This window comes from Pavona decussata, unplaced genomic scaffold (genome assembly GCF_977016875.1).
Source record: "Pavona decussata unplaced genomic scaffold, jaPavDecu1.1 SCAFFOLD_207, whole genome shotgun sequence".
In the NCBI taxonomy this organism is placed as follows: domain Eukaryota; kingdom Metazoa; phylum Cnidaria; class Anthozoa; order Scleractinia; family Agariciidae; genus Pavona; species Pavona decussata.
In genome coordinates, this window is record NW_028145612.1 from 2,059,757 (window position 1) to 2,131,845 (window position 72,089).

The 72,089-nt window shown below is 39.4% G+C and overlaps 3 protein-coding genes and 1 pseudogene across 3 annotated transcripts; 1 reads left to right on the plus strand and 3 right to left on the minus strand.

The window, feature by feature from the left end:
• The first annotated feature begins 2,457 nt into the window (after positions 1–2,457).
• LOC146460862 (uncharacterized) lies at positions 2,458–7,491 on the plus strand. Its single transcript, XM_085087650.1, has 3 exons — positions 2,458–2,583; positions 3,601–3,692; positions 5,796–7,491. Exons 1-3 carry the CDS (start codon positions 2,526–2,528, stop codon positions 5,898–5,900), a joined length of 255 nt encoding a protein of 84 aa, XP_084943776.1. The 5' UTR covers positions 2,458–2,525; the 3' UTR covers positions 5,901–7,491.
• A 2,214-nt stretch (positions 7,492–9,705) lies between these two features.
• Positions 9,706–11,803, minus strand: LOC146460863 (uncharacterized). Its single transcript, XM_085087604.1, has 2 exons — positions 11,170–11,803; positions 9,706–10,697 (listed from the first exon to the last, which is right to left on the minus strand). The coding sequence occupies exons 1-2, from the start codon at positions 11,261–11,263 to the stop codon at positions 10,258–10,260; spliced, it is 534 nt and encodes a 177-aa protein (XP_084943730.1). The 5' UTR covers positions 11,264–11,803; the 3' UTR covers positions 9,706–10,257.
• Positions 11,804–22,538: 10,735 nt separating this feature from the next.
• Positions 22,539–24,567, minus strand: LOC146460864 (uncharacterized). Its single transcript, XM_085087605.1, has 2 exons — positions 24,364–24,567; positions 22,539–23,572 (listed from the first exon to the last, which is right to left on the minus strand). The coding sequence occupies exons 1-2, from the start codon at positions 24,404–24,406 to the stop codon at positions 23,115–23,117; spliced, it is 501 nt and encodes a 166-aa protein (XP_084943731.1). The 5' UTR covers positions 24,407–24,567; the 3' UTR covers positions 22,539–23,114.
• A 29,701-nt stretch (positions 24,568–54,268) lies between these two features.
• Positions 54,269–55,999, minus strand: LOC146460865 (uncharacterized; annotated as a pseudogene).
• Between the last annotated feature and the right edge of the window lie 16,090 nt (positions 56,000–72,089).

Below are 72,089 nucleotides of genomic sequence, written 5' to 3' on the forward strand. Positions count from 1 at the left end.
CTAAGGTTGGCATTAAAGAATAGCCTCTTTTGTGTTCATCACATCTCAATTTACATCGATCGTTTATTCTTTTCTCTAATTTGCCAGTGTTTCCGTCAATAAAAACCTAAAATATGGAATTCGGAATCCGGAATCCGGTATCAGGAATGCGCAATCATGCACCAGTTCAACAATAAAAGTAAAAAGTAGATGCTTGGTAGAAAATTTCGACGAAGGTTAAAGTCACTTGAGAAACAATAAACTCAACAAATTGCATTGTTTTTGTAGCCTTTGAGAAATTGTGTAGTCAGTGAAATTTTCAAAAGTTTACCTAAGATTTGCTGAATGTTTCTAAGGCAGTATTTTAGGAACTTGGTTCAATTTGCTCTAGATTAAAGCTTAGAGCTTTAAAACACAGCAGAACGATATTTATATATGTATTGTGGTTTTGCTAGGGTATGCATTTCGCCATAACCTATAGACAAGTGAGTTTCATTTTCTAGACGTGGAACTGGAACAATCGCTTTAATAATAATAATAATAATAATAGTAATAATAATAATAATAATAATAATAATAATAAATAAATAAATAATAATAGTAAATAAATAAATAAATAATAAATTTAAACTTATACCGCGCAGTTTCTATAAAAAATATTCAACTGCGCCTTACAATAAATATTAAATTAAAAATAAAATAGAAGTTTAAAATAACAATTCTAAAATTCCATAAATAAAAAAAAAATTCATCAATAATGCAAATTAATTATAATAACTATAGTAACTAATTGAATGCCCTATTAAATAAAAAAGTTTTAAGTCTAATTTTAAAAATATCCAAGTAAACTGGAAATAGATCTTATTGTGGTAGGAAGCAGATTCTAAAGTCTTGGGGCAGCACAACTAAACGATCTATCCGCCAGGGTCTTCTTGGTTCTTATTGTCGGGAAAGCTAATAAAGTTGCAGAGTCGTCTTTGCGCCTTACAGGTGTGATATTCAATATTACCTTCCAAATTACCCTTTGAGTCGGTTTCCTCAACGAAATATCACATGCCGCACAATTTGCTTGAGTCTCTCTCTCATTTAACCCTGGTAACAAGGGTCGTCTTTCGAATTGACTACTGTGAAGAAAAAGTTGAAATTACGTGACGCTTGATGATCATGTATGAACTGATACTAGGATGGAAAAGTTAAAGGTCAAAGATTAAGTATATTTTTAGGAAATAATTAGTTTGATATAAATTGATTATGGCATTAAAATTGTTCAAGAAATTTCGGACTTTTGACCACAGACTTTTGGCTTAAAATGTTTTGCTCTATTATTTACAAAGCATGATCCCTGAAGCAACATGATCTCCGATGCAGAAGAAAACGATTTTCCACTTTCGTGTGATGAAATGGCCATGTGCACTGCACATAAAATGTTTTCAGTTAAAAATGTTTCAGTTGAGGTTGAGATACCTAGCGCTTGTGAAAGTGCAGGAATTCCTACTCACAAGCCGATCAGACATTGCTGAAGCCATAGCCAAACAACTTCCCCAGTAACCGAGTTAAGTGTACGTTTCATACAAGGTCGTGCTAATCGCAACGAAACGCAACTATGCAAAGTAAGAACAGTCTAACCCCAAATTTTTCATACCATTTTAAAACGGATTTGTTTAGGGATATTGGCGACACACACTGACTGGGCGCCGGTAAAGAGCTCAATCATTTGCAGAAACGGTCGGTTTATAATTATGTTCTCTATCTGAGCAAGAATGAAAAGAAAACGAAAAACTGATGTGAACTGAGATAAGAAGGCCTTTGTATTCCGGATTCCAGATTCCGGACTCCATTCCATAGTTCCACATTCCCGGCCGGGTTCCTAGTTTTAGGCAATCTTGTCGAGGATTCATCGTAAAAATCAAAATACACTGATAGTAGAACCATTTACTCAGTAAATCATTCTTGTCATGAATATAATGGTAGTCAATGGCGTGTTGATCTAGCTGTTCACTTGATTTGCACTTGGTTAAACTGATAAATATCAACGCAAAACTCATCGTTTAAATTGAGTTTAGACCGAAATTTGACCGAACGTCAAAAAGCCGATGGATTCATTATATCAGACTGAAATACATGAACTGTCAATGAAACATTTTTTTCGGGTTCTAATCAGTAATACTGTTAAAGACCGTTAAAGCCTGATATATTTTGTTTTCAGCCTCACTCGGCGAGCCCGCGGTGTAGGGCGAACTCGCGAGGTGCGAAGCCTTAATCGTAGATTCTTCCCAATCTCTCTTTCCATTTTTGTGCTCGTTTATTCGAAGACCATACATATTCTTTGTGACGGACCAAACGCAAAAAATACGAACTGCTTTGTGGGACGTTTTTGCGGTACACGAGGCTCTTTCATTCACGAGTTGCCACCCGCCTCCTCTTGTCAAAGACGAGAGTGGTCTGGGATATAGCTGACACGTCATGCAACATAAATAAAGGTAAAATATCCCTACGGCAGCCATGTTTTGGAGCTGATCGGTCAGACATCACTGAAATTTTGCCGAATGGGGCGTCGGGATGCTGAAGGAAGGTCAGATTTGGAAAAATTTAGGAAGAACATAGGTGGGTGTCATCCATTTTTACTGCTCTTACTTATGCTTTGTCGTCGTAAATTACCTCTCATACGTGTAACTTAAAACGTGGGCCTCTGGCGGAGCTTGGCTGAGATCTGTTTTAATTTGATAAACTTAAGCTCACGGTTATTAAATTTAAGCTTAAAGTTTGCGAATAGAACAATATTACAACTTTGAGATTTTCCTTTTTCAACCCATTCCGTATGGGACATTCCATTTTTTATCCGCACCATTCCCCTTCCTGCTTCAAAATATTGTTGGCACCCTTTGAAGAAAAAAAAACTGAGGGGTTGTTTTTTTTTGTGGTGCCTCGGCTTGAAAAATTAATTTGAAGGGTCCAAATTTTGGCATCCGTTTTGAACAAAAAATCCTATACCCCATGGAAAAAACTTGTCATCCTTAGGAGGATGCCTTAGGAGAAGGAGGAGGAGGAGGTGGGGGGGAAGGTGTGCAGCTAAAAAATGCAATGTCCCTGCTTATAATTGCAGATTTAAAATTTTGATGTAATATGACCATGTTTACATTTTAAGCAATTTAAATGTCCACCCCCTTTATAACACAAACATAATAGGTTCCTTGGTGGAACAGGTTTGATATGCCTGTACAAATTTTCTGCGCCAATATATTGTTATTGTTGTTATATTTCAATGCTGCACTCTAGGACACTGTAAGAATAAATCCAGACTCTTGAACAGTTCCAGCTGAGGATCATAAAGGATCTTTGCCTGATCCTGTTATGAAGGTCTTATTTCACAAACTGTTACGAACCTACAGGATCATATAGATTTACTGGGGGATCATAACTAGAATCTGAAAAAGAAACCTAGAGGATCCTAAAAAGAATTTCATAGCCACGATTCTAGTTAAGGATACAATGTTATAACAAATAACTTATTAGGAATCAGTGTGTGTGCAGGCCTTATATATTCTGCCAGAGTTTGTTCATTCATTGATTTCAGAAAGTTGTGAGAAGACCTAACTATGCCTAATCTGTTGTACATATTAGGAAAACAAGAATTCAAAGGTCGAAGTAAGAAGAAAACATTGTCAATTCGTGACAAAGCTCAGTCCAAGAAATCAACTGGAACTACTATTAAGGTAAAAATTGTATTCCTTAATTTAATCATCATACCCTGGCCTCCCCTCCCATTGAAAGTATTAGTTTAGATACTCACCCCTCTGAAAATTCCAATTTAGCTTAATACTCTTCTTTGGAATAAATTTCCAACGACTTCACTCAGGCAGGGGGCCGGGGGTATGAATATTTTCTGGAACTCCGCATATTTTTATTGTTAGATGATGTTTGACTGAAAATTGGCCAACTCTTTGAACCCAGTGGGGATACATGAACAGTAGTTTTAAATGGGGCATCAAGAAGCATGTTCATCACACAATGCTTTTAAGGTGGCCGAATACAGTTTTTTAGTGTACAGACGTTAGAAGACGTTATTTGGAAACTATGTATTTCTGGACGCCCAAAATTGGTATGGTGTAAGACCAACTAAGAAAGAATGTATTTTTGTACGTCTTATTGAGCTAAGTACCGTTTCCATGGCAATGCAGCCAACTATTAAACGTCCATAAATAGTAGGTTTCCTTTATTTTTAGAAAATGTACCCATTAGATTTTTTCCATTTTGTGTATCCAGAACAACTTACAAAACACTGACACAGTTGCACTATTTTCATGTAATTTTGACAGAGAGATCTCCTGCAAATATTGATTTTGTATTTTAATGTTTTGTGAAGATACCCTCTGTTAGATTTAGGTTTCTCTTTGTAGGCGAGTTACGCCTTTAGGGAACTATTTTCATGCCAAATTTCAGGGAATTCAAATGAGCGGTTCCTTAGAAAACAGTTCATTTCCACGAAAACAACCAGTCGCAATTTTTTGGTCAAATGCGCATGCATGGTTTAATTTGGGTTTCATGGCAAAGATGAAAAGCATGTGAAAGGTCTCGGTGAATGTTTTTTTTGCTCGGAAAGAAAAGAAAAAGAGTCCAGAAACAAGAAACTTAGTTATTTAGGATCAAAAATTAACTTTATTATCCATTTCATGTGTAATTGAGGGATCACTTTATCGACCGCCGTATTTGCGTACCACAACCCTAGCGCGCACTTAATAGCATCACTTGCAGAATCTGTAAAGCGCGCGCAAACTGTGTTCAGCCACCTTAAAGGATTATGTGAATTTTGAATGTCATTTCAAGAGTATTTCCAAGAAGTGGGTGTCCTGTGGATACCTGGACACCCTTTGGTCTGAAATATCAGACTTTTAATTTTCGTGGAAATTAATCCTCAATGCTCACAAGTACATGTACATTGCTTAGAAAAAACCACACCATTACCATAGGCCAATAAGTTTTTGTTAAATACGGAGCCTGAAATCAGGCAAAAAATTGGTTTAATCTTTTCCTACTGGATTATAAAGGCTCTATTAGCCCCTGGAGGGCTTCTTGAAACTTTTGGGTTGTACTGCTAATTGAGGTATTGAATTAGATTTTTTGTGTGAGTGATTCTTGGTTAATTACAATGTTATGTTATTCGGTGGTAGAAGTTTTCCTTGGACAAAGATATCACTGTATCAAAGTGTGAAAATTAGTGACATGGAGTTTTTTTCAAAATTGTAGTTCACCTCAAAATTCCTTAAAGTCAGTTAATATGGCTTTTTTTCCATGCATCCCTGAATAGAGGATTATTACATGACGGCATAGAGATTTCTCTTCTCGTGTTGATATTTTCAACGCGAGAAGAGAAATTTTCTATCTCCAAGCAGCCTTGTAATATTCTGTTTATTTTATAAACACCAGTGAAATACCAAATCATTGCAAAAGGTGCAATTTATTATGTAACCATAGCAACGACAATCTTTACATGTGCGAAGATAACATTTTATTTTCACTTGTGTAGAGACGTTTTTGCAAAAAAGCTCACCTGGTATTTCATTGGTGTTTATGTAATAAATTGATTCTTTTCATGTGACCTCCACTGAAATGAAAAGCTTAATGCTTTTCAGTTGCAAATGATATCAATTCTGTGAAAGTTTTAACTTTACAAGTTGAGCACCTCCCTATTACTCGCAGCATGGCTAGTCTATCCAATCGTAAATTTTAGCATTCATTATAGGATGCTAGTACTGAGATTTATAGCAAACAGACTGAGTGCAATAGAGTTAACTGAATTCTCTATCATTTTTTTCTAGATTGTTGTGTTGTATTTGCTCGCCATACTTGCTCTCCTTGTGTCACTGTACTTTATGTTTTACACCGTGTATGAAAGCAACAAAAAGGAACGGCACACAAGCTGACATGCAACATACAAACAAACAACCAAAGCAGGAGGGAAATTGGTTTCAAGAAATAACTTTGACTCTGGAATTTTATATGACAAGGTACATTTTTGTACAATGGTCTGTATGTGTAATCCAATGTTAGTGGCTTTCACACAATTCTTAGTAAGCAGCTCCTCGCTGATCAATTCATACTGACAACAGGGAGCTTAGCACATGAATGTAAGAAAGCCACTTAAGTTACACTAATTTGTAACTCCGGTTGTTTTGTGGTAGTCGGTTGATTGGTGGTACTCAGTTTTTTACCCTAAATACCATATAGTAATATAAAGTCAGTTGATTGGTGGTAGTCAGTTGACTTGAATGCAGTGTAATAAAGTTATCTTGTCTTACTGTATCGTAAATAAGTAACAGTTCCAGAGCTTATTGCAAGAGTCACTGCAACGTTACAGCCAAGTCAGCAATTACAGCTGTAATATTGTTCAGAACTCAACCTCCACATGAAAGGAGCAACCTCTTGAAAAGCCAGTCATACATGATACCAATTTTATATTTCTTCAGCTACTGATAGCACAATAGTGCTACTGACATCATTTTGAGACTTCTTTTAAGTTACCATCTCTCACATGATGCCCATTTTTGGCATTTTGTGCATTTGCATGCTTCTGTATTGAGAGATTGTCTGTTTTGTGTTCTTGGCCAGGACACTCCAGTTGGGTCATAAATGGGTACTTCGGCTAATTAATACTGGAGAGATCTGGCATGGTGCATTATAGTGTTGGTGGTTCACCTGCTACTGATTTGCGGCTATATTGTTTATTTCAAATAAAGACAGGCTGAGTACATGTATGACATGTGAGGCTCAAGATAGGCTTAATCTTCTGCTGTCACATAATCTTCTGTGCTCAGGTGCAACTGACCAATGAAATGAGCAGAATAACTTATTACCTTTAAGAATTACATGTACACTGTATATCAGTTAATGTTGGCCCATATCAGTTACAGTGGAACCTCTCCTTACGGACACCTCTTTAACACGGAAACCTTTTTATTACGGTCAATTCACTTGGTCCCTGGGAGACCGAAATCGATTTAAAGCCTACCTCTCTAAAACGGACACCTCTATAATGCGGACACTTATCCCTGTCCCCTTGGTGTCCGTAATAAAGAGGTTCGACTGTATGCTTAAAGTCATATAGCCAACAGGGCAAAGGGGGCAATTGCCTCAGTTAGAACTTAGGAACCTCCTCCTGTATTCATTTGATAGCTTGTTTTGAAATTTTGCACACATGGCATTATTGAACTTCAACTTGCAAGATTCTTCAATTATCCATCAATGGATATTAAGCCAAATTTACGTGATGTTAATTCCACCAAAACAGTGCTTGCAGCCTGTTTACACTGAAATGTGACTGCAGTTGAAATTCAGTAGCCCCAAGTAGGATCGCAAATTATGAAACATGCAATCTAAATGAAAGAAGATACTGACACAATTTCTGAGCTTCAAGTTCTAAAATTTATTTTTGCTGTAAGTACATGTAGCAGTTGTCATTCATCTTGCATTGCAGTTAGTGATAAGTGTCAATATCATGTCTTAAGTTTGGTAAAATCATTATCTTCCTAACTAATACCTTTTTTATAATTTGTCCTACTGAAATCCCGTGAATGCCCTGTTAAGCCCACGGTGTGCTTAATTGCGTTCGACAAAGAACGCATTCCTAATCCAGGCGAAATCGAGATTTTTCGACTGCGTATTCATCGACACCAGTTTGGCCCCCCCGAAGGATATTATGCAGGGGCGAATGACGTCATTTCCATCAACCATGTGCTTTGTTTTTAGCGGGAGTCCTCGCGGGAGTCGAGTTTCACGTGTTGCCTCGCGTGTTGGTGTGCTTCCTTCTTGAGTTCGATCTTCTGCTTGCTTTTCAAATTCTGGACTGTGCTTCCTTGCTGTGTGGACCGTTATCAGATAAGTTGCGTTGTTTACGTTTGAAGTTAGAGTTACTGGCATTTGGAATCTTGCGAAAGTATTGCGAAAGCTTATCGATGTTCAGTTCCTTCATTTCAGCGGAAGTCGAGTTTCACGTTCTTGCATCACATTTGGTGTGCTTCCTTAGGATGGTTTCGCAGTTTAAGTTTGAAAGAAGACTTGCGGATTAGATTTAGATTTATCAACGCCTTCACGAAATGTGTACGACTGCGAAGACACAGGAATAAGTTCGGCATAGTGTTGTTTACCCGTTTCACTACAAGAAACCAACGCTGCCCGGCTGACGCTGACTAAATCAAGAGACAAGTTGCGTAGTTTCAGTTTCGGAGATGTGTAGCTCGGCAAATAATTTACCTACCAAGTTTTGTAAATCGGCAAATGGCCATAATTTGTGATCACCAAAGCAAAAAGTTGCCGAGTTGTGTAGCTCGGTAAATGGCCATGATTTATTTCGAGAAAAGCAACATTCCTAATGCGAGTGAAACGAACAGGTGCAGTTGCAATGGCAGACACTTTATCGAGTCATTTGATTATAAGTACCCAGTTTTGTCAGCGTTGGTTTCTTGTAGTGAAACGGCCACAGTTTGATTCCGTTTTACGGGGAGCAACTCTACGAGACAGCCAACTTTGTTTTGCGTTTTTAATATTGTTGGAGCGATGTGCGGACGTGTACGCTCGAGCTGGAAAGTGTTCGCTCTTGAAGCGTTTTCTCGGTTCCTTGCCGATTGCAACCGAAAATATTGTGCGTTTTTAATCAAGGAAATGCTCTTTTCGAAGATTTGATTCAAAAGATTAAAGCATAATTATGTGCGGCGTACTGGTTTAGCGAGGTAAATTCGATGGCGCGTGTTTCCATTCTCAGCTTGTGAAACAGCGGCCGAAAAGTCGCAATATTTTAGTTTCGCTTCCTTCACTGTTAAAACTGGGTTTAGTGAACAAGTTATCCACCTGAGTTATCCTGTCATTTGTCAGTAGAAGACACGGTTACAATCCTAATCAGTTGATAGAAAATGAAGAAAACGGGAAATTGCCTTTTGAGATGACCTCAATAATATTTATGCAAATTTGTAACGCAACGCCGAAGATGTCTCGCGGAGGCTTTCAATGTCTCCTCAAAGGCAATGGCAATTTAACGGGCACGTTGATGTTTTCCCGGTTCCTTGCCGAATTCGACCGTAAATGTTGTGCGTTTTTAAAAAAGAAAATGCTTTTTTCGAAGTTTTCATTCAAAAGATTCAAGAACAATCAAATAATTATAATCTCGCGTAGCGTACTGCTTGCGTAGCAAATATATTTTTATATTTTATTCTTTCATTTAGTATATTTAGCTATTTATTTAGTGATTTATTTTTTATTTCTTATATAATTATCTATCTTTTGGCTCCTTTTCCTCTATTAACGCAGATTAACGTGTAGCTCAACTTCCGCTAGAAACGAAGGAAATGAACATATCGATATGCTTTCGCAAGATTCCAAATGCCTGTAACTCTAACTTCAAACGTAAACAACGCATCTTACCTGATAACAGTCCACACAGCAAGGATGCACAGTCCAGAATTCGACAAGCAAGCACACCAAACGCGAAGAGAAGGTCAAACTCGACAAGCAAGCCACCAAATATATACTATATTATAAACACTGGGTTATAGATTGATAACATTTTTTGCGATTTTATTAAACATGTGAAAAATATCTGGCACTTAATGTAATTTTCTTTTCCCAAATGATCGAACGCATCTCTCTAATCTCTGATTATTACTAGTTTAGTCAGTTTTACTTCAGGCCTCAATACGAATGAAGGCGGCAGCGGCGGGGGGCGGGGGGGGGGGGGGGTGGGATTTACTTTTATTAATTCCTGAAATATAAGATGCGATGGAGTGTGTATCTATATGATGTCACTTCTGCCCTAACTAAAAATACTTCTGGCTATTTAACAACCAACAACCACCGAATTACAGAAGACTTTTCAAAAGACATCTAGTTTGGTAAAAAAATAAAATAAAACAAAGGAGACAAACAAACAAAAACCGCAGAATAGCGGGCACTAATCGTGGCGGAGTAATAATTGTTCATGATAATAAAATTAATAAACCAATTTTTTGCTAAACACTGACCTTGATTTACGTAGATTAGAATTATTATACGTGACGATTTCACCATACCGCCGTCTTAGTTTCAAAGTATTTCTTTTCTGTTTTACTATTTTAACAACCATCGCAATTGTTACCACGTTGTGGAGGGAAGAAGTGAGACACAGTGATAAGTCGGCTTCCAAAGATGTTGGGGTGGACTTAACAGAGAGCTAAATAGAGGTGGTAGGTGGATTGTGGGCGGAGAGGGAGGGGGCTTAACAGGGCTATACGGTACAGTTGAATCTAGTAAAACTCATAATGCCATGACGGTGCCGTGAAAGCAAAGCATACACCAGCTTTCGCAAACATTTCTTTTAGCGTTTCTTCCAATGCATCCTCCGTGTGGTGGCAGATGAATTTCAATGCCTGCTGTGCACACTTTCCCGCCATTGATTAGCGCGTGCGAAACAGTGGAAACGACACGTTTAGAAACCTCCTCGCCCCAGACCTCTGGGAGCAGACTTTGTATTTCTTGTTCTACAAACATCAGCTGATCACATGGAACTGTTTTGTCGAAGTGAAGTATCGTGGAGTAAACAGGGTTTTCGCTTCCTATTGTGATAGATTTTTTAATGACAGATTTGATGAAGCCTCTGAGTTCCAGATTTGCTCTGTGCAGTGCTTGAAGAACCTCGTTAATCGTCGCTCTGTAGTCGTGATTGAACACTCGGATTTCGATATTTTCACCCGCTGCTGTGCGTGAACGAAATTTAAGAAAATAAATAATATTATTATTAGTTTTAGTAGGCTGGACACCGTGTAATTTAGAACCATTACTGTATGAAGGAATTTTCAAGGGCAGCTTCAAATGGATCTTATTCACAAGAAGCTTCAAGTTTGTATAGGCTCATGAGTGACAGGGAAAAAAAAGAAACAAGTTTGAAAAAATGACCGGGGTAATATCTTGTAAAGATCTTGATGTAAAATGACCGTAAGCGGATAAAACAGCACGGAGTAAAATAAGATTTGACGAAGAAACCAACCGAACTAGTCCGAAATAAATTTGCCAAGACCCTGAGAATTAATATAAAAGCTTCAACCTATCTTACTGAATGCTGTAACCACTGATTTTATATATTTACAATAAGGAAACTCAAAACTAACCAAGGACGTGCAGCCTCTTCGGCCGTCTATTGCATATTTTAAACTTACAACGGAAACTTACCATGCCGATTCCGAAATGAACCTGATGCGAACGCAAAATGGCAAGTAACCAGAACGGTTAAGAACCATGTAATATTCCTCATGATATCAACCATATATCCTGCGAGGAAGAAAGAAAATAAAATAGGCGGTGAAACAGGTGTTTAAAGGCGACGTTTTCCTTGTTAGTCAAGCTGTTAGGTGCTGGTATGAAAGGTAACAAGCTTAGCGGGCCTGAAAGTGCTCCAAGATACTTCGAATTTCAGATGCTTGTCAAGTATCCAAAAACCAATAAAAATCGCAGAAAACTAGCCCAGCAGCCACATCAATGACAAGCGATACACTTTTTCGGCTTTGACAGATGAATGGCAAAAGTAGAACACAAAACAGACTCCATGCACTGATAGCAGGAACTGTTTGCGCTTTGACTGCCGGAACTGTCGATGCGAAGCTACAATCAGGTCTGACTTTGAATGTTTATATATCGTTTCCCGTGTTTTATTTCCTGACCGTGCCTCCTTTTGATACTGAGCATTTGCCATGCGCATCTCGGGATTGTTCATACACTATGATTTCTTAAGGATGGTGCCTACTAATTCAAAGGTTCTTTTGCTCCGTTTATGACTACGCGAAAAAAAAGGAGAACGTTAATTTTCAAGGGCATATTGACAAAAAACATAATAATTCGGGGTAACTATGCATTTTTCAGAGATAATTAGGCTTCAATTTGAAACAACAACATCAAAAAAGCCAGACATTGTTATGTATTTTAAAGTTTTTTCGAATTATTGTCACGTACATATCGAAGTTATTCCCAATTTTCTTTTTGGATTCCAGTAGCTCTTGCTAAGATCTGCTTTTCCCTGCATAGTCATAAACAATGCAAAAATACTTCTGTATAAAGAGGCACCGTCCTTATTAAATAATATTTCTAAACTGACCTTGGACCATAGGGCGACAACAAGACGATAAATATATCTATTTTTCAATCTATATAGCGCAAAACACATTTTCGGATCGGTATTGAATCAATTGGATCAGTTCCGGTAATACCGTATTAACAAGGTCGACGTATTAAAGTTACTGTATTATTCCTTTTAGATTGACGATGGACTCACCAGTGAGTTTTGGAAATCACGTGTTTGATTTTTCAGTCCTTCAGCGACATACATAATCGAATCGCAGAAACATTAGGTAAAAATGTAGTTTGGTGGTGTTTAATATTCCTATTGAAGCTATCATTTTTTGAGAAAATTGTCCAAGTATTTGTCTTAACCGACAATTAGTGACGTCCATTCATGGAACGGGGTATTTCTAATTTGTACGATCTGGTTGGATTTTTGACTTCTTTACGTTTAATTGTCGGTTTTCTAAACATCGAATACTTGTTTTCATCGCTATAACTGCTATATCTACATAAGATACATACGAAAATGGCATCTTGAAACAATATTTTAAGGTCCATGATCAACCAGCTGCAACAGTACCATAACTATCTGCAATACTTTATTTGTGAGGAATTTTCTGGCCTTTTTGGTTCAGTTGGGACTGTTATCTTATTGAATATTTAGGAACAAAGCCTAGCAGTGTTTGATACATGTAATCATTTTTTCGGTCTTACCTGTTCAGTTTTCAACGTCAGGTCGAAATCCTTAAGCGTTTCTGTAGACTCCCAGGAAATGTTATTCTCCTAGTCTTACTGAATGCAACAGTAAACTCTCGGAGTTCGATAATTGGGTTTCATTTATAATAAAGCCTGCTAGCTTTGTTATCATTCTTTTATCAACTTCGCAGCCACAATAAGTAATCTCCAATTGTTGTGTGCATTTAATAAGGCCAATTTAGGTAAGAGGTGCTAAGCAATTACCACCCTTTCATACATAATGGAATTGAAAAAGCTCTCACTGACAGACTCTTTTCGAAACTTTCGTTAAATGGTAATTGGTATAGCTGTTTTCAAGGCATTTACTTAAGACAACTGTTTTCTTTTTCTTCCTTTTTTCCATCCAATCATAGAAGTCAGTTTCATATTGTAACGTGTTTAACCGACGTAGCAGTGCTTTTGCTTTCTCCTCTCCAGCTGAATATTTTTGTGTGCTCTTTCTCGGTATAATACTTCAGTGTTCGTAATTATAACCTGCGTCATTCCTTTACTTCTATTGTTTCTATTGTCGGAAAGATTAATGGCCTGTGTACCACGCACCCCGCTTATTTAGTCGAACAATTCGGAGATGATATTCTTGGCCCTTTGTTTAGTTAGCAAACCTTCCAATCAAAATCTGTTTATGGAGGTATTAACGTTAAAAAAATAGTCCCGATTTTAACTTACTTCAAATGAATCAGTACTGTGGGAGGATGCTCGTTTTGTAATTACGGTGATAATCTTCTCGATGAAGCGCCCACCTTCAGTCACCTATTTATGTCATGACGTTTGCATGAAATATCTACCAACACCTCGCCAATGAGAAGAACTTGAACGTGGTGCATGAGTTGAGTAGCCAGCCTGGTTGAATTATTTTTGTATGAAATAGGATTCAAGAAAGATGTGATTTTGGAACGAAACAAGAGAGGGCTAAAAATTTAAAAATTAATCACCTCCAAATCTACATTTTTTCAATTTCCCCACAACTCATTCTTTCCCAAACGCCCTCTTTTCCAAACGCCCTCAAACATGAAAAGTAGCCCCGTATTATCACCCTATGGAGGCATTTTTGGATTGTTTGAAACCTCGGAGAGATATGTGAACGATAAAATGCTGAAAACATTGAAAATCATAGCGTTATTTTGAACAGACTGCCTTTTAAGTAAGAGAAGGTTGAATACACCCGGCATTTGCTGCCATAAAATGTTGGTGCGTAAAACTAAAAGATACGGAATCTGATTGTTCGAGGAAATACGGTATACCCCAAGATCCATTCATTCATTTATTCAGTCAAGGCTGTCCCATACAATCTCGACTCCAATATGTATTAGGAGTGCGTTCTTTCTACGTCGAATGCAATAATATCATCCATGGACACATTCGCCAATATTGGCTTATAAAATTATTAACGAACCAATCAGGGCACACGCTTAGTTGTATGCCGAGTCCATGACGTTTAAACCAGATTCCTGTTCAACATGGCGATTGCCTGATTATAGGTGATTTAATTGCCAGAGAGAGTGTGATAACTGTGGTTTCCGTGCATGTAGGGGTTGAACACGAACCTTTCTTTTTAAAGATTAACACATGACGGCTGGTGGTGCGCGAGTTACGTCACAAAAAACTAAATAAATCGGCAACAACGTAACACAGTGGACTTGGCAGCAAAAGGATAGAATAGGGCCCGACCAATGAGATCCAACGTTGGTGGACGCTGTCTAAGTGGGTAGCCTACCGTATTCAACATTGCTCAGTATCATCCGAAGTTGTTAGATACATATATCTTAAAGATTTACTGTTTAGTGTGGAGGGATATTTTTACGAGTCATTCTGTATTTTGTTGATTACACGGAGCAAAGTCAAAGTACAAGAGATAAGAATGACTTAATTCGGACGTGACTGGCTATATGTGATGAGCGATCACGTGGAAACTGGGTTTGGCTGCCGTGGCCTCCACACTTAAGGCCTGGTTCACACTGCGAGATAAGCACAAACATAAGAAAATTTGTGTGTGAACCAGCGTGAGACGCGGAGTGCTTTTGATTTTCTTGTTCGTGTCTCACATCAGTTCATCACAAGAGCCTCTGAAGTAAGCGTAAGAAAAGAATATAGCTTCCTTTCTCAGTTGCGCTTTCACTTATGCTTATGCTCATCGCATCAGTGAGAACCAAGCTTAGCGGTCATGGTATATCAGCCATTATTAAAAACTGAATCATTGTATAATGCAATTTGAGGGATTTGATTGGCTTATCGGCCATGGTATATGAGCCATTATACCATGGCCAAGAAATGGCGACCATCTAATTGCCTTCTGGTTGTTCTTGCACAGCGAAACCAGTAAGATCTAGCAATATTTCTTGATCGTTTTTAATAAAACAATTATTCCACTTGCGCTTGTTGGATATGAGATGATTATAGCCAACTCGGCGCTACGCGCCTCGTTGGCTATCTATCGTCTCATATCCAACGCGCGCTCGTGGAATAATTGTTAATTAAAGCATGTCGGGGAAGTAGCGACCATGTAGCGTCTTCTGGTCTCTCTTGCCAAGCGAAGTCAGCAAGATCAAGCGATGTTGTTTTGGACGTTTTCAGTAAAACATTTTTGCACTTGTTGGATGGTTCTAATATATATGTTTAGCCAAGCCTAAAAGCGGAGCTCTACAATTTGTTAATAGCATTTATATAAGTCTTATCGTATGAAATTACAAATTCCTCATCCTTTATTGAGTTATATGTACTTTTGGTGCATATACGGAAAACTGAAAACTGTTACACAGTAGCCTGCGAACGCAGACGTATTTCCGGCTGTCGCTTCTCTCCGCGGAGGGAAGCGACAACCGGAAATCCATAGAACTGACATTCGAAGCTACATGAGTGTGTGCAGCTGTGGGTCTAGAAAGAAATCAAAACAGTATTTACACTGCAGATGAATATTCAGGACGGGATCGGCTATTTTAAAAAAATAGTATCTCTCCGCGGATGAGCATTAGCACTATCACGTCACGTTATCAGTTTAAACTAATGCATCAGTCAATTCCAGCGGTGCCCATCCCCCACCCCCCCGGGCAACCCCGGGGCAATTGCTCACGTTGTCAGTCCCGGCGGGGCATTCGTAATTTTATCGCGGCCCGGGGACTGGGCATTTGCCTACTCCGGGGCGACCCCCGGGCATTTGACACACGTGTTTTCGAAAGTGCCATGGAGGAATTCATCGGCAAAGACGATGCGTTGGTTTAGGATTGGCTAGTTCGTAAGGGACTACACAAACTTGTAGATGTTTTTAAAGGTGTTTTCTCAATTTTAAATATTTCTTCATTAGTTGTAAGCATATAAATATAAAAAGCAACAACTTGAACTATACTTTGTTTATCACATATCGAGAAATCGGAAACAATCAACGTGAACACGATTACAGCTGTATTTCGCATTTCGCATTCAAAACTAACCTAGCATTTTCAAATTCACGAAAGTCAACCGGGAGTGCTTTTTAAAATACTTTAAGCTTGCGAATTCATATGATGCGATCTTTAAGACAGATCTTGCGAGCTTAAAAAGCAATGCATCATAAATAAATAAATAAATAAATAAATAAAAAAGCCTGCGAATACAGGCGCCTATCATCGCTCGCGGCAGGAGGGACGTCCGCCGCAATTCAAGCGCAGTTTATTCAAAAAATAATTTTAAATTTTCCAAAAGCTCCCTACCTTTTTACCAAATTATATAGAAATAAATATAATCATAATCAACTAACATGCCCTGTTGTCCTTGAAGTCCTACCGTTGCATTAAAATACTGACAAGTGGAACGCTTTATTCACTGATTAATATAAAAATTGAAGTGGTGTTGGGAGGCGACGATCCCGGGGGCGGGGCATTTGCCCTCTTCCTTCATCCCCACCCCAGGGCATTTACACAGCTTATGTGTCCCCACCCCGGGGAATTTGCCCATTTAAAAAAAAAAAATGCTGATGCCTGGGGGTTATCCCGGGGGGGGGGGGGGGGGATGGGCACTGCTGGAATTGACTGACGCATAATCAGACTCACAAAATTTAGTGCTGGACTATAATAAAAAAAAATAGAGTGGCTAATTGGAGATGGCGTCTGGTTTGGACGTACTAAACTGAACAATTATTCCCCCATGCAGTGTCTATGAACACCTCCACTATGGTGAAGAATAATGTTAAGCATTCACCATACCATACCATCACCACGCGATAACTTGTATTTATACACAATAGGTGTTAAAGCAATACTTTGCGGGGTCGTGTTAAAATACGATTCTAATGCTAAAGCAATGCTTATCCTATATAATAATTAACAATTAGACGGCGAGCTCGAGGTTTCTATCGGCTGATAGAAACCGAGAGCGAGCCGTCTAATTGTTTTAGCATACCTCAGTGATCGATCTATGAAGCAAAAAAGTCTTTATTAAATAAATTTGATATATTTGTGCAATGATGCATGCTAAATCGCGCGCGCTCTGACAAACTGCCGTCTATCGATTGTTAGCATACCTCAGTGACCGACTATCACGTAAACGCGCAATCTGATTGGCTACACAGGTGCCGTCTATCGATCGATAGACGGCACCTGGAGCTGTTGAAAATGGCATCCCTTTCGCGTTTTCGTGAAGTTTGTGAAGAAGACGTACAAAACGTTTCGCAAAGTGCGATTCCAGAAAAAAAAAGAAAGCTACAAAGTATGGAATAAAGATTTTTAAAGGTAAGTGCAGAACAATTTCCGAAAAAAAAAAAATGCTTTATTTAAAACCAACAACAAATTTAAGTTCGTTAGTAAACAAAACAAAGTGGCAAAGAAAAGTAACAATTGCGGTTCTTGTTTTGTTTTAGACTGGTTTTCAACCCAAAAAGAAATTATAACACCCATTGAACAACAAACCAAAGCCGAATTAAACAGATGTTTGCAGAGGGTTTACTGCAGTATGTGTCAGTAAGACAAACAAATGGTGAACCGTTTAAAGTTTCTTCACTTAAAGCCATCCGAGCGGCCATTGATAGATATTAGAAGCACAGTTCTACCAACTATGTTTGAAGCAAGCACCTATTAACAAGCCGGGGTTTATCGTCGGTGATTATGAATTTAAGAAGGCAAATGATACGCTAAATGCAGTCTGTAAAAATCTGATGAAAGAGGAAAAAAGTTCGTCCAGTTGTTCATAAAACTCCCACAAGCGAGCAATTGCAAAAGCTTTTTGAAAGTAGTCAACTGGGAAATGCAGATACAAAAGATCCTAAACAATTACAGCAAACCGCGTGGTTTTACACATACCTGTATTTCGGGAGGAGAGGAAAAGAAAACCAACGCAGTCTCACTCCAAAGATGTTTATAATCCGCCAAACACCCCAGGGTAGACGATATTTTGAGCTGCGAAGAGTTTCCAGGGGCGGTTTTGTCGACAAAAAACCACCAAGGCGGCGTAAACGACAACACCGACGAAGCAGATAGCAAAATGTTTGTCAACTCTTTTCCAGAATTTGAAAATGAAAAGGACTTTGAAATTAAGCTTAGTTTGAGCTTAACATATTTTTTCTTCTACGGTTTGCAAGTTTCTGAGACTGCGCAATGTATGGTACGGAGCCCTGTAGGGGCCATCCTCAGTTCCTGAGTTCCTAAGTTCCCATGTTCTGAGTTCCTGGGTTCCTAAGTTCCTGATTTCCTGTGTCCTGAGTTCCTGAGTTCCTGAGTTTCTCACTTCCCGAGTTCCCGAGTTCCCGAGTTCCCGAGTTCCCGAGTTCCCGAGTTCCCGAGTTCCCGAGTTCTCCAGTTCCCAAATGCGTAGTTCTGGAAACCGCTGTTGAATTTGATCGCGGCTACCGCTTATATGGGAACTATGGCGGACGCAACCATCACTCGCATGCTATTGATTTCTATTCTAACCTGTTGTGTTATCTCTGTGTAAAAAGGAAAGAAGAAAGGCCTGCACGACTCCCACTCGCGTGTTTTTAGCCATTTTCAGTTATAGTTTTGCTATAACGAGTATGTCTTTCAGGGAAAGCCCTCTCTTGTATGAGCGGTGCTCCCTGTAAATTAATTCTTTAAGCGCTTCATTTTCTTCCTATGAAATTACGTTTATAGTTTGGAGGATTTGTGTGATAGTCACTGAACAAAGCCATTTGCTTAAATGTCGCATGTTTTGTATTTTCATCTCAAAGGTCATTCCTGGGTTTTGTGTTCTATCTATTTGACCTCTTGTTGTTTCAGTTTAGCGACTGTCGTTCTTATGCCGTTTGTGGCAATTGGTTCAGGCTTCGTATGGCTCATTTCAGTGTGTCTTGCGACAGAAATGAAAGCTACCAAATCGATATAAAGAAAACAAACTGTTGAGAAATGAATCAAAAAAAAGGTCAATTTCGTGGGAGATGATCTCGGAAATGTGATTGCGTGACACTAGAGTAAGTTGAAAATTGAAAATGTATCCTGTATTTAACGAAGAGACGGTTTTGATAACAGTCTGCATTTTATTCCCAGTCTGCAGTCTGCAGTCTGCATTTTATACCCAGTCTGCATTTTATACCCAGTCTGCAGTCTGCAATCTGCAGTCTGCAATCTGCAGTCTGCAGTCTGCAGTCTGCAATCTGCAGTCTGCATTTTATATTGACCGGTTGTGTTACTTGTCGCGGCCACCTGCCCCCGATCCTTTCTTTAGCATTGAAGCTTCTTTAAAAGCCGTACAATGCGTTAATTTGAGGGCTAAAGGCCGCTTTAGTTACGGCTGTGTTTTTTGTTATCGCTCCCCTCCGCTCTGTAACTGTGAGGTTTGTGTTTATGTTGCGGGAGCTTATTATATTCCTCCTGCGTTTTGATTACGCCTTAGTCTGATTACTGACTGAGGCAATAGGCCTTATCACGGTTTTCGACGCCATTTTGACCACAGGGGGCCCGGCGATTTTAGCCATAAAACCGTCCCGCTAATTGCCCCTTTCTGATTGGACGACGTTAGACAATGGCACGTAAGCATTTTGCTACGCATTCCACTCGCTCGAATACTGTGGGATTTTGATTTTCTTCGAGGACTAGCTCCGGGCCGTTTGGATGGATTTTCGATTGGAAGGTACGAGAAGAATCGAAAATCTTTTGACCTTTATGCTGTGAAGTTTGAAATCGGAGCGATGCGTTTTTTTGGGGGAAAAATCGCTCCGGCGCTGGAACCCTTTCAAAACAAGTTTTCCTCCCTTCTCACTCTTCTATTACGCTCGAGTGAACGTTCAACGCCGAACCCTTCAAATGGCTAAAATCGCCGTCTTCAACCTCAGGAACGACAACACACAACATTTAAGGTAAAACTACGTTTACTTTGATGTTTAATGAGAATATCTATCGCAATCTAGTACGATAATACGAGGATTTTCGATATTCCCATACATTGCCTCTATAAATTCAAAATACAAACGGTCACATAGTTTGTATGGGCCCCCTGTGTTTTGACGAGTAGGCAAGCAAGCTTGAAATAACAGTGTTTGTATGGAAATCCGATCTTAGATAATTTTCATAAAACATCGCTTCTGAAAAAATTCATGAATTGGAAACTTTTGGTACTAGGAAAAGTATTTTAAGAAAAAAATTGGAGGGATGTAGCTGTGCCAGGAAGCGTCCAGTCATGTTTTGAACTTTCCATACATTTGTCTCCATAGCGAACCAGCCGTGAACTGCTACTAAAAATAGTTCGCGGGAAAAAATACAGGGAAATGTATGGAAAGTTCAAAAGACAACTGGAGGCTTTCTGGCACAGCTACATCCCTCCAAGTTTTTTGTCCTAAAATCCTTTTCCTGGTACCAAAAGTTTCCAATTCAAGAATTTTTCAGAAGCGATGTTTTATGAAAATTATTTGACATCGGATTTCAATACAAATACTGTTATTTCAAGCCTGTTTGCCTACTCGTCAAAATGGCGTCGAAAACCGTGATAAGGCCTATTCTTCTGTGTTACTTTGGCCAGGGGCTGCTACGAGTCCTTCAGCCGTTAGTAAATTCTGTGGCATTTTAGGCAATGGTCGGGCAGGTATATATTGTTCGAGAGAACCATAGGCAGTAGAGATAACACAACAGGTTAGAATAGAAATCAATAGCATGCGAGTGATGGTTGCGTCCGCCATTGCTCCCATATATGCGGTAGCCGCGATCAAATTCAACAGCGGTTTCCAGAACTACGCATTTGGGAACTCGTGAACTCGGGAACTCGGGAACTCAGGAACTCAGGAACTCAGGAACTCAGGAACTCAGGAACTCAGGAACTCGGGACACAGGAAATCAGGAACTTAGGAACCCAGGAACTCAGAACATGGGAACTTAGGAATTCAGGAACTTAAGAACTCAGGAACTGAGGATGGTCCCTACAGGGCTCCGTAGTATGGCGAGATCAGTGTGTAGCTTTGTTTTAATTGATGAATGAACCTTGCAAATGCGCCAGTTTATCAGAGCGCGCGGGATTTAACATGCATCATTGCACAAATGTATCAAAATTTATGAAATAAAATTATTTTTTGGCTTGATAGATCGATCACTGAGGTATGCTAAAACAATTAGACGGTTCACTCTCGGTTTCTATCGCCTTTGATAGTTGGCTCTGCGCTTCGCCCCTCGCCAACTATCAGCCGATAGAAACATTGAGCTCGCCGTCTAATTGTTAAATAGACGGCACCTGTGTAGCCAGTCAGATTGCGCGTTACGCGAAAGTCGGTCACTGAGGTATGCTAATAACACTAATACTAATAATACTTATGCATTCTATAGCTAGTGGACAATGAATATAAAAGGATAAATGACTTTGTTTAAGGGTCGAAGTATTTAGCACTTTGGCGCTAATTGGGGACACTAAACAAAATGAGTGAAATAAATATACAAACTGAACATAACGTTAAAAAATCCCAACCGGTGGGAGGCAAACCAGTTGGCCTTGGATTTGAAAACGGGGCTACCGTGAAACAAATCCAAGTGGTCTGGGCGGGACGTGAACCCGGGACCTCAGGGTTACGAGTCCGGCGCCCTAACCAGGAAGCCACGTCCCGTCCCGTCCCGTCGTCATGCTTGTTTCTAGCGTTGAAGTGGAGATTTTTCTAATATGTGCATTCTTCGAACTCGTCTTACATTTACTCTCCTGTGCATCCGAAACAGAGATGAAATAGTATTCCGTTGATCAGTTATTTGTTTGTTCATCATAAGTTCGGATTGCTGTTACCTATGCAATTTTGGTTCTGCTTACTTCAGTAAAACAACAGCAATTGAAATATTTCTTTATAACTCCTAGCTTAAGTGTTAATTATTCAAAAATATCATTATTTGATATTACCAAATGAAATAAATGAAAGGATCTCCCTTAGTAAATAATTCTCAATGATGTTTTGTTTAAAAACGTGTTAGGAGAGTTGTTATATTGATCACGTTTTCTTTTTTTTTTCGGGGGCGCAGTATTTCAATCATTGTCTTCCTTTATTTACCATTCCTATTTTCATTCAGAGCCGTTGACGTGTTTCAAGCGTGTTTTAGTTTACTTTACCAACTGAAAGAGAGGATATATTGTCTTCAACGTCTGTTTACTTATGACAGATTTTTCTCCTAAACTTCCTAAAAGCTGCCCCAAATATAGCTTTCACGGCAATCCAGTCTTTTAAGTTTGATGTTTTCTCTCTGTTCAAGCACTTTGTGGTGATTACGTTGTTTGCTAATCATCACTATATCAGACCTTTACTATTGTATTTGGTTTCAGTATTTAATGCAGACAGGCAGTCGAGATAGATGCGAATCAATCTTTATTTTCTCAAAGACTTTGTTCCATACATGTGTACATCGTTCAAACCGAAAACAAGCCATTGTATATGGAAACCGTCTACAATCAGTTCTAGGACTTTCGACCTGTAGTTTACGAGTTTAGTCGTTTGTATTGTGTTAGTCCGAAAAAAACCCCGAATTATCTGAGCTATATTTGTATTTCCTTATCTTGTATTTCTCTATGTCGTATTTTCTATCTCTATATTTGTATTTTTCTATCTTTGTATTTTTCGCGTTGGCTATACCGCTTTTTCAAAGTGGCTTTATGTGACTCTTAGATTTACAAGTTTGTTAATTGTAAGGGTGTTCTTTCCGACAGTATCGATGGTTTTAGAACTGTTCAAAGCGAAATTTGAATTTAGAAAGAGAATAACTTTACATATCTTTAACACATACTAACATTATAATTTTAAAATTTACTTTACAGCATCAATCATTCTTGGCTTAACGTCGTTGAAAGCACGGTCGTCACACGGAAATGTGAATAACTCGTTAAAACTCACAGTTAGCCAAAATTTAAAGCTGTTTTCGAAACGGGAGTCACTGAACAGTGAGAAAAAAGCAAAATGTGCAGCCACCAACCGTACAAGACGGAATTGCGCGTCTCGCGTGTTTGCCTTGTTGTTGGCAACCTTCCGTGGGATAATGAATTTCAATCCCCGCATCACAGCGCGCACCTTTCTCCCTTTTCTTCATCGCCTCTTCTCGAACTTTCACCGACACGTCGCTTCCCCAAACACCGGGTATATTTCTGCGTAATTCTTTCTCGACTCTCGTCATGTCTTGGCAAGGTACAGTTTTCTGATAGCGGAGAATCTTAAGAGGCTCACGTCTTCCGTCTTCCGCACTTTGTGTAAAAGCGGTCGTTCTCTTGTATCCCCGTTCAGTAAGAAGCGCTCGGAGCAGTTTTCTGTCTACTTCCTCTTTGCTTGCGGTGTATCTTCTGTCATAGATGCGTACGTCGACCTTCCGTTTTGCAGTCGCGTCCGCCTGTGCTTCTATAAATGAAAACAAGAGATTAGTTTCAGAATGCGGAAGCTCAGAGGAAAGAGAGTTACATTACATTTTGAGTTATTTAACAATAAACTTGTCATATTGCATAAGCATAGCTAATGATGTAAGCATCCGTATTTTGCTTGGTTTTTCTCGGCGAAAAAAGAAAGTTCCCTCATTTCAAGAAAAACAACAACAAAAAAAAAAAAAAAAAAAAACGGCGATTCTAAGTGAAATTGTTAGAAATCAACCTGTCGGAAATGCAACGTAAAGATATTTTTAAATGACTGATTATAGGCTCAAAATATACAAGCACGCGGTGCGTGTGTAATTTGGTGTATTTTGAGAGCAATTATGTTATAATACGATCATGATTACCAATTAGGGAGAGGAATGTTTTCAAAGTTATACCATCGTTGTTTTGATTATAAATGTAAACGTATAAGAATATTGTACATTCTGTCTTTTGTAACATGGTTCGTACACACACTTCGTTCTATGTTGTAAACTAAATTGTCATTGATGACTACGCTGATGTGGTAAATTCGACCCAAAGTAACTTTAATATTAATTTATACTGAACGTGCTTCTAAGTAATCTCCTGTACGTATTCTCGTATGCGGCGCACACTTTCTGCCGGTTTATCGGCCGACTGAATGCTTTTAGACGAAAATGCAACAAAGCGTCAATTAAGTTCAAAAGCCTCAAGTGCCCCCGTAGTGGGATAGCGATGGCCATGTGTGTGTTGTCCCCTTCGTTGAATTGAACATTTATATACTTTGCAGCCAAGACTAACCTGCAGTTCGTATTGAAGCCAAGAGAAGAATAAACACCAACATGCTGCTTGTGTTTTTGTTCAAATTTGCGTGAATTCGTCGGCGATGTTTGTTTTTTGGATCCTAAAGCAGCGCCAGCTTAGAGCCACGTCAGAAATAACTGCATCAAGTTTATGCTAAACAGGTCAATTTTGTCTAAGGGAACCAGTGATTGAGGAAGTGTCTTTTAAGGTCACCTTAACTGGGGTTATGAGAATTTGAAAATCGATCTCTGTACCATTGACGTAATTTAATCTATTTAATTGGTTTATCCCCTAAATGGAGTCTGCTCGGCGTGAGAGTAGCTAAGTTTGACGGAGTCATTTGTAATCCGTGTTTTATCAAAACAAATTAGAAACAAGAGCGAAAACAGCCCTCTCAGAGGACTACGGCAGTTGAATTTTCTAAGAGCGAATATTCAGCGAGGCGTGGCTTACTTGATTATCAGCTGATAGAAAATGTAGTAATTAGTAATATAATTGCTTTAGTCGACAGCTAAATAATTGTTGAACACCGACAATAAAGGTTGAACAACGGCAATAAGGCTGTATATACAAAAACGAAGAACAAAGTACAGAATTTTACTTCTCAGCCGAATGGAGACAGCCCGCGATCGTTGTTTATCCACAATTGTTAAAATCAGGGTCATTCTATGCAAATCTAGAGATTTGATTGACTTAGCGGTCATGGTATATGGGCCATTTTACCATGCCAGAGAAATAGCGACCATTAAATTGTCTTCTGTTTGTTCTTACAAAACGAAATCAGCAAGATCTAATAATATTTCTTGGTTGTTTTTAATAAAACAATTATTCCACTCGCGCTCGTTGGATACGAGATGATCATAGCCAACTCGGCGCTACGCGCTATACTCATATCCAACGCGCGCTCGTGGAATAATTGTTAATTATAATTCCTCAATTGATCGCGTGATGTGAGTTCGAAAATCGCATTTATTTTCCTAAGCTTGATTAAAAAATTCAGATTGCTTTCATTTCCAGTCTCAGTGAAGGTTTAGTGGTCACCAACAAGACCGGTATAAGAGTCCTTCTGTCTCGGGACTATCGGTCTAAAAGTTCGCCTTGGGAAGAAGCAGATCTTTGTTTACAAGCTCATTCACACCAGCATAATTAGCATAAGCGACAAAACTCGCTGCAATTAAATGTCTCCGTGATAAATTGAAATTGCTCAGAGCGACCGAAGTGTCAATAATAATACAAAGAATTTATGGTTGGCCGGTGACAACTCGTGCTTCTCAACCATGCGTTCTTTGTAAATTTCGCAAGTCTTCTGTCCTTAATCCTTGGGCTCGTGATATTTCCCTGTGTATCAGCCGATAATCCCCTCGATAAAAATTACGCAAACAATTGAACCAATCAACATTCACAACAGACCATGATGAACGTATAGTGACCGATGTGTAGGCTAAAATTATCCAGCCTATTATCGAGAATATCGCCGTTTGCTTAAAATTTAGGCTCAATTTGGGGAAAGGTTTTAGGCGAGGCATAAGCAGATAATGGGTTAAGGAGTACTTAGACCACGTGAATTGGATAAATAAAGAATGCAGTTAGCGCACTAACTAACCGAGAAAGATCTTAAATATTTTAAGTTGTTGTTAGTGTTGTTTTTTTTAATGTAATAATGAAAAGACTGAACAAGTTGCATGATCACATAACTAACGTGTGTTTCTTTGACAATGTAATTCACACTTTTATAGCTATTGTTGTTTTTTTTAATTGGGGGAGTATTATTTGATCCACTAAAAATGGTTAAATTGGTGATTAAACCTCCTTACGAGTCCGTAAGGTGTTGGCGAAAACAGATTATCTCATGTGGTAACGAATGTCTTCTGGGTAAGCTGTCTTTTTCTGTAAACGATCCATTTCCGTGTTGAAGGAGACTGCCTAATCGGGTTAATCTATTTATTTTAAAGAACAACGGCTGAAACTAGTTTAATTTGCAAGTAAACGAAAACGAATTTCAAACGATATAGTCTGTGTAACTTGAACAAAAACGAAAACAAGATAAAGAAAACATACACACAAAATGAAAACAATACACTAACAGGGGATAAAATGATGTTTGAAATGGTGAAGCTGTTTTTTTTTTACTTGTGATGTTTAAAAGACTGATACATGATGACATAACAAACGACGCGCTTATTTAAATGCAAATGTGAAAGACAGGTAAAATACCCATTGTTTCACTACGCACTCAAACAATTTAATGTAATTTTAGCTGTGCCAGGTGTTGCTTGCACAATATTATTCAGAGATTATTTAGAGAATTATTTGATATCCACAAAAAAAAACCTTTTTTAAGACAATTTTATTCTTAAATGGCTAAATTGGTTATTAAAACCTCCCAGTTGTGTTTTTTCTGTAAACGATCCTGGCATTTCCGTGTTGGCTTAACCCGAACTGACTAATCAAATCGAAGTCTCGGGTTAAACTCAGTATTCATTTTAAGAGCAACACCAGCTTTGTTTATGTTCTTAATACATTTTGAAGACAGAATGACATGATATTGATTTGCAAGTGAACAAAAACGAATTTTTGTTTGTTCAGTGTCTCTACAATAATGTGAACAAAAAAGACAGAAAGATAAAGAAAACACAATCAATCAAATAAACGGAGGCTACGGCTATCGTTATGCTCAATCGTTCTCAAACCTAGTGTTAAATCAAACGTAAGGCAGATAGTACGGAGATATACAGCCGTGCCACTCCATTGAATAGGCTTAAACATCTGGAACTCATGTAAGCAAACGGACAGTGACAAGTTCAACGTTTCTCAGTTTCCTTGAACTGCCGAATATAATAAACTTACAATTCCATGTGTTTTGAGTTAAAATACGCACAGTAGGTCAGTCACGATTTAAGCTGGTCTCAAGGTCTTGGGTTTTTGGAATGATAATACAAAACGGTGTCATCGGCGTGGAGGGCATTTTGACAATGTTGTGTACACAAAGGCAAGTCGTTTACAAAAATAATAAACAGCAAAGTTCCAAGACACTGCTCTGCGGTACACCTACAGGGACGGGTTTGATAGTTGACGGAGAATTAGCTGTTGAAGTCCTTTGTTTCCTATTGGAGGGGTATACGATTTGAACCAGTAAACAACGTTGTCGGAGAGCCAAGTAGCGGCCAGTTAATATATATATAAAAAAAGAAAACGGTGATCTACTTAACAATCTACTGCTATCTCCGTAGAAAGTTTTGGACGAAAGCCAAACTGTTAATGGACGACAAAATTTTGTTATTTTGCAAAGATTCATATAGCTGTGCTTGTACTTTCTTTTCAAGGATCTTGCTGACCCTTGGTAAAACTGCAGTGATTGATCTTGATTGGTTTGCGTCACATCGGTTTCCAGACTTGAATAATGAACCGTTACCTTTCCAACGATCCTGGCATTTCCGTGTTGGCTCAACCCGGACTGACTAATCAAATCGAAGTCTCGGGTTAAACTCAGTATTCATTTTACGAGCAACGCCAGCTTTGATTATGTTCTTAATACATTTTGAAGACAACGTAAGGTCGAAGAACTTAATATTGAAAATACGGGTCAATACAGGCGCTATGACATCAGCTGCCTCTTTCAGCATGGGCTATAGGAAACATGGGTTTCGACTAAATAAAGATTACATTTATCTCAAATAAAGTTGAATTAGTCACAATAAAGTAGATTTATGTCTGTTTTGGTCGTTTCCTCTCATTTATTTATAAATATATATTATTCAGATATATACACCTGCATCATTCGTTTAGTTTTGGTAACCTTAGCTAGCGTCCTATTCGAATCTCAGGTGCGGACGCTAAGCGTGCGAGCGTTAACCTCAAAAAGTAACTGGGTGGGAAACGATTTAACCGTCGCTAGGAGATTTCAGCTATTGGCCAATAACTGAGCCGAAAAGACAAAAGACATTGTTTTTCAAATTCGTCGGCAGCTGGTAAGAGCAACAGCAAACTCCTTCCACCCCCTGCTGGTTCCAAAATGTGTCAAAAAATGCCTCTCCCCACGACAAAGGAGTCGAAAACGATTTTGAAATAACATGCCTGTGACTGGATTGATATGTCTGGGCTTTGAAATATGCTTAGTTTATTGGTTTAATGTAGGCTTAACTGCTGGCCTAACTGTATATGGAAATCAGTGACAGATGTTCAAAGTCAGAAGACAAACGAAGCAAAAGGTTGCATTCATAACATTTTATTCAGGACTTTTCCAAACATTACTTGATGCATTTCAGTCTCTTCTCAGCTCGAGGGAGCTCAAGCGAATGGCTTTAGCATCAAATGAATTTGTTGTTCTATTACGGCATTTAAATTTCTTACACTTCTAATGAGCTTAAAGAGATATAGAAAGTTATATTGTAACAATCGCTAGAGTAAACAAAAACAACCGATTTAAATCGATCGACATCTTTCAAGCGCTGAATTGGAGAATACGTATTTAAAGCGATAATACTTTTTCCAAACCTGGAAGGGAGTTAGTTAGTCGCTCCATGGCACGGTATTCAAAACAAACAACGAAATAATCCGGTGAAAACAGCTTCTAACTAAACTCGTAGTACTCGGCTCTTAACCATCTTGTTTCCAGTTTTCCCGAACTTTGATCGACACCTTTTCATTACCAGGCTTCCAGAGCCCTTTTTTGACCCCCAGGAGCAGGCACCCTTTCCTTCCTTATGTGGAGATGGGCATAGTAACTTCCTACGATCCACGGGAGGAGTGTGTGTGTGTGGGGGGGGGGGGGGGGGGGGATTATGAGTTAACGCTCGCGCGCTTAGCGCCCGCGCCTGGGATTTGAGTAGAACGCTCGGTTACCAAGACTTAACGAATGCTTGCGATGTAGTTCTGAATCCTAACGGCGCGTTGTTAGAGCTATTCTAATAGAAATAAATAGGGAGCAATGACCAGAAAATATAACAGACTAGTTAGTATTACATTTTGCGGCGTAACAGAGGACGTAAATTAAATTGTCGGGCCGCTAGTGACAGCACTTGTTGCGTCGCCTGTAAGAGAACGGGTACATGAACGATTTTCACTTTCTGCTGGCGAGGTGCCATTTTCGAAAACTCGGCTTACTGTGACGCCAAAATATTTGCTCCTGCTCCTGTAGTCGCAACTTTGCTCAGTCAAAATTAAACAATTTTATTTTCCGATTAAGATAACACTGAGTAAATTTCTACAATATACAGTTGATAAACAGTCGACTAACACAGTGGAATGTCTTTTGTGACCATTCCGTAATACGCACACCTAATAAGTTCTCAGATGTTTGAAAAAAAGCCACCGCCAATGATTTTACTGTAAGAATATTTGATAAATCCGACAAGCTAGTTTAAACGACCAAAGACCACCGTTTGAAACCTGCGCGTTGAAGCAAGATTTTTATTATCGCAACCATTGCGCGCTCCTTTTCTCCGTCGGGTAATTCCAAGCCTTCAGTTAACAAGCTTTGCATACATTTCACATTGACTCTGACATCCAAATAATTATGACATCACCATCAAAGCGTATTCTTCTAGTACCCTTCATTGTGTCATTGGTAGTGACCGCTTAATACAGGTTGCACAGAATACACGTCAAACAATAAAAAACGACATTTTATATAACATTTGCTAACTATTAGAATACAATCAATGCACAAAAGCTCTCACAAAATCACAAAGTTACTTGGTTAAGAAACCGCAGCGATAATTAAAATGGTATGACAAAGGAGAAAATGGTATAGAAACGGACTAATAAAACATTAACGCCAACATCCTACAGTCAGTATTGTAGGTCGTTAGAAATTCAGTTGCCTGGCACGCTATTTGTTACCATATCTGAGTGGTTCCCTTTTTCAAAATGACCGGGTAAGAGGGTGACCTCGACCGCTCATTAGAGGTGTCCATCAAGAGAGGATGAACAACCTCTCTTGTGTCCGTTTAATATAGGTCAGAATTACAGTAATTAAAAGACGTGATTTTGCGGGACTTTGACAACTGACCGTTCAAAAGAGGGTGACTGCTTAATACGGTGCCGCTTAATACAGGTTCGACCGTATCTTTCAGCTCCAGATTTCCAAGTTTTAGTATTGGTAGGAAAAAAGTAAATTGTCGTTCTTGATCATGATATTAACAACGGATTTTGGCGAGTCTCGTGTTGATATAACTTTTAAAAGGATATTATTATTTTAGGTGTAGTTTATTGTGCTATCGTACATATTGTGATACGCGTTTGATCATTTCCTTTCTCGTATGGAAAGTGCACAATATAAGTTGGCTAGTAATAATCAAAGATTAGGGCCAGAGGGCCAGAGTACATTCAATGATCTCGATCCCAGGCCCTCTCTCCTTTGCCAAGTTGGTGATGATGTCATCCCCCCCTGCAAAATCTGCGGGGGATGCCATGCAGACACGCGTCCCATGATCCATTCATTCAACGTTACCAAATATCAAATAACGTTATCAAAAGTTCAGCATATGAGAGTTTTCGGCTTATTTTCGCCAAAAGAATGGGTATATGAATAGCGGTTACTGTATCAGGTACTTTAAAAAAAGATCAGACGTACGGTACAAACTACAGGCCCACAAGAGACTCCCAGAAATTCTGGATCTGCAGCGCAAAAATTTCTCTCAGTCATTACCGTGATGGATTTGTGAAGGAATAACCAATTAGGTCCACTAACGTAATAGTTCCTAACTCTGTGTAATTTTTGTTATGAAAAGCCGCTCAAACCGCACCTTAAAGTTGAACACACCGACACCGAAAGATGCTCACAAGTTTTCATTCCTTCAGTGCACTAAACATTATCAAGGAATATGGCATAATAGGGTTGACAGGCCTGCGCGACTCTCATGTGCGTGTTTAGCCTAAATAATAAACACTGAATTAAGCCATGTGTTTAACTGTCGCACGTGCTGTAGTTGATCTCAAAGGTCATTTTGACCTCTTGTTGTTACGTTTCTGTTTAGCGACTGTCGTTCGTATGCCGTGCGTGGAATTTAGTTTAGGCTTGGTGTGGCTTATTTCAATGCGTCTGGTGACAGTATAGCCTCTCTTTTTATCGCTCATTTAGTGCTGTCCTTACAGCCTCACCAGCCTGTTCCGAGATAGTACGTCCCGCGGTGAAAGGTGCTAAAATCGGAAACCGAATGCGGTTCGCGCGCGTTTAATTTTCTTGTTGTTACCCTTCGGCGATCGTACTTTCTGAGAGCGTGGAATAAGCATGGTTGATGTAAACTAATAAGATTAATTAATAGGATTGTTTATGGTACACCCACGAGCTGTACAAATCGGAAGCTATATATAGCAAGTGATAAAGAACTCATCCTTCGTTGCTTCGCCTCCGGCTGAATGCGGTATCAATCGACATGATCATGATAACGTGCTTCGCCGCTGTGACGCGGCGTATGACGCGGCGCCAGGTCATCGCCACTCACCTATTTTGTTTTTCGTTCGCTTTTGGCGGAATCTAAATCAAGTAATTTAATCTTGTCGACTGATTGTTTTTTTCAAATTGTAAATAGAGTTTCTAAAACTATGAACTTTTCAGATTTTTCTCTAGGGAGATATGTTCCATTCCTTGAATAAAAAATAAGTGGAACGCAACTGGCCTTGTTGTATCTTGCTTGACTAAGTCAAATCACTGGCATGACGTGTATCGGCAATAATTATGATAAGGTGAGCCAGTACTGTGATCCGTGATACAAGAGTCCTTTGATACATTAAAAAAAAGAAAAAAAAAATGAGCCGATGGATTTTGCTCCCAACCTGGGCCGCGTTGTTCGAAAGCCGATTAATAATGGCAATTGAACTGAGTGGAGTGCAATTTGGTCTGAAATCATACGCGTGATTTCAAAATCACAAGTATAATTTCAGACCAAAATTGCACAACACGAAGTTCAATTACCACTTTATTACACCTACTCAGTTGAAATCACACAGTTTTATCGTCAATATTAATCTTTTATTTTTGTGGTATTACATTTCCATTTTGATGGGCTCTAAAAAGGGTGTGATTTACAGCAAAAAATATTGCGATTTGGGAATAAATCGCACTGTTGAGAGCCGATCAGATTGCAAGGATCACCAATGATTTCAAAACGGGTGTAATAAATACTATAACCTATGATTAAAAGTTAATCGAAGTTCTCATCTCACTCTTCAGAAAGTGGTTTTAAGGCCTCGGTAATTTCAAGCTAAAGGTAAAGAAATGTCTAAACCAAAACTGAGGGCCAAGTATCTTTTGGAAGAATCTTTACCGATAAACAACTAAACTTGAATCAAAGTTCACATTAATCCAGGATTAGCTTAATCGGGCTTTGAACAACTGGGCCCTGAAGATTAGTCTTAGGCCCAGTTCAGACGCCGTACTTCACATGAGCCGAATCGAATTCGAATTTAGACCGACCCAAATTATTAATCCCGGCTGAACCGATTCAGAGGCCGAACTTAATTCAGCCGAAATTAATACACTGAAGCATATTATGACTGAAGAAAATTGCAGATTTGTAATAATTTCTGCATTTGATTCAGCTCATGTGAAGTACGGCGTCTGAACCGGGCCTAATGTAACTCGCTAAGCGTTTGAGTCGCACGCAGAAGAGCTTGCCTAGTAGCGCGATCGAGAATAACTTTAGCTGCCTTATTCTGTAATATCTGGACGGCTCCATAAGCACGTTATTAGTTCTAATGCGACAGCAATCCAAAATCGGAGAGATCATGGTATTAACAAAAAGTCTCTGAACACAATGAAATGGAGAGCAAGTGCTTTATCCTACGCAATACTAAAACCCGGAACACCGGAACGAAACCCCCGGAACAATCGGAACGAAACCAACGGAACCAGTGAAACATCTAAAAATGGCGATAATTTTTACTTTTCTTTCCTCCCTGGCAAGTAAAACATCACCTCAGTTTCCCCACACCGTACAATTTATCTTTGCCCACGTGACTTGTTTGAAATGTGACGGCATGTACTAACCCAAAACAAAAAACCGAAACCACCGAAACGACCAAAACGAAACAGCCGAAACGAAACGAAATCACCGAAACAAGCGAAACAACGCTGAGCCTAAAAACGGTTACGTAGGAGATTGGGAAGGTAACTGTTTATAACCAAATGTTGTCTCTCTTATATATAGAAGCGAAATTTTGATTTTTCTTAATTATGAGTTTTTTCAGGAACTCGTAAAAGCGATGTTTACCAGGAGTCGTGTTTACCTCATTATTTTCTGCCTGGGTATCAGAGGTTTCATGGTGGTATTAGCAAAGGTATCTTTAAAATGTAGTATGGGTTGATGTGAACGTTCAATATTTCCCTGTCAAGAACCCATGTGATAATGTCCCTGTCTGTATTGGTGAAAGGGGAAGTAGTAGTGTAAATACTGATCAAAAGAGGACGCAACTCAAAGTCAACGATCTTTTACTATATAATATATGTTTTTATGATAAATCAGTTGAAAGTTTAATCTACAATTAAGGCCGTTTTTTTCCTACGTAGGTTGCATGTAGAATGACATCGTCTTTCTACATTTTCTTCTACCCTGCAGCCGGAAATACCTTAAGAAACTTACATACAATCAACCGCCTGTTTAAGGTACCTTAACAAAGTACTTATCAGCAGAAAGCTGTTCACGCGAATACAAACAAAGTTGATGCCTTCCAAGGGGCGGACAATCGGAAATCTATGGTGCGGGACAACTCCCAAAAACTACTTCTGCAAGTAAAACAAAAACAAAAAACAGTTCTGCGCAAAATCGCACAGCCTAGCGAGGTTTTTAGCGTGGAATTGGGACTGTTGCTATGTTATTAAAAATGGCTATGCGATTCAAGGAAAATTCATTACCTGACGATATTGCACTCATCGCTATACCGGTTTTTTGCATGAAACTTAAATTATTGCCATTTTTATATGTTTCGGTGGTTCGGGAGGTTTCGTTCCGTTAGTTTCGGTGGTTCCGGTGGTTTCGTTCCGATTGTTTCGGTGGTTCCGGTTGTTTCGTTCCGATTGTTTCGGTGGTTCCGGTTGTTTCGTTCCGGTGTCCCGGGTTTTAGTACGTGCCGGCCTTTCTTATATATTCAACACGGTCGGCCCAAGAAAGGGTAATGGTAACTCCCAATTACTTAAAGTCCATTCTCTATCGAACGTACAGACCACAGAGAGTTTAAAACGAGAACAAGCTTCAGTTTAAGTTTCCTTGGACTAGGAATCAACATGAGCTTGGACTGGGAGTATACGATGTAAGTTTATCTTTCTCGAGCCAGAGAGCTGTCATTCTTCAAATCAATGTTCAAATTGAGCTGCAAGTCTTCTTGGCAGGAGGATGAGTAGGAGAGAGCGGCGCGTCGTCATCAAATAGGGTAAAAGAAGCGTGCTGTACCGGACACATGGGGATGTCATTGATATACCCAGAACAACAAGGGCCCTATATATGGACCCAGGGGGCACCCCAACGGAGAATCGCCAGGTACTGGAGAGGGACAGACCCACTTACGTCTTCGAGCAGCGGGGTGATAAACAGGACTGAAACTACTAAATTCATCATTTCGGAGACCCAGCGACAGACTTCAGTTTCAGAATATTAAAGTATGTTGTGATCGCAATGTTGGAAGCTTTCTTTAAGTATAATTAAACAACTCCTAGAAACTTGCCTTTTTGAACAAAGCAATGACCTTTACACATTTCCATATTTCGAGAAAGACTCACCTCGAAACGACATAAAGTCGACTCCCGATAACTGGAACCTTCAAGGGAAATTGAAAAAGGTTTGAGTTACCGGGAGTTTGAGTTATTGAGGGTAAAATTAAATAGAAAATGACCTGAAAGGAAAGGAAAATTGGCTCGAGTTAGCGCGAGGTTCGAGTTAGCGAGGGTTCGAGTTATCGGGAGTCGACTGTATTACAGAATATCGTACGTCAAAGGAGGAACTCTGAACAACGCCCGCGCATCGCGAACCATGCGCGCACTTATTAACTTAATATTAACGACGTCAGGAATTCAGTGATGTGCAAAGAATTGCGTGCCGGCTGAGTTAGCTTATTCATGCTATTCTTGTCTGCGACTTATCCGGCGACTCACCAATGAGGAGGTGCAATATTTCCTTCGTTATCAATGCAAAGAACTGTGTAGAAATAATTTCTGCAGCATTTGAGGTGCAAAACGCACAGTACGTTTGTAAACAACAACAGCAGACCTCCGCCATCTTCCACAGAGTTTGGAACAACATTTGCGATATTTCAAATTTTCCGGAAAAGGCTAGGGACATGCTGGAGAAGATGACCGAAATTTCGGATTTTGGAAATCACCCGGCCCATCCGCGAACGGTACCGGAAATTCTCGAAATTTTCGCGCACATATTGGATCTTAGCCCGACACGCTGTTGTTTCTCGGGGTGTCGTGCTACTCTCCTCCCAAGAAACAAGTGAGGAGAAGAGTTATACATGGCTATATTGGATCACGGCTGTGGTCTAAACAGCCTGGGGGGAACGTCTGTAGTTAACGACGCTTCCACGGTCTCAGACAAAACCTTGAAACAAATATTAAACACGTGTTTAATTCGTTGCAAGAATTTCAAGTATCCTTTTGTATCCGAGCCTGACGCATCGAAAAGGTCAGTCGGCTTTGAAAATTTGGAGACAACTAGGAGCCGACGATGTAAATGTGATATTAAATTTGAGCGCCTAATTTGTTCCAATGATGCTATTGAATACATGTGCACTTTAAAAGCTGTTTACAGTGCTTTGATCAATGCAAAAAGTCACCCAAAATTTATTTACTGTTGTTAAAAAAAATCAGTAGCGTTTGGAAATTACTTGATAGATCCTTCATGCATGAGAAGCTTTAGATTTTTAGTTTCTCACGGTCAAAATTTTCCCAGACGGTTTACAACAAGGCATTGGACTTAATCTCTATTTAACTGTAACGGATATTTAATTAATGTCTTTGGACTGTAGTGATAATGTTAGTATTGCTGGTGTTCTTCTAGTTCTGCAAACAAATTTCTAGTGTATAGTCTTTAAAATGGCATTTAAGCTGTGTTTATATGGCATTTCGCCACTGTAAAAAAGGAAATGGAGTGAAATTTATTGTTGCCTTATTTTGCACACGTTCTCATTCGTGATTTTATCATCAAAAAAGTTTTAAATAAACGTATAAAACTCCTGAGGAGTATGTATGCCGAGTAATTAGTGGCCATTTCATGTGTGAAATCGTGGGAAGATTTTCGTAGCGTGGCGACTCGCTAAGAAAAAAAAAAAACGGGGAGAGAAAACTGAACTAGTCAGAGTTACTTAGACATTAAAATGTCTTGGCAAGGTGTCCCTTTAAAAGTAAAAGTAAAATATAAAATAATGCAATTAACTCCTGCTGAGATTTATCTACGAATTATCTCACAACTGAATGAATGAATGAATGAATGAATGAATGAATGAATGAATGAATGAATGGTAAAACAAATGAAAGGTCAAAACAAAAAATAAAAATTATTTCAATCTACGCGGTCCTGGAGACAATTGTTGTCGATGATTTTGAGTTCTAGTTGTGTTCTGTTCCATTCGAGTTATGACTTCTCCAATTTTTGAAACTGTTTTCCTTAAAGCAATGTATAAAATAGCCATTTTAAACATTTAGCCCCAAAACACAGACATCGGGTTGTTTTGCTGGTAGACATCGAACCAAAGGAATTACCACGATTGTGAAATATTTTGCCAAGTTCTTTGTTGTGGCATTCTCAAATAGTTCGTTCCAATTTCCATTAAGACCATGCCAACTAATATAACTTTTAAGTATCAGCGACTGGAACACGTGGCAATGCGATAATAACAATAACAGGAACAGTAGCTATCGTTTTAAAGCTACAAGTTCCTGTCCAAGTTTCGAGTCGTGTCCTGCATGTGTTGTGGGTCTTTCCGACCAATAATCATCAGTTAATTGAATTGTTAAGCGTCTCTAGCAACCACATCACGACCTACATGTGATTTCCATGCAAAACAAGTGTGTTTTTGAGATAACTTTATAACCGCTTGAAAATGCTTGATTTAATTGTCACGGCTATACTGAATTGTGTTTGGACAACATCGATGTATATATATTTTTTTACAGAATTCACAACTAAACGATAGCAGAATTATTTCCTTTTGTGTTTTAAACTGGGCACGCTAGGAGAACGAACTTCAAGAACCCTTTAGCAACCGCAAGAATGGTTCGTACATATTTTTTAAATGTCAACTATATTTTAAGGCTATTCAGCACGTGGTACCAGTTTAAAACCTGTATTAACGAAGCCAGGCATTTAATAAATCGGCCGTTCTAACAATAAATCCGAGCGTGGCTTGCTTTGCTTAAAAGTTATCCTTATTGTTGAGCTGTCTCTCAATTTAAGCCTCTTGTCCCTGTTTGGAGGTGCTTTTAATTGATAATCATGATGTTTAAATTTGGCAACATCCTTTGTCAGCCGGGCTGAAGCACAGCCGTGTTGTTGCCAAACAAAAATATAAACATGCGGGATCCCCTAAATAAGAATTAAAAAAAAAAAAAAAAAGCTCTTAAGATGTAGACAATTTGCGATATCGGACCATGAAAATTCTATGATCATGATTTTCGATAAAAACCATCCGAAAGACTTTAAAGAGAAATTGTATTTCTTGTGTGTTAATGAGGCGACACTATAGCAAATTCACTTGTTGAATCGCTTATTTGAACACGGAGTATCAATTCAAGCGTTGTTGAAATCGATGAAAATTTCATTTTACACGAGAAATAGACGCTCCAAAGCCGTGAAAATGAATTGTTTAAATTTGTAAAAGAAGAAGAATAGTCTGGATCTATTGTACTTCAAGAAGTACTTAACACTTTTCCATATTTTGCAGAAGAACATTCGAGCCCAGATATATGATTTCTTTTCTTACATTTCTTTTTTAATGCATTCAGCTCAAGCTTTGGTATGTGAAAAAAAGTCTTACTTAAGAAGATACTTTCATTTCGTTATCTGTTTTCTGATCGTGAAATAAAAGTTTGGCCTTTTTGTCGCAAAGTAAATTATTTGCGTGATAAACTGCATGTCATCACTGGAACAATTTAATATATTGTAAAGACCTCCAAAGTACACTGAAACATGCTTGCTTCCTGCGAAGTGGTACACATGCTATGGGCTTACAGCACGTGTTGTTGAAAAACAATTGAAGGAAAGAACTGAACATTATTTTGCAAGTACAGATTCGCCTTCTTACGTATTTCTTGTGCAATTTTTAATCTCCCTTTTTATCGTTCTCGGTACCGAGTTTAGCAAAGCGTCACCAAAATACCTTTTATTTGTTTCAGTCTTGCTTCGTTGACAAGGCAATAAAAATTTGAGTTTAAAATACTGCACACTTTGTGTAAAATGGCAAATAAAGGTGTCCCAAGCTGTTTACGAGTCTTGCGAGTCTTAGCTTTTATCCAGACAAGGCCTTTCTTTAATAAAATACATCCTTGCCGCAGTGAAGTGTCTTTTGAGTCAGCGTATATACAGTTGGCTGTTAAGTACTGCAGATCTGCGAGATTTTTTGTCCTTGTTCGAATTGCTATTCCTTAATTACACCCTACCTTTAATTTGGAAGAGAATTTTTCATTAGAGTCTCTTATCTGTGTAAGAGGTCAAAAAAAGTCTATTGGGTCTGAGAAATCTGTTGAAAACAGTCACGTCTCCGATGCACGCATGACAACCACGCGGCGCTCGAACACAATGGAATTTCTGTGTTGTTTCGGCTTCTGCGAGAGGTGAAACAGTAAATGACGATTATCTTAGTGCTGTCTTTGATTCTCCCTCTTTCTTTTCTTCTAATTTTTCTTGTTTTCAGAGAGTAAATCACGAGTGCTCGTGACTGAAAAAAAAGTTGAATTAATACGCTCTGGCTTTAGCTCATAGACTTTATTAAAGTAAGCTTTAAAAACAGACAGACAATGCTGTTCCTTTTTAAGTAAGTGTAGTGTTTGCAAGTGCAGCGGTACCGTATCTATCACAATAAGTAAATGCGAGGGAACTGAGCTATAGAAAACAAGTAATGTGAAAACGAAAACTTCACTTCTCTTGGTATTTAAACGATCTTCATATCGAACTAACACGCTGCTATATCGATCATGGTATAAATAATAAGATCAGGGTATCAAAAAGAAATTGGCAGTAAAAGCCAAACATGAAATACGTGTTGAGCAACACGTTTAGGATATCACCTCTACTCTACCTCTTTAGCAAAAGGGTTCACGTTCAAAATATTTACAAAAAATACATAATGTAATGGCATGATCGTAACCTTATTTTAAATTTTGCTAAGATACCTTTCAGAGGATTATAAATGACTGATATTGGTTGTTCAAACTTGTTGCGGTTCATCAGTAAACCCAGCTAGTTTTGTTAATACAATGAGGAAGATATTCTAAGCACGTTTACGTGAAGTGCATTAAGAGTTTTTTTTTAACAACAGCGTATTTCAGTGTGCTTCCTCGAGTTCCTGTTTTCTCAGTTGAAAAAAGATCTTTTCCGTGTGATTAAGTTCGTTTCCAAGTGTTTTAGTCCAGCCCCGGAGTTTCACCTAGTAGATCCATGGTCTCCAGGGAAGTTTAGGAATTTGAGAGTACTGAATTTCCTGTGTTTGACTAAATGGTATCCAGCCAGCAGATGGAATTACTTGGCGTCTGGATTCACAAATGTAGCAAGGAGAGCCTGGATTCACAACGGGATGCGCACCATACGAGGCGTGATATCCGCCTTCCCAAGAAAAAGATGGACCTTGAGAGAACTTGTGCCTTGAGAAATCTCCTCGTCTAAACTCGGCCACGAAAGACGGATGGATCCTCCAGTTGCAGCCCTTTTTGTTGAAAGCGACTTCGCCGCGCAGAAAACAGTCATGCAAGGATAGATTATGGCGGACCGTGTTCTTCCAGCGAGCTCTGTTCTCCGTGAATTCCGGATGCCGTTCCTCGATGTAACTGTAGATCTCACATAGGGGAAGTCTTTGGTGTGGCGAGCTGAGGATGGCGCGAGCTATCACAGCTACATAAGACAAAGGCGACGAATTTCGCTTTCGAGTTTGCTTCGCACTCTCCACTTCACTCTCGGAAGTTGCTTTTGGTAATTCGTCCATGGGTGTGACGAGATTTCACTGCCTTGTAGATCTTTTGCCTTATGCAGTAAAAGCTTACACCTTAGCCAAGCTAGTTGAAGCAGTTAATAATATGACATCTGCATTCAAGCTCTTTATATGACAAAATGCGCGCTCCTTTGTCTCGTAAATAATTGCTTGACACGTTACGAAATGCTTAGTTACAGACAATTTTCATTCAAGAGAACAAAACATATCGCGATACTTATCTTCCAAAGTGAAATCGACCACATAAAACAAAGCTAGAAAGAGCGCTAAATTAAATCAACAAAGGCTTTTGTTTGAAGAAAATGATCCTGTTTTTGAGAAATTTCAAAATCTTGTGTCGGCTAGTAACTGAGAACACCTGTGCCGTATGCTATAGGTAAAGATTTTTTTTTTCCGTTTAGGAAGTAGAAACAGCACTTATGAAAAAATTTCCTGGTTTCTCACTTGGCTTGTATGCAGATATCAACTGAATGGAAACAATTGCAAAAAGAGTTCCGTTATTGAGATTTAGCAGTAGAAATCAGTCTCGACATAAACTAAGTTTCCTGTGTAGATACACGTAAAAAAAAAATAAATAAATAAATAAAGAAATAAATAAAATAAAATAACATTCGTCGTTTGCTGTATCGAAGTGGGTAATAAAGATATTAACAAATGACTTGTTAATGGACATAATAGTCGTATATTCAATAATTATTCCCGGAAATCAAATCATGAATGCGTTCGACGTTGTCAACGAGAGACAGGGAGCGACGGCGTCAGCAGCGCGGAACGTCGCCATTAAAATGAATTCGCGTTTTTTCAAACGTCGTTGCGACTATTTCAAGTTGTTTTCAAAGCAATGTGTTGGTGAAATTTCCTGGAGTTGAATTCTTGGAGACCGCACCCAAGTTTAGAGAGAAAAAGAAAAATTCGTCGTCGTGCGTTTACGTCCTCCATAAAACTTCCCTTCAGGAAATTAAATTTCATGTCCTTATCGTGCTCCCGAATGGCAAAGAAATGTACCAAAAAGTGTAATGCACGTGCTTTGTTGTTGTTTTGGTTATTAAGCCTATTGTTGTCTTTTTGGACGTTCTCGGTTCCATCGCCGTTGTTGCTAAAGCCTCCATAATCCACAGTTAACATGGGCAATTTGTCTAATGTTAGGGCGTGAGCTTTAAAATCCAGTAGCGAATCGAACCTGTCGCGGTGCGTGATGGCCTATATTCCGTGAATTCTCATCATTCTGCATGATAACGGAGCACTGTAATTTAATTTTATACTGAACTGATACTCCATTAACGGTCTAGATCTTTTCAGAACACGCAGTAACTAACTGGGGGTCGTGAAATAAGTTTTTCTTTAGGATTTGTACATAACTTGTTATCTCGTACGCTTGAAGTAGTAAAATTGACTTAAATAAATTACTCGCATTGACCTAGCTTTCTTTTCTCGTGCATGTTTTCACGCTTCGGGCGTTTAATCGCATTTTAAAATTTCTGGAAGCTCGCTTTGCGTGCTCGCAGCCACGGGTGCCACAGTTGCTAAGTCAAGCCTACGGGCTAAAACTCCATCACATTAAAAAAATAAAAGAAAGAAAAAGAAAAAAATAATCCATTTGTGCAACGTTGCGCTTTCCTCTCATGGCTAAGCGAGTCAAGTGTGACCCGTACTTTATAAAAAACTGCGAACTTGTTATCTGGTGTGCTTAAAGTAGTAAAATGGACCAAAACAAATCTCAGGTTGGCTTGTTTTGGCGCTAACATATGATGGCAATTCAAATCCTTTTGTGCACACGTGTTATCAATAGTACAATTGTCTTGTTTACCAAAAGCTTTGCTCTTTTATAACAATTTACGCGTTAACTATCGACTCTCTTGAAGATGCTACCCCCGAAATTCCACAGACCAATTTTGTTCAATTGTCGCGAATTGAAAACTGCGAAAAATTTCTTTTTGCAACCTTTCAGCGCATACGTATTTCCAGGGTTCCAAAGCTGGCGATAAGTAACCTTCCCTTTAAAAATGGGGAAGAGTTGAAGCGATTGGAAAACGAGCAGTGGGGCTGAAAGACGGACTGTGCCAAGGAAAGATGGCTGCAGACCGAAAAAAAAATAAGTCAAGCTTTTCCCTGGCAAGTCTACTTGTTGAAAAATTGGAGAAAGTTGCTGAGCAAGGAAATTAAAGGGAGAACTTGTGAGGTAGCGAGAAGTGCTCATTTTACTACGATATCAAGCTTTAACACAATAAATCCTATTTTTCAATATAAAAGACAAATTGACAAGTCCAGTTTCCTTGAAAAGAACCTCCGCTCAAAAATGAACTTACCGCCTGCATGTTTCTGAAGTCAAAAAGATCTATCAAAAAGCATATCCGTTTACATAAGTGGTTGTGTTGCAGTCACTAAGGAAAATTTGTCAAGGAAGTTTAATGCGTCGCTTCCACGAGCAAATATCGCTGACGTGCATATCGCTAATGTGTCAATGTCAACTCTTTGCGAAAATTTTGTTCAGCCTTTGCATACGAAGAAGTGAGAAATTATGGGGAAAAAAATTGCGAAGGAAAACTTGAATGTTCGCGTACAACCAGCCAGCTAATGTGTTATGATTCGTTTGCAAAACGAGTATTCCTTCAACAGGAGCCGTTGGCAGGAGATTGTTGGCACTGTCATTAATTGCACTTTAATTCAGTTATTAGGTTTTCCTGCGATTTTAATTTCAATGGCGTGAATCTTAATATCAATGAAACAATAACAAGATAAGCAAGGGTTCACCCATTGTGTTCGACACTGCTCGGAGTTCAGTAACGTAACAGCTAGGAATAAAACCTGTTGTAACCTCAGCGCGCAAGAAGTAAACGACAAGTTTAAAACTAAAATGTTTCAAAGTAAACATGGCACAGTAACTTAAATTTAAATTGCCACATTTTGGAAATTACTTAACGGACACAAAAGTTGAAAACAACTTCATCGGCATAATTAACCGCTATACCACAGAAAATGTAAACGCAGACACAAAAGTTAAGTAAACACCGCAGGGGAGTACAACTCAACAGTGTCCTTTTGAGTGACTCACGCTTAAGGGTTCCATCCACAGACTCAAAAGTTACCCCTGAACAGTATCACACGATCTCAGTTAACGGCTCAGCAGATTTTCATCAAGTGCGGGTCACACTTGACTCGCTTAGCCATTAGTGGAAAACAGAACATTGCACATTTTTTTTCTTTTTTCCTTAACGCGGTGGAGTTTTAGACTGCAGAAGTAACTTAGCAACTGTGACTTAACAACACCCGTGACTGCGAGCACGCAAAGAGAGTTTCAAGAAATCATGTGTAAAATGCGATTGAACGCCCGAAGCGTGAAAAAATGCGCGAGAAAAAAAGCTAGGTCAACACATTGATGCATTGGATTCACTATCGCAAACTAGGTTTACAGCGACACGCGAAAAAAGGATAATAGGCCTTAGTTTTTTACAAATTTTGCATGCTTTCTTTGGAAATCCCGCCTTTTATTTATTTTCGCAGCGTTTAATTCGCGACAATTCTACAAATTTGGCCTGTAGAATTTCGGGGGTAGCATCTTCCAGACAGTCGATAGTTAACGCGTAAATTGTAAGTAAATCTAGAGCAAAGCTTTGGGTAAACAAAGCAATTGTATTATTGATAACACGTGTGGGCACAAAAGAATTTTCCATCATATATTGGCGCCAAAACAAGTGATCTACCGAGCTGCTTTAGGTTGAATTTCCTGTCTTAAGCCTTACAGCGAGAAGCCAAAAAAAAAAAAAAAAGGATTATACACCGGACGTTTTCAAGACATTTGTATGTTAGTCAGTTGCCTTAATCATTGGTTGGAAAACTATATGTTCCTGTCTATATGTATATGTTCCTGCACTCGTTTCAACTTCCCGAACACCTGCGTGAAGAGCTTGAGTGAATTATGCATCTAATTTACTATTAATGCTACGGAATTAAACTGTTAGTGGCTGCCGCTGAATCTGACTAGTTATTTCAAGGGAAAGAAAAAGAAGTTGGCTCAGTAACGCGCAAAATGAGTTTTAATAATGACTCAGCTTTGCAGTTTACAAATATTGCTTTTTGTTATTCAGATTTGCTAAGCATAAACAAAAGAACTCTTTGTTTCAACTGTCACTAGACCTGTTTTGGACTCATTTATTGATAAATGGGTGGTTTATACTAGAATATGATTAAAGTTACGAAGTAAAGATACCGTTTCAGGTTTTACACATACTTTTTTAGGAATGGTTAGTTTTAATCATTTGGCAAATTCCTGATTAATTTTACACGTTGTAGTCTCAGTGGAAGTTACGCAAAAAATTTTTATGTGCTTTATTTCAACTCAGGTGGACTGCAGCTTATAAGAAGCATTGTTTAGACATGTCAGACTGTGTCTCCTAGGAAATTGCGTGACGAAGCCAGTGATTTGGTGTGTACATAATTATTTACAAAAAAAGTTGCAAAGAAAATAGCACAGTAGCCTGCGTAGCAAGGGTTCCGTGGGATTTCAGGAGTTTAAACTTTTTGACTGCACGTTTTTTTTTTTGCTCTCGATTCAACTTTTACTCATGAACACCTCATACACACACCTGCTACGCAGATTCATTGAGTTTCGCGCTTCGATATTATCTCTCTGACTCGTTCTTCCCTTCTTGAGGGTCCCAATAGGGTTCTTCAATCCCGCCATCCCGAGCAAAAGTTTTCCTCAATCCCGTTATCCCAAGGGTTTTTATTGATCGGCTAATCCCGATCCCTGTCATTTGTTCCTTAAGTCAAAGGTAAAATCATTTTCAGTGGGTTTAAATTCTCTCACAGCAAACTCAACCACTGACAGTCAGGTTCAATTAGCTGTACATCTGTATCTATTTCAACAAAAACGAAGGTGGTGGTGGTTTGATTTTCTACGTACATTTTCGTCACTGCACTTCGCGGACTTCTCGATCGGTTCTTTAATGACATTTCTCGATTCCCGCGCTTCGTAAAATCGCCAATTCCCGTGTTGCGTGCATAGTTTACGGAACAATCCCGAAACTCGCTACCCTTTTCCTAAAAAATCTCGAATCGCGGCTTTCAAATAAACCAAATCTCGGATCCCGAAAAATCTATTGGGGACTTCTTTCTTCATTTACAGTAAACATTAACAGTTCGAAGGCTCGCACCTGTCCTGATCGATGTACACTGCCCACCTAGCTAAGAAAGTATCTTCCAGTCTTGCAAGTAGCCAAGAAAACAGGTTAGACCTGTTGTCTCTTCTATGATGATTGCGGTTTGGGCCAGTTCAAACATTTTAAAGGCCTTTTTGATAGACTAGGTAGACTCTATAATCGAGCAGCTCGTATCGACTGACGATCCGAGCTGCTGGATCGATCCGAGCTGCTCGATCACTTCGAGTGATTGGAAAACAAGATAAGCTGATATATTGAAAATGTTGAAGTGGGACACTCTTGATGTTGAGGATCATACTGCAGTCCTAGCCCCATTTCTTCAAAGAGCGGATAACTTTATCCAGTGGATAAGTTGCTATCCAGCGGGTAAAATGTACTCCAACCAAAGCTTTTGGCAAGTTTTTCACACAATCCCATACTTAATAAATTAGACTGCAGACACTTCTACTTTATATTCAAATTATAGGGCTTTAGAAAATTCTTGCACACTTTTATCTGCCGCATAGCGACCTATCCAGTGGATAAAATTATCCGCTGTTTGAACAACTGGGGCCTGATCAATAAAATCATCAATAATGAGGCTCCAGTCAGTACCTCAATGAAGCATTCTCCCTGATTCAGGACGTCACTGCCTTAATCCTTAGAAGTTCTAGTCATATGGAGCAAACGAGTGTTTGAACAGTCGTAGGTTACATTAGACGTAATAGGATTCATACGAAGCATTGACGTTAGGCCTCATTAGTTAGACCTCTTTTCGGCTATGCAACCCAAATTTGGGCTCCTCAGTCTATCGAACTAATTACAAGAATTAAAAGGACACAGAGGCGTGCCGCTAAATATATTCTCAAATTGCCTTTTTTCCTGCACAGTTGCTTACATGGATAGACTTAAATCTTTGGATCTGCTTCCATTAACATTCTGGCACGAGTATCTAGATATGGTGTTCTTTTTCAAAATCATTCATGGTCTCGTATTGGTAGATCCATCAATTATTCCTAAAGCTCGCATTACGAGGCCTACCAGATCTTCATCTAGTGGTGCTATTAAATTTGCAGAGCCTAATTGTCAGACAGTAACTTATCAAAAGTCCGACATCATCAGATGCATATGCGTCTGGAACGTTGTTGCTGATGAACAGAACCTGCGCATGCACGCCCTGAATGATTTTAAACAGGCATTGGTAGAGTATTAGAAAACCGCCTTAACTAATTACGACTGTGAAAATCCCCGCACTTTTAAGTCTGTCTGTCTTAAATGTAATAAGTGTCGTAGTCTTGCTCAGCCTGCCTTGTGTTGCTTTTAATTTTGTGGTTATGTATTTTAACTATTCTCACATTTTTTAATTTTCTGGGCCCGCAGTAACTGACTCACGCTGTTGCGGAATCCCTGCCACTTTTTCTTTGTTTCTTTGTTTGATTACCTGAATGTATTTACATTATGTTGGCGAAGCTAATAATAATAATAATAATAATAATAATAATAATAATAATAATAATAATAATAATAATAATAATAATAATAATAATAATAATAATAATAATAATAATAATAATAATGATTTGCCCTCCAGAATCCTAATATTGTGTGTGAACTTAAAAAATAGTTTTTCTTATCGTGGTACCAAATTACGGAATTCTCTTCCTCTTTAATCAAAGCCAGAGCATTCCATGGAATCATTCAGGAAAACTTCACCTTTACTCGGTTCTCCGACTTCGTGCTAACATTTTACTTTTATTCCATAATAGTTTTTTTTACGGTTTATATGCTGTATCAATTTTTAAGACACATTTACACAGCTTTCTCGGAAAACAATTCATTTGTAATTGAAGAAACTCCGTGCTGAAATGAACAACTGTCTGTCTGGTTGTCTTTCTATCTGTCTGCCTTATCTGCCTCTCTCTCTATTATAACTCCTTCAAATGGGGCAGAGAGAACTATTGCACCAGTGAAATAATGTGTCCAATAAAATTTGCGGAAATTTAATTTGACGTTTTTTTTTTTTCATTAATTACAATTTTAGCTGTGTTTTAGCCCCTATCAACTCCCTTACAATCCCGCCTACTCTCCCGCCTATATGAATTTGCTTCATGGCCGAGAGTTTGTGTCCTCGTCCGACTGACCACAAAAATACAGAAAACCAGTTGTGTTTTGAAGTTTAGAGTTCGCATGTTATTGAAAGGCGCAGTAAAGTCTTGTTGTTGGCTTGATTCAAACTCAATATTCATAAAAGTCGCTTTGATAAATTAGAAAGGTGCAATGTAACTGACCGTGGTGTCTGTTTGCCGGTTATAGAGCTTGTAAGTCCTTATTAAATTGATCTTTAAAGTTGAACCTTGAATTCACTGTACACCATGTTTTTTAGCCGCTGATCAGTTCGTTTATTGGCTCAAAAGAAAAAAAAGCATGGTGGTGAACAATGGATTCGCTTCAATGTGGTGGACTTATCTCGTTACATGAGAGCTTTAATGAAACTCTGCTAGCGTTTTTATTACAATCAAATTGGTAAGAAATGTTTAATTTTGCTTCATGGAGAAATTTCAAAGCGATAGTATAAATCTCATTTCTTGGTTTGTTGCTGACATTTGTTGATGACGTGCGATGGAAATTTGGCCGTGTTAGTCGAATTCTACAACTTTCACCTCTCACTTGTGAAACCGAAACTCGATTGCGGCCAAATGTTTTAACAGATTTTCATGAACGATGGGTGGAACTTTACACTGATATGTAAAGGAGTCTGTGAGTACGAGTCAATTTTGCAATTGCAATTTTAATAATCCTTTGAGCTTGGGCTAAATCACACGTTGCGATAAGTGCTCAAAGTAGATAATCAGGTTTGTGCAGGCAGATTTATTACAGTAATTAAAGCTCGTGATTGCAGCGATTCATCAAATTATAATCGTGAAGGTTCATTGTTTATAACAAGTGAATTGGAAGGTTTTGAATGATCTGTATTTTCCAGAACTAGCAGCTGCAAGTCTTGCAAAATTCACGATCTCGCCATTGGGTTTCGAGCACAGCCCGGTGTGCGAATTAAGTCCGAATTACAAAATTTTAAGAAAATTAAATTTCTCCATTCGTATTTCATATTTGTTAACTAATTGCCAAGAGAAGTTGATGGAAGAGTTGTCAGTAAAATATATTTTTTAAATAAAAACTGAATAAGAGGTTCTTAGGGATAGTGTTATACAATAAAAATAGACTCTTTTCGAAATAAAAGTTTCCACGTTGTTTTTATTGAATTTGGTCCTTATTCGGGATATTTTAATCATTAAACAGTATTTCATTGCTGATAATTACTCCCAAATATTGCGGTTTGAATAGCAATGATTTCAGTGTGTTAGTTAATTCAGTTGTACTTGTATTTTGTTAAGAGAATTGAGATGAATTGTGTAGTTTAAGTCAACGACAAGAGACACTTTGCCTTCTTAGCCGGACTTCCTGGAACTGTCTAGATTATCTTTAGTTGTGCTTTACAAGTGACACGGTTGAAACCGTGTTAGTCATATCTTTCAACGCAACAGTTTGATGTAGACATGTTTTAGTTATGCTGATCAAAAGTTGTTTTCTTCTGGTACCAATTCAGTGTGAAGCAAAAGTCGTGTTTTGAACTTAGTGTTTCCTCGGAAACCGTACCATTGAATTGTTACGGACAAATTGGTTTTTATGAAGCAACAATAGATTGTTTATGCTTTGTCAACAAGGGTTTCCTTAGTTTTGACTTTCAGTTATCTTGCTGCCAGAACTTGACTGGAAATAACTTGCTTATTCGTTTTTGGTAATTTTTAGTGTAATTTCGCCGTGTTTCAGGTTGAATTTGTACTAGTTGAATTTGACCCTTTTTAATCTATAAGTAATTACTGTACGGAAAAACCTATTGTACCAGATCTGTTGTACCAACACATTCTGTACTTTTAATTAAAGTTACGAGGTTGTAAGCACATAGCAAGGTAATTTATGGAAAAAGGCGGAACCAAGATTTGGAAAAGAAGGTTGTGTTCTATTTTAAGTCTCCGTTGTTAAGTGTTGCTATGCGATTTCATTTAATGTTTGATTTCTCTTGTATTTAGCCAGGAATGTTCATTTGTAAAATATGGAAATCTTCCTTGTAATTTTTATATTTATTTCCTTGCTTTTTTTTTGGTCCAGATCGTTTGGCGACGACATTGAAAATTGAAGAAGAAAATCATTTTGGTCACTGAAAGTTACTCGAAGGAAAATATGTGTATTGTTTTAGTGCGCAAGCGTACTTTCGCTTAAGAACTACTGCGCAAGGCATTACGTTAGCTTAAATTTACGATTGATGAGATTTTGAGAGCTGATTCACAGTTCCCACCAAATCACGCCTGGACGATAAAAAAGTGAGGAGATTAATCTGTTTTTGGCCTTTTCAACTTGATCTCAGTTGGCTGAGCTAGGTTTTTCAGGGTTAGCAATAAATTAACCAAAAGAGCAGAAGACGTGGTTGTGCTCCTTGAAGCGTAAAAGCGCGAAATAGAATAGTTCATTATCCCTCCTGCATACTCATTAGCATTTAGTTATGGGAAAGTCACCCCAGACTGCCCCTGCAATCGCCGTGGAATTCGCTGGCTAATCCAAACAATCATAAAATAAGTCCCCCAAGTCCCCAACCTTACCCATCCTCAACCCAACTAATTTCCCAACCCTCACTAATATTTCAACATGACCGCCATAAATGATATGGAGAAAACCATGCCAAACTATTTCAGGCCTTGAACGCATTTCCAAATTAAAATTTATTGCCACAAAAACAAAATGAACAAGGCAAGATCAAAGGAACCTACGAAAACTATGATAAACTATGCAAACTTATGACACTCCTTGTAAACATTCGCTAGTATCTACCTCTATCGAAACAACAAAACCAAGCCTTAGAATGCTTTGGGAAAAAAGGATAAACAAGCTTTTACATCCTGAAACAAACGTAATGCTTAGAATGCTAAAGTAAAACCATGTAGGTTATTATACTGCTTGTAAGCTTTCGCTAAATCTACTTCCAACAACGACAAGGTGTCCGCTGCTCCACCAAGGCCAAGCACCTGATTCAACTTAATATAATGACGTGCAATCGATGAGGACTTCCAGCCCACGTGATCCATGATCGCATTAAGCTTCGCTCCGGCAATGGCGATCCAAATTGCACAGCCACTCCTAAGACCATGTAAAGTAACATTCCGATTAGCAAAAGCTGGAATTTGGCGAACATATATACGTCGAGAGCCGCGCCTGAGCCGAGGCCGACTCAAAAGGTGCTGGCAAAATTTCTCCAGAAGGGTTGAGGGGCCGAAACAAAAATCCTTGTCGGATAGAGATCTTCAAAAGGTCGCATAAGCTAATGTAAACCTCAACTGCAGTCACCGGGCAGACGGAAGGGTCCGCATGACGCTTGAGAGCAAAAACGTTCGAAGTGCCGTCTCGCAGCGACTTAGTGTATGGTTAAAGAGTAGAGCCTTTTTTTCCGGAAAATAGAGAATCTCCTTTGTTTTCATTCGACCGAGGTCTCTGGCCCTGTCGCCACCAAAGAATTGCACCTTAAAAAAGGCTTGATCTCTTGCGAGAACAAATAGCTGTGTCGAAGAACAAACATGTATGTTCATGCGCTTAGTTATTTCTGAAGATAAAAACACCAACTCCTGAAGAAAGAAAGTTTCAGCCTGTCTCTGCATGACCCTTGCGACGGGCTGTTCCTCTCTGACAGCTGATAAATGGGACTTAACCAGTGGTGAAGCTGCGGGGTTGGCGATCCCAGGGAAAAGACTATCAGTTGCCGATCTCCCATACCTGTTGAATATAGCTCTTAATTTTCCAATTATCGAGTCAATGGAGCCGTATGCTAAACGCTTAGGGAAAACACAAGAAGAAGCATTCTTCTCACCCAACAAAGGGCAGGAATCAATATGTACCACCGTCTTGCCAAAATTATCCTTCCAGATCAAGAAGTCAATCACGTCGTCCGGTATTGCCGAGCAAATGTCCCTCTTCGAGGTGGATTCTAAGAACTGTGAAAACTCCATCTCTAAAGCAGTTCTTTGTTTTTGATAAGGGGTAGCCTGTTGCTTAGTAACCAAAGTTTTCTTTCTCCCCCTTATAAAACAGAGGTCAATAGAGGCCTTGAGACTCTTCAAAGTTGTATGTGACTTTGTCTGACGCTGATAGCCACATCTCTGACGATAGCGAAAATCAAAATCATTGGGTTTCCAACAAGCCGGGCACGACACAGATGGCTGGAAAAGTCTGGGTACCAACGGCAAAGAGTGAAAAGAGAAAAAAGGTTTCTCCCGTTAGGCAGTTTACGACATGTCTTTCCCAATCCTAAGTGCCCAGAGGCTATACGGAGAGGAGCCAGGAATAAAACCATCCTTTGAAGGGAAAAGGAGCGTATCCGGTGATCCCTTCTCGGCCACCAAAACATTGTGGCTGGACAATGCATTTAATAACGGCCACCACCCGGGTAAGGGGGACATCAATGGTACTACTATCGTAACAACTGTATTCACTGATGCGAGGAAACGCACAAGAGGCCCAATAAGTGAAAATGGTGGGAAAACGTAGGCGTTAACGCGATTACCATCGCAAACAGAGAGGTCTTGGTAAAAAACATTGACACCCGGTGACTCTGGAGTAGGGTAGGGCGTAAAGTGCTTTAACGAGTTCCCTTGCCAGTCCCGTTGAACATTGCAATCTAATGACATCAAATCAAGATCATGGCCATTAATTCCGCCAAACCGACGCTGGACGATTTCCCAAGACCTCGGTGGCTCACGGCCCGACCAAGCGTGGAAAACAACCATGCTGTCCACCTGTGCATCAATCCTGCAATCAGAGACGCTTTCCGGGAGTGACTGCAATCCCCAGAGGACGGCCCACATCTCCTTCACATTAATATGCTCTCTTCGAAAGGTTTCTTCCCAGTAGTCGCCGACAGAAATGGTCCCGGTAGGCAGGTGAGTTACCGCTCCCCAACGGAAAGACGAAGCGTCGGAGGTAAAAGAGATGGCAACATGACGTTCGCTTCTCTACCGAATCGCCTTGTCCCAACTATCAAGGAACCTCCAAAACACTGTTTCCTCTCTCAGATTCGGCGATAAATTCACCTCACTACCTCTGGAAGCCTTTGCGATTGACGCCGCCATTTCCCTAATGTAGAATTTAGACGCTGGAAAAGCCAGGGAGAAGGAATTGCATTTCCCCATCAACCTCTGTAAAGACTTCAAGGAGATAGTAGATCCAAGCGAAAGTATTTGCTCGCGTAGCTGAGAGAACTCTATATTCTTATCTTCAGGAATGCGAAGAGTCTGCGCTATCGAATCCACTATCATGCCCAAGTAACGGATGCTGGTTACAGGGACCAGAACGCATTTGCGGAGGCCCAAAAAATAACCCAGGTTTATCAGCACTAAGCAGACTATGTACAAAGCCGCCTCCGCAGATTCCGGCGTCCTCTGCAACAGTAGGCGTGACCAAAATCCCTTCAAAGCAAACAGCTCCCCATTCAAAGGGTCGTCAATATACAGGGAACACACGACCCCTAAACTCCTGGTCCAGTCCAACCGTTTGGTATACAAATGGCGAATTCTTCCACCCGAAAGGAAGAGTAACTCCAACCAACCACCACCCTTGCCATTCAATACCAAAATACTGCTGAGAATCAAAGGAAAGCAAAATATGGTCATAGCCGGACTTGTCATCAATTTTGCTCATGTAGGAGTTAGGATATACGAAACGAGGGACGCCAACAAGCGTGTCTAACGAAAAGGGGATGTCAACCATCCACAAGTTTAAAAACCTGGCGTCAATGCATAACCTCGACTTTTGTGGTTCGATCGTCATGGGAAGGACGAGGTGGGACGGCGCCCCTACACCCACTTTACCCCAAACACGGGTCGCTCCTGACTCGATACGTTTCAAAATTGTTTCCGTAACAAATTGCGAAAACTGTTTGCAAGAGTAGTGGTTCTTAAAAACTCTAGTCGGGGGTTCTGCGCTCTCATACTTAACACCCATAAATGATCCCTTAAAGGGCTTCATGAACTTTTTGATATCCACCCCATGCTCCAACCATTCTAGAACGTCTTTTGCAGGTTCGTAACCGTCCAAAATGTCTTCCCAGAGTCCAATTCGGGTGCGAAGTTGACCAGGTTGAAAGGAGTCCGGATCGTGAAACGACAGATCCCGCAGGTTAGGAGTTTCCCCCTTCACAATGCCTTGAACATGGGTTAAACAAGCGTCTTCTGATGTCATTTTCTCCGAACTCGGTTTACCCTCCATGAATACCCATCGTATTTCCTTATGCTTGCTTTTTCCTTCCGCTTCCAAAGGCATAAAGGTCACCGTATCTCCCTTGAGACGTTTTGGTTTGGGCTAGAACAAAAGCACCAAAAAGGAAAAGGATCAGAATGATGTACTCAAACAGAGACTGCAAACCCGAGTTCGGACAAAATGCAGCCTCGTTCCCTGGGACGTTTCCCTAGCTTGGGGGCGGGGCAAGCTAGAGAAAAGTCCCTGGGAACGAGGTTGGAGAAAATGACCACCATCGCCCCAATAATCGGGCTCAAGGGCATGCCTATGGGCAAAACGCTTGCGGGGTCATTTTCCCAACCTCGAGACTACAGACTAAAAACGACTCATATTACTCAGTGCCTTTACATTTTATTATTTTCAATTGCAAATACAAGGACAATCCCGAATTCCATTGCAACACACATCACTTTAACAGATTTCACAATCTTTAACGCTTGTCCGGGCAAGAGCGCGAGATGTGTCCCGCCTTTCCACAAACCCAGCACTTCCTCTCCGAAAGTGATCCAAAACCGAGATTGGTGCCGCACCTCTGGTATGGAGCCTTGCGCGTCCGCCCAGTGAACGAAGCTTGATTCACCGAAACGGGTCGTTTGGTTGCCTTAGCAATAACCTTGGCCACCTCGGCCTCCTCTTTCGACGCCACCAGCTTTATTAACACCTGCTGGAGGCACGGGTTGCTCAACAACGGACGGCACTGCCTTAGCACTATTTCATAACGCGACGCTCTTTCATCCCGCCTTCCTTTCCTTCGACCACTTCATCCAGAGCGGCGATCGCAGCATATGGGTCAAAAAGAGCCGCTGGACGCGTGATCACCATCTGGAGACACGACAAAGCAGACTCGACTGCCGATGCATCCATTTGCTTCTTCCACTCATCAAACTCCTTCTTTAGTGCCCCGACCGTTGCGGGCGGGACCTACAAAAGAAAGAAAACACCAAGTAACTCCTCAATGTCCTTAAAGACGGTTTGCTTGTCGCCTTCCATTCTTACGCCACCTCACGGCACAGAGCGAAAAGAAAACTCATTGCACAAGTGGTGCCCGACCGATTTTTTTTTTCTTTTTCATGCTACCTCGTGGCACAGGGCAAACTTTCTCGACACACCTCCCTGTTGGTCCTCGACCGCTTATTTCGTGTTTTCATTTTTTTTTCCACGCCGCCCCTTGGCACAGAGCAGAAGTCCTCGACCCACAGCTCGATCGGTCCTCGACCGATTTTTTTTTACGCCACCTCGTGGCGCAGAGCAGAAGTCCTCGACACACTGCTCGATTGGTCCTCGACCGATTTTTCCTTTTCCTTTTTTTTTTCACGCCACCTCATGGCACGGACCAGAAGTCCACGACGCACTGCTCAAACAGTCCACGCCACCATGTGGCCAGACAAGCAAAACGGAACACCACTGTGAGACAACCACGGACCTTGGCCGAGGCCGCACATTCCACGCCCCTCAAGGGACAAGTAAGGAAAGGTGCAAACATCATAAATAATTTCTTCGGTCCTCCAACACAAACAGCTCCCAAACATATCGCAACCCTAATTCATTAGAAAAAACAAAAAAAAAAACAACTGAATGCAACAGCAAAAACATATTATAAAACAACAGACTATCGCCCAGATATTTAAAAGAACTGTATCGTGGTGAATCCAGAAGAATACGCGCCGACCATGTGCTCCAAGCGCGAAATTTAAAACCAGCTCCCCAGTAACGGGAAAAACATAACGAGAAAATGTAATGTTGGGCAAACAGAAATAAGCAACAAACCCCGGCTAGAATACAAAACTAAAACATTGCAGGCGAATATATAACTCAAGGTTGACTGTGGAGCTGTTCGACGTACTCTTCTCATTAACGTTTTCTTGGGCAGAACTTTGGGCCGCAATATCCCCGCTCGCAGTTGCTCCTGAAGTTGCACCAGCCAGTTGCACCATCGGAGCAGCCTGTTCAATAGCGCCTTGAAGTGGCTGTAAAATTTCCTGGACCCTTGCAGGGTCGTTCACTTGGGACGGACGCTCGGACATCTTCAACCGATTCCAACCACAGTTAGGTAAAACTGACAACAATGAATAATTAACGCATGCTTATATACTATGCACGCGGGCTAATGAATATTAATAAAGTATGAATAGAGATTTGTTCACTGGATTCCAACTGATAATCGACTGCTGCATAATCAATACATTGAGAAGAAACACGAAGGAACTCGTTGCACAGGCAACAAACCTCTCTAAAGAAGTACTTAGCCGATGCCGCTGGAATTGTAAACAAGGCATGAGTTTGTGGCGTCACTGCAAACATAAGTATATTTTATTCACCGGACGAGGGCACAGTATTTCCCTAAACTGACCGGCCTAGAACGGTGAATAACATGATTGCTTATTTTTTTCCAATTTTTTTTAGACTTTAATATGATCGAGGCGAATCGATTTTCGAACAGTTTACGCGCGCTACCAGTCGCACTGTCACTCTCTAGTTAAATTTTGCCTATGCAGAAAGCCATGCGTAAACCTCAGAGAAAACTTCGCACAAGCGAATCAAATGTTCTGCGTAAGCCTGGTTTTGAAGGCCTACTCTGGGACCCTAGCTCACTTTAACTCGCCTTACTCACAACTTCAGATTATGTTCAAACTTCCTTAACTCGCCTTAACTCGCACAAACTCGCATTATCTCGCACAAACGCTCAATTTCGCCACTCAAGCAAAGTAGATACCAATCATATTTAATTATCTCATCCTACTTTCAGTGTAATTTCAAAATTAATCCCCAAAGGGAAGTCGCCAAAGAATATGGATTGTAAAAGTGCAAAAGATAGTGATTATTAAGGAAAACAGGTCTTTACCTTAAAAAAAGTAATACATAAATTGACCCGTCCCATCATTTTGGAATTTTCAATAGCCTCTGTGGCAATGGTATTTCTTACTTAATCTTGTCATGCCTTGGAGTCACCGCTGGATTGTCAATGGAACTACCAGGAACAACCTGAACATGCACTAGCTAGTTTGCTGATGCCTATGAAAAAGGTTAAAATACTAACCATGGCAGAAATTCTAGAGGCATGGGGTCACCATAGGGTCTAGGGATATTTTTAAAAATCCTATATTGACTGTTAGTATTTTGGTCCACAAAGTATGTGACATTACTAAGAGCACAAACAGTGAATCCACAGAAAAGTATTCATAAAATAGTAAATTTTAGTCTTACACTTCTAAGCGAGAAAAGAAATACAAAAACATAACAACAGAATATTAAAGTTTAGTTTTAAGCTGACGAATGATTTACAAAAAAATTTGTTTGTAGTGGCAATTAATCTAATTACTTGGCAAATATACATAGAAGCTGTTTATGTTAATGAAAAGCAGCAGCAATAGTATCATCTTATAATCTGATGGAGCTGAAAGAGGATTCAAGCTGAAAATGAAAGCCTGGAATGTAGCAAGAATCCTTTAAATTCTCCACATACTGATTGCATTCCATATGTCTTATAAAGTTACCTCGTGCTAGAAGATTTGTACATTGCTTCAACGTGACATCCTGTATGGCTTACATTGTAGTTAGCCTAGCAAACAAAATGCATGATTCATTAATACTTGTTACATTAAGCCCTTCACTGAATAAAGGATTGCTAAAGGTACCATTTTTGCATTGATCGCCAGCTTTGTTCGCCATCTTGGAAATTTGCCAATATTGATCCCAGTTTTAGGTAAGACGCTTCAATGTGGCGTACATGACATGAAAACCCATGCAACACGACCGCGGCGGGGCGGAGTAAAGATTTCCCGCGCATTCAGGTTACCGTGGTCAGAGGTAGATTGTAGGACTTTCAGAATACCTCCTGTTCCCAAACACACAGAGACAGAAAAAAAAGGAAAAGTACTTACTATCTCCGTTTCCACAAGCTTAAGGTGCACCGATCCGATTGAAACGGCAAAGTACTCTGTCGTTACGGCCCGCATTCGTCAGCCGCTGTCTGTTGAACTTTGCTCATTAATCACCTCCGTCTGAAGTCGTTTACTTTCTCTCTCTTTTCCTTCCTCCCACGTTTGTCGACATATTCAAAGAGTACACGAATTTAATAATAATAATAATAATAATAATAATAATAATAATAATAATCAATTTATATAGCGCTTTTTATATGATATTCAAAAGCGCTTACAATATTACAACGAAAAATTTAGTCAAAATCATTAAAATATAAAATTTAAGAATAATCAAACAAACAAAAAAGTAAGAAATAAAATAAACAAAGTAGGGAATAATCAGATGTCATATGCTTTTTTAAACAAAAATGTCTTCAAGTGTTTCTTGAAAGTATTTAAGTTCTTGACAGTCCTAATTGCCAGAGGAAGCTTATTCCACTTGGATGGACCAGCAAAAGCGAATGCTCGATCACCAAAAGTCTTACATTTAGTTCGAGGCACCTCTAACAAAGTGAGGTCATTAGATCTCAAAGAGCTTCTGATTGATGCCTTTTCCTTGATTGAGATCACAGATATAACGTGGAGAGATACCATTTAACGCTTTGAAAACAAGCAGTAATATTTTGAATTCGATCCGAAACTCTACGGGTAACCACTGAAGATCTTTTAGATAGGCTGTGTGATTAAATTTGGGTACTAGACAGACGACTCTAGCTGCAGCACTGGGGACTTTTTGGAGCCGATCCAGTTGATATTTTGGAAGTCCAGAAAGGACTGAAAGGAGAGAGTTGCAATAATCCAAGTGAGAGGTCACAAAAGCATGAATTAATATCTTGGTGGCCTCAGTGGAAAGAAATTTTCTTATTGTCTAATGTTGTAAAGACCCTTTTTATAGCTTTCTTCAAAATTTCAGTTTGTTTATCTAAAAAGCAGCTGGCCACCCAGCTTCCCGCTGTGAACAAAGCGGGTTGCAGCACAGGGTTAACTTGAGTGTGTCATTTCACAATGGCTTACATAGAGAGTAAACGTACGGACGGAAGTGACGTCACATCCTAAACCAAAATTTTTCGCATTGATGCAATACTAAAATTTCTAATCCATGGGGCTCCGCGCTCGCGCCATCGTCGCGTGGAGTTCCGCTATAAATTTTACTGTACATATTGAAACAACATTTCCCAGCTGGATAGAGTCACATGGTGCAAATATCCAGCTTTTTTGCCATTGACTTCTGCCATCATTCTTTTGATGTCTGGTTGGTAATGTACATTTACTTATGCTGTGACAGTAAGTACATATATATTCACGTAAGCCATTGTAACGAGAAGGTCAATGTTATTATCTGATCTCTATTTCGACTGAGTTACTTTACATGTACTGGTTCCATTTCAGGCTTTTCAGTACTGAGACGCTGAACACATCAGCCTTGCGGATTTTGGTGTTTTATTTGAAAAAAATTCTTGCTTTAGATAGGCAACAAGTTAAAGCGTAATTAGAAATTATGGACGTGAAAAAAAAGGTGGTGATATATTATATATTTCTGTACTTTATTGCCAATCAGTGTGTATGGCTGCTGGCATTTTCTATTGATCTGAAAGACAATAGATAAAAGGTTAATTGTGGCAATTTGGAGAAAATTGTTTTGCCGGAGAAAATCGTAATCAAGCAATAGATGAAGCCCAGTACTAATTTAGATATCAAAAAAGGTCTTTGCACATCCCGGTCACTAATATACTAAGTATAGCACCCACGTCCCTCCCCCCCCCCCCCCCCCAACCTCCTCGGGGGATGGAGAGGCTGAAAGTAATTGGGTCAAGAAAATTAAATCAAAGAGCTCCAGTGCGCAAACAAACCCAAGCTAGAGGTTGAACACGAGATTCAAGATATATGTAACCTATCGCATTATCTGTGCATTTTAGTTTTTACAGACAGTTTACGTTGTTTTACTTCAAGTAGGGCTGTGGAGAAATTAAAAAATATTGGGCCCCAGTTGTTTAAAGAGCGGAAAACTTTAACAGCGGACAAATCGCTTTTGAGTAGATAAAATATACTCCAGCTTCTACCTTTTATCTTCTGGATAGCGACTTATCAGATGAAAAGTATATGCTCTTTAAGAAATTGGAGCCTGGTGTTTAACATGAATTGTACCTGATATATTCCTAACTTGTAATGGATAAACCCGTCCTCAGGTAAGCAATTCAAGGTGGGGCTTCTGCCGCCTTAAGAATATTACTTGGAGGATATCTTCCTGCAAAAGCTTTGTAGTTTTACCAGTCTGAAGAAGGCCCATTCCTACAACAAACAGAGATAGTTTTTACCAACAAAATAGCATTAGTACGACAACATTTCCAGAACTCTCAGAAATTCATTTCTTAACTAACAATCAAATGCAAAATCTTTGTTTCTGAATTACTACAACAATAGTAGTTAAGAGTTTTCTTTCTTCCTGTAACTAGGAAACATACTGAGAATGTTTGAGTGATTGTTCTAACAATATTCTCTTTCTCTTTTTCTCTTCGACTTCCCTCTCTTCTTTTGCTGGTCTGGCGTTCCATGGCTTTCTTTCAAATATCCTTGCAGCCTTCTTTTCAGTTTCCACCTCAGTCTTTCCAGTACCACCAAAATCAATAGCTGCCTTTTCCTTTTCAACGAACAGAACTGACGCACCCCTTGTGTATTATCGTGCGTTTGAGGGTTATTTTAACGTCTTGCGCATTCTCTGAAACCACTGTTATTCTCTTCATAAGACAGACTCGCAATGCCACTTGCGTTAGCAGTCAAGGTCAGTGATCGTCCCACTAGTAATCAGTAATTATGGTAATTATAATATTACATGTTCTCTAGTGACGTGAGTTTGGGCTGACTGTAGTAAAGCGCTCAAATTCTCAAAGACCACCCGTAACTGGTCTCATTATTAATTTATCCTCGCTCCCTCCAAACGTAAGATTGGGCTGTCCGGGTTCTCTTTGGTGGAAGAACTCGGGAAAGTAAAACCCTCGCTAAAATGTATTAATAAATCAGCAAAATTATCACACAGACAGCAACCACTACATCATGGAAGCACGGTAAGACATTTTCTTGGTAGATTTATTCATTTCCATGTCCTTCGAGCAATTCAACTTGAGGTTGGGTTGCCTGAGTGAAGAGATATTTCAAAAAGTGAAATCACGAGAAATTAAAACGATTTTTTGCAAGAACGAAACGGCACTCAGCTTAAAATATGGCAAAAACAGATACATTAGGAGTAGAATTTATCCAAATGTATTGAAGATAACTGAAAAAAAAAATGAAAATTCAAAACTTACGTTATCCCTACAACGCCAGACAACAGAGTAACCACGACGGCAAGTTGGAGCTTGCACGTGCACAGTATGACAAAAACTACGACGTCACTTCCGGCTGAAATCGCCGTTAATGCATTCTTCTCCGCAGAGGCTCCTTCATAAAAAAGGAGCGAAAAGTCGGAAATTAAATTGAAAGAACAACGGAGTCGTGCCCGCGCTCCTCATTATTTCACTCTCTCCGGTCCCTCATTTGTCTCCGCTTGACACCCACCCCCCACCCCCCCCCCCCCCCCCCCCACACACACACCCTCCTCTTCATTTGTCTCCTCTCGAGCGCAAAAGAGGTCTCTGCTGAGAAGAGAGGTCGTCAATGACAAAAGAACCGCACATAATGACAAGCATCTCATAACCTAAAGATAGTTAAAACAAGACAGTGTTGGCGTTCTATAAATGTATTAATTGTTATTGATAAATATCGTTTGTCATCGATTGCCATTGGTAATATATTTTTGTCATGGCGAAGGTGGAATATAAATAAAACCCCTGTGTGTTCAAATCAACTATGAAATTATTTCATTTCAATAGCTACAGTTGTAAAAATCGCGGCGTGAAACTTAACGACGACTCAAGGCGTGTGTAAGGAACAACGTCTTGACCACAATCATTCAAAACTGAGGCAAGATTTATTGAAGCAAACTGAAGCACTACACATTTCAATTTGCAAAGTCGTTCCAGAGCAACAACTAAATAAACGGATTCAACTGAAAACATTGCCGTGCGAATACTCTCTAGAATAGTAACAAAAAAGAAAGGGAGAACAGATACGCAAAATACATCCAGATATTTGCCAGTTAATTTCAAAGAGAACAAAAAATTGCGGCCTTTTCTCAATCCCTTCTAAAGTCCATGTGGAGTTCTCAGTTAGACTGTTACCCGCGATTATACGGCATCTTTAAGAAATGGGCGTAATCTTCCCTTTCCTTTCGTGCGGAAAATTCGTCGGCAAATTTAATTTAAAATGGAGATTGGTGGTACCCGCTCACAACAACATCCGCGAATATCACAAGGGTAATCTGCGTCGCGCTCGCAATGCGTGCCTCGATCAGACATTATGTTGGGGTGTTAAATGAGCTCGAAGAAAGTACGCGAAAACTGGTAAAAAATCCACGGACAAAATTGATAATTTGAGAGAATTTTTGTGCTTATCAATTGATCATCGTTAGACCAATTTCAACTCTGAATAAACTAATGCTTTCGACGGATATCGATTGATCGATTGGACTTCTGATTATCGATTTTCATCGCTTACCACCCTGGGACAACCATCCATTCCATCCATTTTGAATATATGTGATAAAGTTTGTTCGCAGATTTTGGGAAAGATGTGAAAAACCGCGTGATAAGGAAGAAACAAGGAACTGGTTAAATTACTTTGATTTTAATCGCGCACTGTGCACATGGCTTTTTTATGTTTGTATAACTGCTCTTTGCACAAACTGAAAAGAAAGTACAGACCTGTCTTCAAGAAACGGTTTACAACGCTCATACGTTTACGAAAACAAACAAAAACCGCCAGTGAGAAGATATTAATAATGAATATCCAGCGTTAGGTTCCTTTCGGCAATTAGGTTTCTATTCACCTAATTTATGGTTAAACTGTTCCTTTCTCTTTAGTTTGTAAGCCCTCATTTAGCAATAAGATCGTTGGCTTTTCGAAGGAACTGACAAATAAATAAAAACTGAGTTCACATCATCCAGTGATCGTGCGGGAAATAAGGATATTGCCAATATGGTACATGCATGCCTCGCCTTTGATAGCTCAGCGATCCAAAGGGTACGAGAAACGGCCGGTTCAATTCACAGATATGACAATTAGGAATAGCACTGGGCATAATGGACTGATTCTCACGCAAACTACTCCAATGTTCTGAGCTCAAAGGTGGATCCTGGGTGAGTTTCCTTCTCGAAAAGTCACCCTGACTAAACTCTACCAAAAAGCTGGGGTGGATTTGCCAATAGCAACCGGCCTTGTCCATCGCACGTTGAAAACACTCATGAAGCGACAGATTGTGGCGAACTGTGTTCTTCCAGCGCACTCTATTCTCTGTGAACTCCGGGAAGTTGTTTTGGATGAAGCTGTAGATCTCAGCCAAGGTGCACCGTTTGAGAGGCGAGCTGAGAATTGCGTAGGAGATGAGTTCTATATAGGAGAATGGAGACGAATTTCGCTTTCGTTTTGGCTTCGTTTCCTGCGATTGCTCCATATAATCCCTCTTCTCCTTTCTTGGCACAGGAAAATGGAAATCCACCTGATTCAGCTGCTCTGCCCTTTTCATTCCTTTCTTCCTTTGGAAGCTTGTAAGTAAACAGGCTAGTGGAGACACAGTGTTCGAACGTTCCTCTGCAATTGCAGCTATACCTTGTAGTACAATTGTATTTATATATATATAATATATATACTTAAGACACGCCCTTTGGCCTCCTTAAAAAAAAATTCAATAGAACACAAACAACAAAAGTAACAGTTCACTTTACACCCGCCCAAGAGTGAACATAGAAACAAAGAAGTGATGCATGTTTAATAAATGATGACATTTAAAGGCTTTTCGCCAAACTAAAAAGGGCATTATTCCTTCAGATACCTTCGTTTAGGTGCAGTTTTTTTTCGGTTTCAATGAATTATTTCAAATATCCTTGTTTATAAGTGAAAACTTGAGGTAAATGTCTGTTAAAACACTGTTGTTTCCCGATAAAGAAAGACAGAAAAAATAGGATCATTCTAGACGTCTGTGTTTTCTAACGCATTTTTTTCTTGCGTAATACCCGCTTGCCTTTTCAAAGCCGCCGCACGAGGTACTTACACCAGGTGTTCAGACATTCACAAATTGCTCAACATTTTTTTCCGCTAATAGCTTTACAGATAACGCTCATGATTGGTGCGCTGCCATGACGCATTTTCTTATACATTTCAGGGGCCCGGATTCACCAACTCTTTCAATTTAATTAAGATGTCCTAGGTATTGTTTCTAAACAATAAGCTTTTGTTTGAAAACAATTAAGAACCGATCTCATCACACGAGAGTTTCGTTTAAGTTACGCTTGAAGATGGAATCTGCATTCTTTTCTAAGTTCATGCCAATGCGCTCTCAAGCTCTCAAGATGAAGTACATTGTTTGATGTTTGTGTGGTATTTGGACTGCTTTACTACGATTTTTGCCAGTTTTTCTCATCTTTAATAGCATTAGGCTCGTCTAAAGCGCAGCGTATAAACTGAGGCCAAATTTAAAATTTAAATTCTGCAATACAATAGCGTCTGACAGTGGTGTTTCTTCTCAAAAACTGTTTTCTCTTAAGACGTGGTGCCAGTGAAATGCGTGAAGCGTGCCAATAAATGTCAATTGCCTCGTAAATTGTCTTATCCTAAAACATAGGTGTTAGGTAAGAGAAGCCGCCATTACACGCACGTTATCCAAATGAAATTTTACAAACATTCATTGAATTGATTTCTAATGGCATGTTTAAGAAGTGTTTTTTCATGTTGAATTTGGCCAAGGTATGTGGATGGACCCCTGAATCTTTGACCACTTAAATGAAAGATAGCGAGTAAAATTTTCTTGTGATATATACTGTTGTTGTGCAGTTATTCAAACTCTTGGGTCCATTGATGGAATTTTACAGTGAGATCATGCAAGTCGAAAATGAGTGAGTAGAGGTTTGGTGTGGTGTTGTTTGCTCATACAATATTCCCTCAGGGTGTGACTAACAGGTGATGTTGCACGATAGCTCTTGGGCATGTGGATGAAATCCTACGGTGTGTCAATCAAGCGAATCGGTTGAGCAGAACTTTCTTGCGGCTTGCCCTGTTATGAGATACAACGGAATTTGAGTATTCCCTGAAGCGAAATTTCTGAGCAGAACTTAATTCACTAAATTCAAGTCTTTTATTCACTGGTTTTTAACTGATGAGCGTGTGAAGGACACCATTCGTTTGAAAGCTATTGCAGCTGGAAAGCCCCCCTGTGGCGGTGTTTATAAAACTCTCAAGTCTTGAAATAAATTTCTAAAGTGTGACCATTTAGTTCAGAGCTAATGATGGCTCTTTCCAGTAGTGGTATTTAACAAATCGTGTTTATTGGGTTCTAAACTTTGCCAGAATTTGTGAATGAACCTTGCACTGTGACCGTTAAATGAAAACGTTTCCGTTAAATTTTCTATGGTGCAATATGCAGATGGGTTTTCGATGTCTGGTGGAATAAAAAGGTTTGATCTTATTGTCATGCCTTAACTACTTACACATAATGGGTTAAAGCAATAGCTCGTGGCATCATGTTACAAATAAAAAAAAACTTTTTCAATGCTAAAGTAATGCTAATAGAATATACTAATAACACTAATGCGAATACTGCTTATACAGTCTAGGAGAAAATAAAAATGGTATCCTCTTTCCAGTTGTTTGGGGGAATTCATCGTTAAAGTCGAAGTTTTCCAATATATATATATTTTTTTTCATTTCTGAACGCACGTGCGTTTGGCTGTTGAACGGCTCAAAGTTCAGTGGTACCCGCCTTCAGATTAAGAGTGCAAATTTAAGCCATGTGCCTCCTTGCTATTAGAATCTAATGTATAGGAAAACCAGCAATTCAAGAATCAACATTTTGGCTTTTAAAGTTAAAAGGAAAAAGAAAAAGGAGAAGAAAACGACCATGCTTCACTCGCACAGAAAATAAGCATCAGCACTGCTGGCTCTTCCCATTCTTTTGTCTAATTCGCTTATGTTGTGGAAACAACAAAGCATCATAGAACGATATGTACATCTTACTTCATTTATAACACATCGTAAGCTTGAATGTAGAGCTGTTTTGTACATGCGGTGTGAACATGATGCGATTTTGCCGGAGTAACTCACCGCAAACGAGAAAATTTCAACACGGACAAAATAATCTGTAAATCTTAATAATACCTAAACAAAATTAAAACAAATAAGGCTTACCCTTTTATTGACTAGAGTACAATTAAAACAGAAACAATCTCAATAGCTAACCGCGTAATGAAGTTAATAATAATAATAATTAAAAAAAAAAAGGGTTTTAAACATTGGTGAGTCAGGGGAACTACGACCAGATCAGAGAAACATTGCCTTATGTCGCACCGTTCAAACACCAAAGTTTTCCTCTTCCTCAATTTGTGTGGCTTACACGACGTAGTAAACTCTATCTCTGTTGGCATACTGATACTTGTTTGCGCCACTATTCCGTTCTCACAAAACACAAAGACCCTAGTAAAACAACCACGGCTATCTCGTTTTCCCACCAAAAGGACACTGGTTAACTCGTGCGGGATTTTTGAGTATTGGAAAGACTCGTTGAGGTACGCGTTTTTTTGAGGTTGTTAATAGGGAGTTTAAGAAGCTAATACGCCCACGGCAACGCGAAGGCCGCAAAACAATAGTATTTAATGAGAAGAACAAAGGCTTAGCACGTGCGTTAAAAATTTTGGTATATTTCTTTGCAAATAACAAAGTGAAATGACTAATTTCAAGATTTTTTGCAGAGCGTGGTAATTTTTTTCATTCTCTCTCTCAACTTGAACACCGTCCCCTAAATAGTTCAGCCACATTGCACAAATTGAGCAAAATTCGAAAAATCGCAAAATAGTACAGTTAACATAAACTTACATTTTCAGGTGCATGGCGTTTTCATCTTTGCTGCCGCCGTGGTCTCTGAAAGAACTTAAGCAGCGACGACGGCAACGTCAACGAAACCTTCACCTGGAAATAAAACTTCACTTCCTTTGTACTACTTCGCCATTATTTCAACTCGTTTAACTTCGACATAAACGCGAACCACCCGGGAACCAAATTGGTGGGAGTGGCGTTCAAGATAAGAAAGAGAATGGAAAATTCACCGTCCTGTGCTCGCGTTCTTAACAAAACCTTAAATTTGGTCATTTTATGTGTTGTTTTGCAGAGGACGGCAAAGAAATATGTATCAAAATTGAAAACGCACGTGCAGACCGATTGCTTTTGCTCACCAACCCTTTTGTTCCGCGGTGTTGTCGTCGTTTAATCGTTGTGCGCGTGCGTGACGAAGTGAAATGCCCAAATTCAAAGTTTTAAGGGGAACGTGGGCACACGACGGTTAAGTTCTCTTCGAATTTCTGGACTTGAACGGCATTGCCAATACACGTGTTTCTGAAGTTTCGGAATAATTCGGCCACATAGTGGAAATTGAATGGGTTGGAATAATTACAAAGTAGATCTGATAGCGTAAGTATTCCTTGCTAAGTGGTGTTTTCGTACGATAACGTAAGCAAATAATGAGCTTAACAATGGTTCTGCACGTGAGTCAAAAAAAGCATAAAAAATAATAGTAATTAGTAGATATCTTTGGCATCGTCTGCAAGATAACGAAGTGAAATGCCCAAATTCAAAGTTTGAAGGAGAACATGGACACATAACAGTGAATTTTTCTTTGAATCCTTTTTTGAACTTAAAGCCGTTGCTGCTAATTCTGTTCGTCTCGTTCCTGTATAATTCGTTCGGTAAGTACAAACTGAGTAGGTTGGAATAACCGCAAAGTAGATTAGAAAACGTGAATGTTAATTTCTAAGTGACGTTTTCGTGCTTTCGGATGACAAAAAGTTATCGATGACAAACTAAAACATCTCATATGTGAATGAAGTTATCGACTACAAACGGTGAAAAATAAAGTCGTCGGCAGCGGCAAGTATTCTTTTCGACAAGTCACTTCCTCCAGTCTGCGTATAAGTCATCGATTACTTAAGTCTATTTTTGTCATTTTCTGCAGTATGCACACATGCGTAGTCTTAATACAAGCAAGTTTCAAGGCTCCCTCAAAAGATTCAGGTTATCGACAACTAAACCTTTCGTGTCGGGGAACACATTTCACACCGAACACTAATAGTTGTCGATTCAATTAATTTGTCGATTGAAAATGGTCGTCGATAACAGTTTGCCTGACCTGTGGAGGCCCTTAGTAAATCTAATGAGTTGATACAGTTGCTTTGCACATGGCAAGAATTTTGGAACAAAACGCCCACAGTCAGCAGTTTGTTTGTCACAGGGCATCAGTAGCAATTCAAACATTGGATAGAGATGAGTAATGAGAAGATTGCGTGCTACCGTTACAACGAAGTTCCCGGTAGAACGAACGATTTCGTTCAGCCTGTCTAAAGGTTACAGTAAAGTGTATGACAAAGAGTCCCCCACCCACCCCCCCCCCCCCCTTCCATTTAACAAATCCCGCTATAACGAAATACCCAGGTTAAAACGAGCACAACTTAGAAGCCAAGTTGTAAAATCTACCCCGGTATAATGCATAAATGTCATCACATCTCGAAACACTAATAAAGTAAAATAGTAAAATGTTTTCGTTCATACTAGCTCCCTCGTAACGTTTTCACCTTTCCCGGCGCATCAAAGCCGTCCCGGCGCACCAAAGATCGGATTTAGACTGGAACCGATGTTGTTTGCCGCTATTTGCGGTCATCGTTTCCAAAAATCTCGATACTCGTCTCTCCATACTAAAACCAAGGCGTTTCCAAAAGTCTCCTTTTTTGATACCGTTTTTGAAAGTCCCCGTTTTCTTCACCGGTTTCGATCTGTTTAGTCTGGACGATAGGCGAAAATTTTACAAAGTTTTCTGCAAAGAGCTCATTTTTCCATTTATACCATACCATGGCTTTCAGTCAGACGCGACGGGTTTTAAAGCAATATTAAGGTTGTGGGGTCGCGTCACAACTTAAATTAAAAAAAATATGACTAATGCTTAATACTATATACCAATAGTACCTATACAGTGTACGTAGCTGACATCTTTATCCTCTTTGTCGCTTTGCCTCTATCCGTTGGCCTTCTAGGCCTAAAAATGTACACGTTAACTGTAAGCCAAACCCCAATTTAGCTCGTTTCCCGACAAATTCGTACCGTTATGACAGAGTCGCGTTTATAACGAACTCCCGTCCCGTTCAGTATAACGAACACATTTTGTCAATCCCTTGACGCTTCGGGGTTTCAATGTAACCTAGAAGCCAAACGCAATGTCAATACTATTGCTGTTTCAAATCAGCAAAGTTCCCTAACGGAACAAAAATCATACAGTTTCTTCCAGTTACAGCGTCGGTTCACGTGGTTCTAAATTTCTATTCCATTGGTGAGCCAGTGACTCAGTTATGCTTACAACCCCAAATTTGAATAGGTGAATGATCATTGCAGATATATACACAACTTAAGCGGTTGCGAAAAGAAAGCCTGGAAAAATTTATGGTTGAACAGGATTCGAACCCATGACCTCTGCGATACCGGGGCAGTGCTCTACCAATTGAGCTATCAAGCCAACTGGGAGCTGGTCATTTTGTGAATTCGTATTATACCCGTAGAGGTGATGAGATGAAAGTGAATATATGAAAATTCATATATTTGAACTGCGGAAGAAAGCGCAGTTCAAATATACGAATTTTCAAATATTCGCTTTTAACCCCCAATTTGCCGGTGTATTTAGCAAATGCAAAGAAAAGCTATTGACTACTGCGGGATAATTTCACCTTCAGAAGCATTAACGATAGGGTCACTAGGAGGGTTTTTATCTCATGGACAGGGTGGGGGATTTGAACAAGTCAATCTTCAAAATTTTATATGACCATTGGGTTTTCACGTGGAAGGAGGGGAAGTCAGCCATAAATTTTATAGACCCTAAATTTCAACATTAATCTCGCTTTACAATTCCAAGGTATAAAACCCATTTACGTAAAAGTCCTATTGCACTTCAATCTTACTTCCATCATAAACCACAATAGCCAATCATGAAAGCGTCGGCGCTTGGGTATAGAATATTTTGGGCGAAATTTCTGATCAACAGCATTGATCGTAGACATCGTACTCTTTTCTCAGATACAACTGACCGAGGTTTCAGCTGAGGATGAGCTGGGTCTTGCTGCACTTTCTATAACGTTTTTGGTGATCTGAGACATGGAAACGTTCTTCCATAAGTAAAATGATGGGGATAAGACTCGAAAACCTAAATGGCGAAAGATTTTTATGTAACAATAATTAAACCATAGTGGTGTGGTACTACTGAAGAAACTGCGATGGAACACACGATAATTTGCGTCTCAAAAATTCGCCGGGCTCAAGGTTTCCACTGAAATGAAATATCCATCTTGAAATTACTATTGAAGCGGACAGATTGTGGGAACTGTGTTCTTCCAACGCAACCTAGTCTCGGTATCTTTGGGTATTTCTGTTGGACGAAGCTGTAGATCTCAGCCAGGGTGGCCCGTTTGTGCGGCTATCTGAGAATTGTAAAGTGAAGTGAGATGAGTTCTATGTTGGAGAAAGGAGAGGAATAAATTTCGCTTTCGTTTTGGCTTCCAATTCTGCGATTGATCAATACAATTTTTATTTTCCTCTCCCGTCACATCATACTGGAAATCCACCTGATTTATCTGGCTTTGCATTTTTTCGTTAAACGCTGGATCGTAAACAAGCTGACTCAACCAGCGAACTCTCCAACTTTTTCCTACAGTTGCCCTGTAAGCACGTTGTTGTGCAATTGCATTTATGTCTAATCACTAAAGACACGCCCTTTTACTGCGTAATGAGCCGGTTTTGTAGAACGTTTATCATACGAACAGTATTTCATTTTCATCACTCATACCGTTTTAAATGGCCTTTAGCCAAAAAGGCCATTATTTTTTTAGGTGCTTTTGCTAATATATAATTGTAAGAACCATTTTCAAATGACACGTCTGTTTAATACATGTAGACTTGAAATCAGTGTCTGTTAAAACACTCATCAATTCCCAGTAAAGACGAAGAAACTAAATATTTATATTGGACGAGTTTTTGTTTCCTAAGCAATTTGACATAAATGGCACGCGCTTGTATTTTAACCTGCCGCACGAGGTAGTTACACCAGCTGTTCATATTCAACCATTTATAAATTGCCTTTTATTCCACGCTCATAGGTAAACAAACGGGACGAAATATAATTTACTTTTCGCATCTCTGAGGAATAGCATCTGCATTCTGCTCTACGTTCATGCCTTTCAACCATAAAGTTAAAGTACATTGTTTGTTACTGATGTGTTTTTTCGACTAAGTGCAAGTTCTCCCAGTTTTTTTCTGGCGCCGCTTGAATTACACTTAATGGCGCGTATAAATTTAATCTTAAGCTACTGCGAATAAAGTGTAGCTTTTTTTCGTTTTTTCTAACAACTCATTCACCTCATTTAGAATATTTTCCCAACGACTGTTTCCGAAAAAACATTGTAACATTGTAACGCAATGGAATTCACGAAGAGGTCTTGAATTGAGATGTAAAAATGCGTTAAAATTGCGGTGAATCTATTAAATTACCTAAAATACACGACTTTAAAATATTAATAGTCGTCACATCAGTATTTTAAACAAAGGCTGCTTTGAATTGCTTCTAAAATAACTGCATCTCAGTGAAACCTTTAACTTCTTGTCGTTACGGTGACATCATTCAAGGTGAAAATCATTGAAAATAGGTTTCCTGTACTGTTGCCTTTGGCTGAAATCCTAAATTGTGTGCATGATCAAGCAGTCAACGGGGTGTACTCGCTTGCGGTTTTTTAACTTTTGAGTCTACAATGTGAACATTCACTGAAGCGAAAGTTACTGGGCAGAATTGTTCTATTTTGTGGTTTTTAACTGATAAGCTTGTGAATTATACCATTGTTTTAAAGAGAGCCTCATTATCTTGTTGTTTATAAAACTCTTATGAAATTCTTTAGTATAACCATTCAGTTGAACGCTAATGGGATTCTTTCACGGCATGTGATGATAATTTTAAAATAACCTGTGCGAAGGGGGGTCTAAACTTTGTCCGATTTTGTGAATGAAATCCATCGCTAGAACCTTTTAAATC

Excerpts from the sequence above, each read along its gene's own strand:
- LOC146460862 (XM_085087650.1), top strand. The coding sequence starts at position 2,526 with ATGGGGCGTCGGGATGCTGAAGGAAGGTCAGATTTGGAAAAATTTAGG. Across the intron at positions 2,584-3,600 it reads AAAATTTAGGAAGAACATAG|GAAAACAAGAATTCAAAGGT; the intron begins GTGGGTGTCATC and ends TGTACATATTAG. Across the intron at positions 3,693-5,795 it reads CAACTGGAACTACTATTAAG|ATTGTTGTGTTGTATTTGCT; the intron begins GTAAAAATTGTA and ends ATTTTTTTCTAG.
- LOC146460863 (XM_085087604.1), bottom strand. The coding sequence starts at position 11,263 with ATGGTTGATATCATGAGGAATATTACATGGTTCTTAACCGTTCTGGTT. Across the intron at positions 10,698-11,169 it reads TTCATTTCGGAATCGGCATG|CAGCGGGTGAAAATATCGAA; the intron begins GTAAGTTTCCGT and ends GTTCACGCACAG.
- LOC146460864 (XM_085087605.1), bottom strand. The coding sequence starts at position 24,406 with ATGTTGGTGTTTATTCTTCTCTTGGCTTCAATACGAACTGCAG. Across the intron at positions 23,573-24,363 it reads GGCTTCAATACGAACTGCAG|AAGCACAGGCGGACGCGACT; the intron begins GTTAGTCTTGGC and ends TTTCATTTATAG.